The 60,948-nt window shown below is 36.3% G+C and overlaps 9 protein-coding genes across 11 annotated transcripts; 6 read left to right on the top strand and 3 right to left on the bottom strand.

Annotated features, from left to right (window-relative positions):
• Positions 1-761: 761 nt before the first annotated feature.
• Positions 762-12,001, top strand: LOC110628556 (ABC transporter C family member 5). Its single transcript, XM_021775284.2, has 12 exons — positions 762-1,424; positions 1,677-3,940; positions 4,077-4,397; positions 4,475-4,561; positions 7,455-8,150; positions 8,289-8,453; positions 9,079-9,373; positions 9,605-9,819; positions 10,140-10,445; positions 10,852-10,915; positions 11,036-11,275; positions 11,454-12,001. The coding sequence occupies exons 2-12, from the start codon at positions 1,847-1,849 to the stop codon at positions 11,564-11,566; spliced, it is 4,596 nt and encodes a 1,531-aa protein (XP_021630976.2). The 5' UTR covers positions 762-1,424; positions 1,677-1,846; the 3' UTR covers positions 11,567-12,001.
• A 1,085-nt stretch (positions 12,002-13,086) lies between these two features.
• LOC110628631 (NADH dehydrogenase [ubiquinone] 1 alpha subcomplex subunit 9, mitochondrial) lies at positions 13,087-16,844 on the top strand. Its single transcript, XM_021775410.2, has 12 exons — positions 13,087-13,296; positions 13,410-13,506; positions 13,879-13,943; positions 14,130-14,215; positions 14,354-14,438; positions 14,531-14,601; positions 14,865-14,996; positions 15,369-15,484; positions 15,571-15,694; positions 15,776-15,844; positions 16,235-16,355; positions 16,458-16,844. Exons 1-12 carry the CDS (start codon positions 13,212-13,214, stop codon positions 16,595-16,597), a joined length of 1,191 nt encoding a protein of 396 aa, XP_021631102.2. The 5' UTR covers positions 13,087-13,211; the 3' UTR covers positions 16,598-16,844.
• A 618-nt stretch (positions 16,845-17,462) lies between these two features.
• LOC110628400 lies at positions 17,463-17,855 on the top strand. Its single transcript, XM_021775044.1, has one exon. It carries the CDS (start codon positions 17,463-17,465, stop codon positions 17,853-17,855), a length of 393 nt encoding a protein of 130 aa, XP_021630736.1.
• Positions 17,856-21,753: 3,898 nt separating this feature from the next.
• On the top strand, positions 21,754-25,149 carry LOC110628606 (xyloglucan galactosyltransferase MUR3). 2 transcript variants are annotated; one of them, XR_006347986.1, is made up of 2 exons: positions 21,754-24,218; positions 24,695-25,149. XR_006347986.1 is itself a non-coding variant. In XM_021775366.2 (1 exon), the coding sequence occupies exon 1, from the start codon at positions 22,393-22,395 to the stop codon at positions 24,151-24,153; it is 1,761 nt and encodes a 586-aa protein (XP_021631058.2). In that variant the 5' UTR covers positions 21,754-22,392; the 3' UTR covers positions 24,154-24,364. The 2 variants fall into 2 exon arrangements, 1 of the variants encoding a protein (XP_021631058.2); XM_021775366.2 differs by lacking the exon at positions 24,695-25,149 and having other exon boundaries at positions 21,754-24,364.
• Positions 25,150-25,618: 469 nt separating this feature from the next.
• On the top strand, positions 25,619-28,844 carry LOC110627457 (subtilisin-like protease SBT1.2). Its single transcript, XM_021773767.2, has one exon. It carries the CDS (start codon positions 26,434-26,436, stop codon positions 28,735-28,737), a length of 2,304 nt encoding a protein of 767 aa, XP_021629459.2. The 5' UTR covers positions 25,619-26,433; the 3' UTR covers positions 28,738-28,844.
• A 301-nt stretch (positions 28,845-29,145) lies between these two features.
• Positions 29,146-30,635, bottom strand: LOC110627458 (photosystem II reaction center PSB28 protein, chloroplastic). The gene is made up of 2 exons (XM_021773768.2): positions 30,480-30,635; positions 29,146-29,887 (listed from the first exon to the last, which is right to left on the bottom strand). The coding sequence occupies exons 1-2, from the start codon at positions 30,550-30,552 to the stop codon at positions 29,424-29,426; spliced, it is 537 nt and encodes a 178-aa protein (XP_021629460.1). The 5' UTR covers positions 30,553-30,635; the 3' UTR covers positions 29,146-29,423.
• Positions 30,636-34,151: 3,516 nt separating this feature from the next.
• On the top strand, positions 34,152-38,137 carry LOC110628003 (MDIS1-interacting receptor like kinase 1). The gene is made up of 2 exons (XM_021774436.2): positions 34,152-37,271; positions 37,570-38,137. Exons 1-2 carry the CDS (start codon positions 34,628-34,630, stop codon positions 37,974-37,976), a joined length of 3,051 nt encoding a protein of 1,016 aa, XP_021630128.2. The 5' UTR covers positions 34,152-34,627; the 3' UTR covers positions 37,977-38,137.
• A 352-nt stretch (positions 38,138-38,489) lies between these two features.
• LOC110628923 (auxin-responsive protein IAA11) lies at positions 38,490-43,476 on the bottom strand. 2 transcript variants are annotated; one of them, XM_021775757.2, is made up of 5 exons: positions 43,007-43,475; positions 40,355-40,674; positions 39,711-39,837; positions 38,982-39,043; positions 38,490-38,892 (listed from the first exon to the last, which is right to left on the bottom strand). In XM_021775757.2, exons 1-5 carry the CDS (start codon positions 43,351-43,353, stop codon positions 38,843-38,845), a joined length of 906 nt encoding a protein of 301 aa, XP_021631449.2. In that variant the 5' UTR covers positions 43,354-43,475; the 3' UTR covers positions 38,490-38,842. The 2 variants fall into 2 exon arrangements, with proteins under 2 accessions (XP_021631449.2, XP_043804854.1); XM_043948919.1 differs by lacking the exons at positions 38,490-38,892; positions 38,982-39,043 and adding an exon at positions 39,116-39,557 and having other exon boundaries at positions 43,007-43,476.
• A 2,132-nt stretch (positions 43,477-45,608) lies between these two features.
• On the bottom strand, positions 45,609-49,335 carry LOC110628397. The gene is made up of 4 exons (XM_043962257.1): positions 49,174-49,335; positions 48,879-49,013; positions 46,622-46,809; positions 45,609-46,177 (listed from the first exon to the last, which is right to left on the bottom strand). The coding sequence occupies exons 1-4, from the start codon at positions 49,230-49,232 to the stop codon at positions 45,987-45,989; spliced, it is 573 nt and encodes a 190-aa protein (XP_043818192.1). The 5' UTR covers positions 49,233-49,335; the 3' UTR covers positions 45,609-45,986.
• Between the last annotated feature and the right edge of the window lie 11,613 nt (positions 49,336-60,948).

Below are 60,948 nucleotides of genomic sequence, written 5' to 3'. Positions count from 1 at the left end.
AATTATTTAATTTTTTTTCGACATGCATTTAAATATGATCAAAGCGTAATTGGATATATTTTCCTGCTCCACATTATATTACTAGTGCTAAGATTTGTTCTAAGGGATTTAGATTTTGGATCAAACCAACCTATTTTAATTATGAACGAACTGAATGACATGCTGATAGATTAATCTACTTGATAAATTCTATTAAATTTTAGACTCAATTTTTTTTAATTCAATCTCAGTTGAATATTAGAAATTTAATGATTATCGAAATTATATTTTTTTAATACAGGTGAATGATTAAGTAATTAATTTTTCTGAAAGTAGTACAAAGGGATAAAGATATTTTCAGCTTAATTAAAAATATTTTAAATTTATATTTAATGTTATATCAACACATGCTAAGAAGTTAATGGGAATGATACACCTTCTTACCTTGTAAACCATAGATCATTTTTATAAAAATCAAAACGTATAACCCTAATTGAAAATAATAAAATCACAATTCCTTTTTAAGAAAGTTTAATATAAACTTGATTTATATACAAATAAATTTAATAAATAAATATATTAAAAATTATACAAAATTAATTAAAGTAATATAAATTCATAAATTTAGATGTAAATAATTAATCTAATAATTTGTAGAATTTTTTCTTTAATAGTTTTTCCAAATTAAATTAGTGAAAAGCAAAATTCATTTATTAAACCAATCAAATTTCTCAAATACCAAACTACAAATGGCAAGAATAAGCAAAACCCATATGATTTTCATTTAAGGAAGTGCATCAACAAGATTAAACCTTGGAGATCTCCATCAAGATCTCATCAGCTACTGCTAATTACCATAAACTCACAGGTGTGAATAATATTCCTATGATTGCTGAATAATATTCTCTCTCTTTCCCTTTCTGAATTCTAAAAAGCTACTCCACCCATGGGTTCATTTCACTGTAATGGCTGCCTCTGTATATATATATATAGCAGCAAACGAGCCAAGTGAGATCATCCCACCATAAAAGTTGATGCCAGCCGAAACCCCATTGAGTTTTTCTTTGGTTTTAATAATTTTTATCTTTAAATCTTCAATCTCACCGCACCTCCGAGACACGGCAAGTGCTGCTACAACCCAAAGGTAGCCAAAGCCAAAAGCTTTATTGATATTTATATATAAGAGAAAGAGAGAAACGAGATCTCTTTCTCTTTCTGTATTTGGGTTCTTGCAAATTTCTCATGCTGTAACTCATTGTGGAAGAGTTTGTTAGTGTGGGTGTGGCTTCTTAGGCTCTCTCTGTGTTCCTGTGTGGTGGGGGCGTGGCGTTGTGGGTGTTTCAGAGGAGCAGAGGGAGGAGCTTGGCGTCGAGGTAAAAAGGGTACCTATCAATCACAGGGTTGCCTCGGCAATCGCCACCGGCTTAAGAAAAACGATTTTCAAGGTCGGGTATATTTTGGTGTTTTGCGAGCTGTGTTGTTTCCACATTTTGGGATTTTGCGTTCATCTGTTTGTCTCCTTGTGTTTCTCTCTAGATAAGATAGGGAGAGAGACGCACACAGAGTGAAAGAGAATACAAACCAAAACTCAAAACGATTTCATCTCTCTTTTATCTTTCTCCCTCCCTCGCTTTCTTTGTCTCTTCGTGCATCGTGTTGATAAAATCTGTTTGTTTCCATGTGCAATGTGTCTGCAGATTCTATCTCCAAAGAGCTACAGTATCTGTTGATTATCCAGATGGTGAAATGCCCTTCTTTACACGATTTGATCTCTCTTGTTCGTTTTGCTGCTTATTATTAACTACTATTACACCATCGCCGCGACCACCGATCGCTCATTTCAATCACCAACTTACCATTGTCAATAATGGGTATCAACCTTTTCCTTAATAACACCGTCACGCAATCGACACACTCCGCTTTGAATGCAATTCAGGGCCTGCCCGTATTGGAACTAGCCTCAATTTGCATCAATTTGACGCTTTTGCTTGTCTTTCTCTTCATAATATCCGCGAGGCAAATATATGTGTGTGTTGGTAGAATTAGATTGCTTAAGGATGATACTGCAGTTGCCAATTCTAGCCCAATTCGACGAAGTGCTGTTGATGGAGAGATTCGAGCTATTACGATCGGTACTGGGTTTAAGTTGGTCCTATTTTGTTGTTTCTATGTTTTGTTTTTGCAATTTTTGGTGTTGGGGTTTGATGGGGTTACTTTGATTAGAAAGGCGGTTAATGGGAAAGTTGTGGATTGGTCTGCACTTTCTTTACCTGCTGCACAAGGTTTAGCTTGGTTTGTGTTGAGCTTTTCAGCTCTTCATTGCAAATTTAAGGCATCTGAGAAATTCCCACTGTTGTTGAGGGTCTGGTGGTTTTTCTCATTTTTTATTTGTTTGTGTACTTTGTATGTGGATGGGAGGAGTTTTCTGGTTGAAGGTGTGAAGCATTTGAATTCTCATGTTATGGTGAATTTTGCTGCCACTCCAGCTCTTGCTTTTCTATGCTTTGTAGCAATTAGAGGTATTACTGGAATACAAGTTTGTAGGAATTCTGATCTTCAAGAGCCATTGCTTCTTGAAGAAGAAGCAGGATGTCTCAAGGTTACTCCTTACAGTAATGCTGGGCTGTTTAGCTTGGCTACTCTTTCATGGTTAAACCCACTTCTATCTATTGGTGCCAAGAGACCGCTTGAGCTCAAGGACATTCCCCTTCTTGCTCCAAAAGATCGAGCTAAGAGTAATTACAAGGTTTTGAATTTGAATTGGGAGAAACTGAAGACAGAAGATCCTTCAGATCAGCCTTCTTTAGCTTGGGCAATTCTCAAGTCTTTCTGGAAGGAAGCGGCTTGCAATGCTGTATTTGCCTTGGTGAATACACTTGTTTCTTACGTGGGTCCATATATGATTAGCTACTTTGTTGATTATTTAGGGGGGAAGGAGACTGTCCCTCATGAAGGATATATTCTTGCTGGTATATTCTTCTCAGCAAAGCTTGTAGAGACCTTAACAACCCGGCAATGGTATCTTGGCGTTGACATTTTGGGTATGCATGTGAGGTCGGCTTTGACAGCAATGGTGTACCGTAAAGGGCTACGGCTCTCAAGCTTGGCCAAGCAAAGTCACACTAGTGGAGAAATTGTTAATTACATGGCAGTTGATGTCCAGAGAGTGGGGGACTACTCTTGGTATCTCCATGACATATGGATGCTTCCCTTGCAAATTATTCTTGCCCTTGCAATTTTGTATAAGAATGTTGGAATTGCATCTATTGCAACTTTAATTTCCACCATCATATCCATCGTTGTTACTGTCCCCCTGGCTAAGGTACAAGAAGATTATCAAGATAAATTAATGGCTGCGAAGGATGACAGGATGAGGAAAACTTCAGAATGTCTGAGGAACATGAGGATTCTGAAGCTGCAAGCTTGGGAGGACAGGTACCGAGTGAATTTGGAGGAGATGCGAGATGTGGAGTTCAGGTGGCTCCGGAAGGCTCTCTATTCACAAGCTTTCATTACATTCATTTTCTGGAGTTCTCCCATATTTGTTGCAGCCGTTACTTTTGGTACTTCAATATTGTTGGGTGGTCAGCTCACTGCAGGAGGTGTTCTCTCTGCTCTGGCCACTTTCAGAATCCTGCAAGAGCCACTCAGGAATTTCCCCGACTTGGTGTCTATGATGGCCCAGACAAAAGTTTCCCTTGATCGAATTTCTGGATTCCTACAGGAAGAAGATTTGCAGCAAGATGCAACCCTGGTTTTGCCTAGAGGTATGACAAATGTGACCATAGAAATTAATGATGGTGAGTTCTGTTGGGACCCATCTTCTTCAAGGCCTACTTTATCAGGGATTCATGTGAAGGTGCAGAGAGGGATGCGTGTAGCTGTTTGTGGTATGGTTGGTTCTGGGAAATCAAGCTTTCTTTCTTGCATCCTTGGAGAGATTCCCAAAATCTCTGGTGAAGTATGTTTATTTAGATTTCGTTTTCCTTTCTTTTTAACTTGTTACTAATGTTGTTTTTCTGTCATCTATGATTTATTCTTTATTCTAGTTCCTGGGGATTGAGATTTCCTAAATTTATTCTCTATTTTTTTTCCAGGTAAGAATTTGTGGTACTGCTGCTTATGTTTCCCAGTCAGCATGGATACAATCTGGAAATATTGAAGAAAATATTCTTTTTGGCTGCCCAATGGATAAAGCAAAGTACAAAAGTGTTATCCATGATTGTTCACTGAAAAAGGATTTGGAACTTTTCTCACACGGTGATCAGACAATCATTGGTGATAGAGGTATAAATTTGAGTGGTGGCCAGAAGCAACGCGTGCAGCTTGCAAGGGCACTATATCAAGATGCAGATATTTATTTACTTGATGATCCATTCAGTGCTGTTGATGCACACACTGGTTCCGAGTTGTTCAAGGTTAGATTTGCTCAAATAATCATGAATATTGCTGTCCAAATAAATGTATTTGCTGAACATATGATGTGGAACTGCAGGAATACATATTAACAGCACTAGCAAATAAGACTGTGATTTATGTGACCCATCAAGTTGAATTTTTGCCGGCCGCTGATTTAATACTGGTATGGCATTGCTTTCACATTTTTTTTTTATTTTTTATTTTTTTAATGTTTGTACAGTGACAGGCCACCTTGGGGCTTTATTTGCATCTAACAATGAATGAGATTGCTCTTTTTTTTTTTTTCGAGAATTTGAGATTGCTCTTTTTTCTCTTCTTCTTTTATTTTTGTTTTTCATAACCATCAACTTAATTCTGTTATTGCTTTCATTAGTTTTCCAGCTGCATATTGAACATTGATATTGCTTTCATTGTTTCCATATTTTTGTTGATTTCTTTTTTTTTTTTATGTACTATTATTATTATTGTTGTTGCTGTTGCTGCTTCTGTTGTTGTACATGTGGGAGTTGATGCCCAGTGCTTGAGGTATTTGTGGGCATCTACATATAGGAAAATAAAAATTATTTTGCATTAACTTGAGGAGTGATACAGCTGAGGAATTCAAGAAAATTCATAGTTAAATACTGACTGATATGATTAGGGTTCAATTTTATGTAGAGTTTATTGGGGAAGTTATAGAGTAATTTTAGTTCTTTTAGAGTTTTACTTGCGTTTGTATTTAATTATATTAGTTGTTGGTCCTTTATTTAAGTCACATGTACATATCAAAAAAAAAAAAAGAACATCACATGGATAATGTTGTAATTTCAAATTTTCTCAAAAGAAAGGTTAAAGTTACTTTTGTTGCTTTGAATTTTTTGATCATTACAAATTCTAGTAATTATGCTTGGAGTTCTGTGATGCTTGTAGAACCTTGGGGTGATGCTTGTGAAACCTTGGAGTGATGCCTAAGGAAGTTTTATTGTGAAGCCTAAACCTTTTATTTCATCCCATCTCTTCTAAATTTGCTTCTAAATTCTATCCTTTCACTAACCCTAATTTTCCACCTAGATTTTTGTTCATTTATCCTTCATAAAGCCTCAAATTTCAATAGTAATCCTAAGACCTGCAGACTGTCCTCCATTAGTGAAGAATTATAGAGTATTAAAAGACTCTTTCTTTCTTGTATATAGAAGTGAGAAAATTACAAGTATTTATACATGTTCTCTAGCCCCAAAAAGGAAACTACACTAATTACTCAATCACAATATCTTACCAAAATTAAGCTAATCAAATCAAACAAATCATGCTGAAGTTATGCTGAATAGTCCTACAATCTTGCTCTAGTCAACAATTAGTTTGGTACCAAAGATTTTTGATCCTTGTGCTTTGTCATTTCAGCTATGGTGATGAATGCTGAATTCAATCCAAATTTTGTTATTTTCAACAAGAGTTTAGTTCCTTTTTTAGTTTGAGATAATGAAGATATGAAAATGAAATTGGATATAATGGATGTTAAATTGGATAGGATGCTTAAGATAATGTTGTTTGCAGACTCCAGTGAGAAACTATTAGGATCTACTAGTGGTCAAGATACTATAGTTGCACTTTAGGCATTATATGTGGAAATCCAAAGGTAAAATGGGCAACATTGACAACATAAAGGTTTCTGATTTTAAAGGTTTGTTAGATCCTGCCCTATTTCATGATTGGCTCAATTGTATTGAATCACACGTTTATAAGCATAGCATGGGGAAGATTGTAAGGTAAGTGTTCCCCTGGATATGGATCGCGTCACAGGCCTGTTTACTGTAAAATCAGAGTATAAGTCCGAAGCCATTGGTTTTCTTTGATTCTTTCCTCGCCCAATTATTATTGTTGTGAGCTCAATGAAAGGAGCTCTAATGTTTTGAATTCGTTAAAAGAGAGTTCAAATCTCAATTTAGATGAAATAAATATACTTATTTTATTTCTGATTTTTCAGCAATATATATGGGGAATAGTGTTACTGTTTAACATAATTCTACTGAGATAAGAGTCCTAAGGAATAAGAAATAAAGAGATAAGATAAAATAATCTAATTCTAAAATAAATCAAATACTTAACAATCTAATTCTAAAATAAATCAAATACTAGAAAAGAGTCTATAACAGTAAGTTTCACAAAGATGAAATTCTTTGGATTTGTGAAAATATAGTGATGTGATTTTGAGCTAGACGTGACAAGATTGAGGAAGCCACTAATTGTTACATGGCAAGAGATGAAGTCTAAGTTCTGTGCCATGAGCAGGTAAAAAGTTCTAGACCTGAAGAGCCAAGCAGGAAAAAAGAGGCAAAATTCTTGATGGGCTTCCACATGCAATTGTAGTGTAAGTGACGCCCGAGCCAATCCAGTTGCACTTAAGGGAGAGTGTTCAAACCCCACATTGGAAGAATGGAGAAAAACATTAGAAGAGAACATATTTGTAAAGGGGTGCAAACCAAATTGGCTTATGCCATTTTGGTGCAGGCAACCCAAGCTCAACTCATCATCGGATGCTGAACATCATTCACACTCTGCGTATAACTAAAATCTCACAGTAGGAATACTTTTGTAATTTCAGAATTTGTAGAAAGAGCTGGATTTCTATAGGAATCTTTATTTAGAGTCCTTGGTTAATGATTGCTTTATGGAAAATCCTTCTAGGTTTAGGATTTACTTTTTTGGGTCTATAAATACTCATTTTGTAATCTGGTTTCTAGGTTTTTTATCAAATACAAAGTTTGGTAATTATGCTTTGAATTATGTGATGCCCATGGAACCTTGGGTATGACATGATGTATAAGGAAGTTTAGGTGTGAAGCCTAAACCTTTTATTTTGCTGACACAATCTACAAATTTTTTCTTCTTGTCTAAATTTGCTTCTCAATTCCATCCTTTCACAAACCCCAAATCCTCGCCTAAAATTCCTACCTGCTCTCCATCAAGGAGCTACTTTCTTGAAGTCAAAATATATGAATGCTGATGGGTGGGTTAAATGTGTATGGAATCTCTTTGCTCTGAAGATGTCTGCTATATGTTACTTTCCATCTATTCAGGTTCTCAAGGAAGGGCGAATTATACAGGCGGGGAAATATGATGATCTTCTACAAGCAGGAACTGATTTTAAAACTTTGGTCTCAGCTCACCATGAAGCAATTGTAGCGATGGATATCCCTACTCACTCATCTGATGATTCAGAGGAGAATTTGTCTGTGCGTGGGGCTGTCATATTTAATAAAAAATGTGATGCAACTGGAAGTAATGTTGACATTTTGGCAAAGGAAGTGCAAGAAAATGCATCAGCTTCAGATCAGAAAGCAATTAAAGAAAAAAAGAAAGCTAAGCGCTCAAGGAAAAAGCAGCTGGTTCAGGAAGAGGAAAGGGTAAGAGGGAGGGTCAGCATGAAGGTTTACTTGTCATATATGGCTGCAGCATATAAAGGCTTACTAATTCCACTGATTATCCTTGCACAAGCATTATTTCAATTTCTACAAATAGCTAGTAATTGGTGGATGGCTTGGGCAAATCCACAAACTGAAGGAGGCCAATCTAGGGTGAGTCCTATGGTCCTTCTTGGTGTTTATATGGCCCTTGCTTTTGGGAGCTCATGGTTTATATTTGTGAGGGCTGTTCTAGTTGCTACATTTGGCCTGGCAGCTGCACAGAAATTGTTTTTGAAGATGCTCAGAAGTGTGTTTCGAGCACCAATGTCTTTCTTTGACTCTACTCCGGCTGGACGTATCTTGAATCGTGTAAGTTCATCTAGTTTTGCTAGAGACTTATATTATCTGGAAATATTTATATAAAGAACAGAAGAATATTTCCTTTTTCTTTTACTCCCTTACTCCTTTGCTATCTTTATATAATGGTGCTTATGTATGACATTATAGGTATCCATAGATCAAAGTGTCGTGGATCTTGATATTCCTTTTAGGCTTGGTGGATTTGCTTCAACAACAATACAACTTTTTGGGATTGTTGGTGTAATGACCAAAGTTACTTGGCAAGTTTTGCTTCTCGTTGTTCCTATGGCTGTTGCTTGCTTATGGATGCAGGTGATTAATTGATTTTTCCTTGAAGCTGTTTCACTTAGAAAATGAAAGGATACTGGTTTTTTTGCAAGTTGCTTCTGGACATTACTAATCTTCCTGCATTAGTGTCAATGTGAGTGACAACACATTACTGCTTTAGATTTGGGTTGCAGCGTTTGATATTACTTTTACTTTCAGCTGTGTATTTGCCTCTTAATGGAAGACCATAAAAGCCATTAAGTGGAGATGTTGGAAGTTGCTTGCACCTATATTTTCACCTTTTGGTTTCTAAGTGTCTAATAACACTGTTTCTCTGGGTTCACTCAATGTAGTCTTTACCCCATAAATTTTCATATTTTATTGGTTGTAGAAATTACCAATCCTTAGGGCTTTTTCTTGTCTTGATCATAATATGAATTGTATTGATATTGTTGTGTGAATCTGAAAAGTTTTGGAATTGATGTTCCGTTGTTTGAAACCATATTATTTATGTCCATATAACTTGAACTGTTTCAACCATGATTTCTAAGTTCATTTCCACTAGGTTGTGGAAAAGAGCTATTTTGTCAAGCTTTTAAGGACAATTTGATAATTTGGTGAAGGATATTGAAAGATATGTTTAACTTATCACCAATATGCCCATATGCAGAAATACTACATGGCTTCATCAAGGGAACTGGTCCGCATTGTTAGTATCCAGAAATCTCCTATCATCCATCTTTTTGGTGAATCAATTGCTGGAGCAGCCACAATAAGAGGCTTTGGGCAAGAAAAAAGGTTCATGAAGAGAAACCTTTATCTTCTTGATTGCTTTGCTCGTCCATTCTTCTGCAGTCTTGCTGCTATTGAATGGCTATGCCTACGCATGGAGTTGCTCTCAACTTTTGTATTTGCGTTCTGCATGATTTTACTTGTTAGCTTTCCTCATGGAAGTATTGATCCAAGTAAGTAGGTCATTCTGCACCACTTTATAAACTCATATATTCCTATCTGCTTTCGGCATTTACATGCAGCAAGAGTTTAATTAGTTTTATCAATTTCTATTTTAGTCTTAGGATGGCTTAGCTTACGTTGGAAATTGACTATAGATGGATACAAGATAAATAGCAAAAGAAATTAACCTTTTAAATTTGTAATTTATGCTGTTTTCAATCATATTTGGTTGTGCTTTACAGGCATGGCGGGCCTTGCAGTAACATATGGCCTTAATTTAAATGCACGCCTATCACGGTGGATACTTAGCTTCTGTAAACTAGAAAACAAAATTATTTCCATAGAAAGGATTTATCAGTACAGCCAAATTCCAAGTGAAGCTCCATCAGTTATTGAGGATTTCTGTCCTCCATCCTCCTGGCCAGAGAATGGGACAATTGACCTGATTGATTTGAAGGTATGAAGCTTTGCTTTATTCCAACGTGCCTGAAGTTTGACAGTCATGATGATGTCTTTATTAGGAATCATGCATCTCTTTATACTCTGGATTTGAGTCAATTCTCTTTTAACCCTGAGCTTATCATGCTTGTTTTCATGACTGTGTTTGATTCTCTTGCTTGAGAAGAAAAGTGAACAGGAAAATCAGATTCCAGTTATATATATGCATATATTAATGTAATTATAAATTTGGATAAAACAATGGAGGCAAGATTACCTTCCTGATTCTTAATTGTTGGAATTGGTTTGAAAATGCTGACTGTCTTTCTTCTTCTGAAGGTCCGTTATGCTGAGAATCTTCCTACGGTGCTTCATGGGGTAACATGCACCTTTCCTGGTGGAAAGAAAATTGGAATAGTTGGGCGAACTGGAAGTGGTAAATCTACATTGATCCAAGCACTATTTCGATTAATTGAACCTGCAGAAGGAAGAATAATTATAGACACCATTGATATTTCTACAATTGGCCTACATGATCTTCGTAGCCGTCTGAGTATCATACCCCAGGATCCAACCTTGTTTGAAGGGACAATTAGGGGAAATCTTGATCCCCTTGAAGAGCATTCAGATCAGGAAATTTGGCAGGTTATTCCCCTCCCCCCCACCTAAAGAAAAACTTCATTTTTATGTAATTACATGCAAGTTGACCTGGATTTTGAATGCTGAAAAGAAAGTCTTGATTATTGTCGTTCTCTGAAAAAAAATTCTTAGATTTGCATGTTAAAGTTTTGACTGATCTTTAAAATAACTAAGCATGTAGTTTGTGGAAAATGGATCATTGCCTTCTGGTAATTGAGATGCAAAGGCAAATATCTTTGATAAATCAATTACATTACCAATTTTAAGAACAACTCAGATACAGATGTCTTTTCAGATTTATATGTTTAACGTGACTACCATATTAATATACATACATAATTTCCACATCAGAACACTATATTGCCAAGTTATGCCCAAACAAACAATTTGTCATTTTCTCTATTTGTCACAGGCTCTTGAGAAGTCTCAGCTTGGGGAGACAGTCCGAATGAAAGAACAAAAGCTTGATACACCAGGTATGCTGTCGGCAGATTGGACAATATGGTATTGATGTTGTTTTCTCCCTCATAATCCCCAGAGTTTGGGTGGCGTTTTGTGTCTACTTGATTAGTTTGTTTGGAATGCATAATTTTCAGTGCTAGAAAATGGAGATAATTGGAGTGTAGGGCAACGGCAACTAGTCTCCTTGGGCCGAGCTTTGCTCAAGCAGGCGAGAATATTAGTGTTAGATGAAGCAACAGCATCAGTTGATACAGCTACAGACAATCTTATTCAGAAGATACTTCGTACGGAGTTTAAGGATTGCACAGTGTGCACAATTGCACATCGCATTCCAACAGTTATCGACAGTGATTTTGTTTTGGTACTCAGTGATGGTGCGTACTGATGATTTCAAAACTCCAACTTCTATGATACGGTCAAGTTCTTTCTCAGGATAACATACCTGATGGATAGGACTGATCGGGTGGATTTTTTTTATTTTTCTTCATTTTGGTGGAGTTGAAAGTTTTAAGTTAACATGAAAACTAACTTCACTTTGGTATATCCTTGCAGGTCGAGTTGCAGAATTCGATACTCCAGCACGGTTATTGGAGGATAAATCATCCATGTTCCTGAAGCTGGTAACAGAGTATTCATCAAGATCAAGTGGCATACCAGACTTTTGATTCAGATGGCATGCCCAAAAATCCTTCAGGTCAGAGGCAGCAAGAGCAGGCCGCGGCTGCTGCTTTTGCGAAATGGGAGGAGAAAACTCCGCTGCATCAATCCTCGCACCAAATCCCTATTGGTGAACATAATCTTGGGTTCGAGGGCGGGTTCATCACTTAGAGCAAAATGGGAGAATTCATGCACGGTTGGCATACTTTGTAACAGAAAATAAGCTGGTGGGATCACCAGAAGGCAATAATCACACACGGATGGAGAAAAAAATGGGCTGGTCTATGTATTGTTCAATGATGTGCAATAAAATTAGTGATTAGGTAAGGGAAGATTTTGTTTGTTGCTTAGGGAATCTGTAGAGATGAACTAGTCAATGCCAATCCCACTTTTATTCTAGTGGCATAATTCAGAGATAGACAGGAAACTTTGGATGCCTGAAATTTTCCCTACTATTCTCTCTTTAATTAAAATGAAAGAATTTATGTTTTTAATTTTTAAATAAAATGAAATTATGTTTTATTTTAAAAAATTCATTTAAATAATTTTTTTTATAAAATAAATTATTCCCAAATATGTCTAGTTTGATTAATATTTAATGTTACAACATTTTAATGAAACAAAAATGCTGGGATCTAAGAAAAAAAAATCACTATAATCTACAATTAAAAAGTTACAAAATTTTTAAATATGTATACCATTGAACTTAATAATATTTATTTAATAAATTTAATTACTATAATTTTTTTAAAAAATATTTCTAAATTATACTTTTTTTAACATAAAATAAGTAAATAACCAATCGCACTTATAAACATTTTCTTTTATTATTTACAAAAAAAATAAAATTCCCATTATACTTTTCTTTAGCGGAAGCTGAGAAATGAAAATTTCATTTTAAATCTATGATATATCTATAATTAGTCAGATTAAATATTATATTTTAATTTTTTTATATATTGTAAAAAATTTTAAAAATTTATTATTTAATTTATATAGTATGAACTCATTAATTAATTTTTTTTATTTTAAAAAATATAGTAAAATATTCATAAAATTTTTAGAATCTATTTACCTATTAAATTTATTATTTAATTTATATAATATAGAAAAATTTATTAATTAATTTCTTAATTTTTTAAAAATATCACTTTTTTATACTCCATTCAATTTATAATTTTTTTTATCTGTTTTATTTTTTACACATATTATGAAATACAAATTTTTTTATTAATTTTAAATTATATTTATTTTAAATATATTTAATTTTATTAAATAATAAGAGAATTTTTGAAAATTTTTTATAAAATAAAATAAAATAAAATAAGATTATAATAGTTATATTATAATGTAAAGAAAAAAAATAGATGAAAATTTTGGTATAATTAAAAAAATAAGATGAAGAAAATATTATTTATCCATCAAAATTATTAAATGAATTAATTAATAATTTTTTTAAAATTTTAAAAAATATTTATTATTTTTTTAAAAGGAAAGATTTAACTAATGAGTTTGCAGCGGAAGAAATAATAATTTTTCCAAAAAATTAAAACCTTTTGAACAGATCCAAATCCAAAATCCTCTTGGTTCCTTATTGTATTTGTAAGGCGTAAGCGAGCGAGCAAGCAAAGTCTCTCTGTGCAGCTGAGAACGATGCAGGCGATTTCCAGACGATTAGGGCACCAATCTCTCTATCCTGCTACTTCAACTGCGTCTCTCAAATCAATTTACCCGCTCTGTAATCCTCCTTTTTGCCTCATTTTTAGGGTTTTCCTGTAATCATTTTTATGCATTCTCATAATTTGATTCTCAATTTTGCTTAGCATTGTTCTTGGTGTTCTCATTTTACAGATTATGTAGCTGATCATCCGCGATATGGATCTACTCTCGCTCCCAAAGGTGTGGGCCACCTCGTTCGCAAGGGTACTGGTGGAAGATCATCGGTTAGGTAAAACTGTATTTCTTCATTTCTCCGTAGTCCCTGTTTTGTGGAATAGAAACTGAAGGAAATCACTTTTCTTTCACTTTTCAAGAAAATGCAAGGAAATGAACCCATTCTGCTGAAATAAAATCGTAAAATTTTGTTTCATTTGATTATTGTATTGCTTTATGTTGAATGTGGTCAGTGAAAGTGCTTTATGGCTTAGTAGGTTTGGGGATTTCATTTTAAATGGTGAAAAGCTTAGCAAACAGAAAGCAGATTTTTCTTTCCTTTTTTTGGTATTATTTCTTTGTTCCTCCGGGACTAAATGCTAGCTTCCGTATTTAATTTGTAAAACATTTAAATTAATTTCTCTTTTATTTCTTTTTTTTTTTTCAGTGGCATCATTGCTACAGTTTTTGGAGCTACAGGGTTTCTTGGCCGTTACCTTGTGCAGCAACTTGGTGAGTTGAATGAATCTTCCTGTTTAGAAGTTAGAAGTTGCGTGTTAAAATTATCATATTGCATGAGCTTTTGTTTTAGCACTTCTTAAGAACAGTGTTGATTTTGTTATTCACAACGTATTTCCTAAAAGTGTCAGTATTTTTATGTAGTGCATGCTGTAGCTGATATTGTAATTTGTTTTCCAGCTAAAATGGGATCTCAAGTGTTAGTTCCTTTCCGAGGTTCTGAGGATTGTCACCGCCATCTCAAATTGATGGGTGATTTGGGTCAGGTACAGTAGCATGTGATTAATTGAAGTCTTTCTGACAGCAAGAACAGCTTGTTTAGTGTTTATTTATTTATTTACAAGGGTTGCTGTGTTTCTTTTTTTTTTTTTTAATATAAATATTTATCCTCTTTTCCTGCTCAGATAGTACCAATGAAGTACGACCCGAGAGATGAAAATTCGATTAAGGCTGTTATGGCAAAGGCCAATGTTGTTATTAATCTTATTGGTAATATTATTCACTTATAACATATCTTAGCTTTCTGATCTATGAGTGCAAATTTATTCAGAGTCAGACTAAGTTAACTATTGTTTTGGCAGGAAGGGAATATGAGACAAGAAACTACAGCTTTGAGGAAGCGAATCATGGTATGGCTGACCAACTTGCAACGGTAGGTTCTTGCTGTTCCTGTTAAATCATGCTAGTACTTTAAATTGTGTTGTATTTATGCTTTGCTTCTCTTAGATGTGGATTCTTGGGCAAGCATTGTTAAGAATTTTTTTAAAAAAAATTCCATATATTGTAGCTGTAGGTTACTTTGATGCCGACATGCTTAATGCACGTGTTAGAGAATTCAATTTATGTTGTCAGCATCCTCGTTTGTGTTGTCATAATGATAATTAGGAGGGAAATGTCTGATATGTTCTGGTGCAGATTGCCAAAGAACATGGAGGTATCATGAGATATATTCAAGTTTCATGCTTAGGGGCATCGCCTTCATCTGCATCAAGAATGCTAAGAGCTAAGGCTGCTGCAGAAGAAGCTGTGTTAAAAGAACTGCCTGAGGTAATTTATAGTTCTGGTTGATATGGGCCATTGGTCATTTTCTCTCTCTGCTTTATGATTTACAAGGCCACATATTGTGCTGAGCAATATTGTTTTATGAATGAAATTGGGCATGAAGGAGATGGTGACTAGGAAGATGTTTCAGCAAGGAGGCCACAACCTAAACAAAAATTACAAAAAAGTTTTCATAAGTAGCTTCCTGAGTGTCCAAAAAATGTACAATAAGAGATAGGGAAATCTAGTCAAGGTTAAGACTGAAGAAGCATGATTACATTCTTTTAAATTTTGTACCACCACATATTATCTTTGTTGTGATTGTTACCAGTGCTAGTTTCAGTGCTCAAGTGTCTAATCAGTACCAAACTTCTGTAGGCCACAGTCGTGAGACCTGCTGTTATGATTGGTACAGAGGATAGGATTTTGAACCGGTGGGCACATTTTGTAAAGAAGTATTCGTTTCTGCCACTAATTGGAGATGGATCTACTAAGTGAGTCTTTATTCTCTCAGTTTGCCCATGTGGAAAGAACATGCACCTCTTCTTGTGGATGTTCCCTAACAATGTCTTCTTTGCAGAATCCAACCTGTATATGTTGTTGATGTAGCTGCCGCAATTGTTGCGGCCTTGAAAGATGACGGAAGCAGCATGGGAAAAGTTTACGAGCTTGGTGGACCTGAAATCTTTACTATGCATGAATTGGTAACTGCTCTTCCCATTTGCTTTAGTTTTTCCATAATGGTAGATGAGTAGGTGATGTTATGAAGTCTGTTTACACTGCAGGCAGAGCTTATGTTTGACACGATTCGTGAATGGCCTCGCTATGTCAAAGTTCCCTTTCCCATTGCAAAGGTAAATATAACCTGCTGTTTATTGGAAAATAATTTTGTTTTGAGATAAGAAATCTTTTTTAAAAGTGCATTATCAACAGCTCATTATGCTCTAGGTCATTTAAGCATAACAGCATAAGTGTCTAAAACTTATGTTGGATCAATTTATTATTTCCCCGATATCCAGTGGTGTGTGAATTTGCAAATTTGGTGCTTCAAATGTGAGGTATTTTATCTTCTAATTGTGTAAATAAATAAGGACAACCTGCATTTCTTCCAAATTATATGTCTGCTATGAAGTTTTTGTGTGCATTTGTGGGTTTGTGTTTGTTTGCTAGTATCTGGTGATTGCTGGAATTTACTAGTCAAATTTGATACTATTGAATTGTACATGCCGTTTGAATGCTTTCAGCTGCTCGCAACGCCACGTGAAGTATTACTTAACAAGGTCCCATTTCCATTACCAACGCCCAACATATTCAATTTGGATGAGATCAATGCCCTTACTGTGGATACATTGGTGTCTGAAACTGGTCGGTACAATACGTTATAAGCATTGGACACTTTTTTCTTCCTTCTTTCTATTTCTCTACCTATTCTCATTTATGTTCCTTGATTCCTGACCTGGATTGCAGCTTTAACATTTCATGATCTTGGGATTTTGCCACATAAGTTGAAGGGATACCCTGTTGAGTTTCTCATCTCATATCGCAAGGGTGGGCCACAATTTGGTTCTACAGTCAGTGAAAGGATATCCCCAGATTCTTTTCCATAAATTATTCGGGTCTTCCATTTTCAAATGTTTCTGGTCCATTGCCTGTTTGGAAAATTTGGAACGCATAGGTGATGGCCTTCATTTTCTTGAGAGAATGGAAAGACCTAGAACGCAATCTTTGTTTCTCTTGGCTCAATAACCTTGCTTGATGAATTGGGACCTAGATTACTGTTTATGACAACCCCATCTTGACCGGTTGTAGAGTTTTTGGTTTTACTAATAAATTCCAAGCCTTGACATCATAGAATTTTAAAGTGTAACCAGTTTCCATGGGAAAATAAGGAGTCGATAATCCTTGAACAGCTCCTCAGTTGTATGATTGTTGGCTGAGAGAGAGAAAGAGTCAAGTCTTTGGCAAATTTGTTATAGAAAATTGTGTTCGTGTGGAGCAATGAAAGAAATTCATATTGTAATCAAACGGTTCAAAAGAAATTGATTAAGAAAGATGATCATATGGGCTGGGAAGTGGGAACATTTTGGAAGACAATTCAGAAAGAGAATCATTTGCACGAGCTCATGTAGGTTAAACTGTACATGCAACTATTGTTAATTCGGGCATTGGGCTTGCAGTAGCCCTTGAGCACATCCCTAAGGTAGATCGAATCATATTTTTTAAACTCCCCAATTTCATATCTTGAATATGCTTGGAGATCTGCTGATTCCCAAACGGCTTCAGCAAGACGAGAGCAAGCTAGATTGTCTCTCAAGTAATTGCAGGAGGAAATCACTTTTAGCTGTAGCAATGGAAAAGTTCAAATTATGTAACCCCATATTGCAAGCAAAGAAGAATCAGGAAAATCAATCACGATGAACTCTCCTCTCACTACAATAATAGCTTGCAATTATTACCTTTACACAACACCCCATGGCTCCAGAAAGTAGTTATGGCTCATTTGATCGTGTGATCATGAAGGGAAGAAATGTTGGAGCTGCAATGACCATCCGCCATGGAGCTCCAACAGGTGAGTCACAAGATAGTTGCTGCATTATTAACCTATATGTCAATAACAATATTCAAGGGGTAAACAGTTTCATACTGCTTGGTAGTGAGGTCCAGATGAAATCTCCTGGTGTCAACATATTTTTAGAAGACTTGAATATAGGTGAAAAATGGCTGCCATCAGAGATGAAGAAGAAAAAGATATCAAACAAAAATGAGACTTCATTACTCTCTAAGCTAGGGTTTTCTGCCATACTTACTGCAATTGTCTTATTACTTCTCTTATTTCTATCACTTTCACAATCTCCAATGCTTTAATCTTCCCTGATTATATTAATTTGTTTGTTGACTTGAACCAAGTCATAATTATTTATTTGCTTACTTGCTCCATGCTTGAATAAGTCAAGTCAAATCCCTTTGTCTATTATAGTTTCTCTCCGGCCATGCCCTATTCCGATGATTTGTTTATTAAAACAAAACTTTTAAACAAAAATCCCATAATCATAATACGTGGCAAACACCCAATTGGTCTCATTTAGTTATATAGGGAGTCCAAGTCGTGGTGTGGGGTTGATAAAGCATCTTAGTGGCTGCCCACTCTTTGTCTTGGCGTCAGCATTCACTGTATGCTTCTCTACCTCCTGGCATAGCCTTCCCTACATGTATGGTTGTTAAAATATATAAACATTACCATCACAATTAATTCAAAATGGACCTCTGCTGTACGAGACAATTTCACATGTGTATTCAATCCTACAATGGACTGCTCTTCTGGTTTTTAGAGGCCCCTGTATTATTGGAACCCAGATCTGGTGGCTTATAAAAGATGGCGACAAAATGTTTTCTTTTTGTTTTTTTTTTTTTTTTTCATCTCTTAACATATCTAAATTATTGATATTCAGTATTTTAATGGAGTGCTTATTGGGAGTTTAAATTCTGAAAATTCTCATTCATCTTAAAAAATTTTCCAAAGTATAGAAAGGTATCTGAATGATTTACATTTACTCTGCAAAGGGTTCCTGAAGGAGAGACTAAAGCACATGTGTAGAACTGGCCATGAGAATCCAACCGGTTAAATCTGGGATCCAACTAGTTAAGTCTAAATTGAATCTAAATCATTTCGAATCATAATTACTATTAGCTAAAAATCGATTCAAAACAGAAATTGTTTTGAATCAAAATCGAGTTAAAATGTGAGATTATTGAATTGGCAATTCTGAATTGAAATGGGACCAAAATCCGGCTGTGGCTAGGATTACACATGTGAAGGTATAAACGTGTGGTGTCTGATTTGATCAACTTGTTTTTACTTCTTAGAATTTGAATGCTTCAAAACGTGTTAGTTGAAGATTTTCTTAAATGGGTTTGAAGATTTTCTGATATGCTTTAGTAAGCACTTTAATTAGTAGCTGCTGAACATTTCTAGGGAAAAATCCAAATGGGTAGAAAATTTTATAATTAGATGCCAAAGCCTCCAATGGTAAGAGGGATGGTTTCATTATTTCCAAAAGATTGGAAAATTTGGAAACTAATCAACAAAGGGTTGGGATCAAATTCAATAATAAGGTATTGAAAAGGAGATTCCATTCCACCTTTAGAAATGGGAGAGATGGAAGACTAACTTTGCACACTGTCTTCGATAAAATATGACAAAAGCAAATGCTTTAGTGTTTTATATTACACCTTAGGTGGTGTTAAAAGAAGAGCTTATGTGAGATCCAATGATGAGAGGAGAGGGAAAAGAATCTTTTTATTTTTTATTTAAAAAAAAAAAAGCAAGGGAAAGGGCTTTATGATGAGAGAGATAATTGGGCAATTAAGACAATATTAGAAGCATATGATGAGAGATCAGATGAGAGGAGGAATATAATTAGCTATATATTGATTATTAATAAAGAGGAATAATGGAGCATGTTACCTTTTCCGGCAACGGTGAAGGTTGAGTTCTCCTAGGATGGCTTTCTTTTAGGTTAAGGTTGTGTTGGGTAATAGTTTTCAACCAAGTCAAAATATTATTTTTATTATTTAAAAAAAAATATTACTTAATCACTTGTTAAAAAAAAATAATAATAATAAAGAAGAAGAGGAGGCTATCTTCAAATTTGGCAATTGCCATTGGGTGGCCTGGTTTTGCCTTGCAATCAACGAAAGCGTCCACATGAAATGAAAGTAATCGGCGTCTAAGAAAATTAATTAAATATAATACATATATTTTAATAATATAATATTGTTGGAGGTTTACTGGCTTGGGTTTAACTTGAATCTTGTAAATTTAAATAAAAAAATTAGAGAAATAATAAATGAACTAAAATCGTATAAAATTTGAAAATAAGCCAATTAAAGTTATATATTTTCTTTCAAGGACCAAATAAGATAAATTTAAATTTTTTGATCAATTAAATTTATGTATTTTTTTTTAAGGGATGAATATGTCCCAATAAAATATATATTATTTTTTTTATAATTTAAATTTAAAAAATTTAGTATTTTAATTAACATAAAATTTTTTAAAATAGCAAAAATAAATTATTTTTAAATTACAAAAATAAAATTTTATTATATAAAAATATTTAATTCTTAAGTCTTTGTTTGGTATGTATTTTTTATTAATAAAATTTAATTTATTTAGAATCAATTTAAATATAATATAATTTAATTAAACTCTTTAATATTAAATAAATTAATAATAAATTTAAATTAATTTATTAATAAAAAATTAAAAATAAATTTAAAATTAAAATATAAAAAATAAAAAATTTTAAAAGTTAATTAAGTAATTTTAATATAAATAGTTTTAAATAAAATATTAATAATTTTTAATTTAAAATTAATTTTCATAAGAATTCAAGAGGATTGAATTTTTTTACATTTTTAGTTTTATTAAATATAAAAATTTTAAAAAATTATATATTTAAAATTTTTCAAAATTAATTATTTTAAATTAAAGTTAAATAAAAATATTTTACAAAATTTCATATTTTTTTTTATCAATATTAAATATATTGCATTTGTGGCTGGTGATCCGATTTTAATTTTAATTTTATTTAATTCTTAATTTTAATTTGTGTCTAATTTAATTTTAATTTCTTTATGTTTTTGAGCCTTTTATGTATAATAAACAAAATTTCATTTATAACTACATCGTATAAGTCTAAGTCCATATAAAAAATTTTCTGATAATCGGATCTGCTGTCTGCTCCGCTCTCACCTCTAGACGCCGCAAACTGCGGCTTAATCCCTCGTTCCGAATTTTTAAGATTTTTACAATTCTAAAATTAGTTTTCTATCGTTGAATTTCATGCTTTTGTCTGCACATTCCCTTGCTTCTTTTTATTTTTATTTTTATTTTTTAATCTCTTAACTGACCAGATTAAAAATATTAAATTTAATTTTCAATCTAACAGTATTTTTACACTATCACTAAAAATTAAATATATTAAAATAAGACTGAATAAATTAAGTTAATTATAGTTTAAATTTTCAAATTTTAATATATAGTTTATAAATAAATTTAAGATAAAAAATATTTAATAATTTTAGCCTCTTATGTATAATTAAAAATAAATTTGATTTTTTAATCATTAAAATCATACATTTCATGTTAATTCATATATAGAGTTAATTTATATAAATTTTAATATAAATATTTAGACTATTTATTTTATAAAAAATAAATATTTAAAAATTTTAATGAATGAAAAATATATTCATAATAAAAAATTATTTAAAAAAATAATTTTTTCTTTTTAGAAAAGAAAAAGAGATTCTTATCAAAATTTTTATATATAAATTTGTTAATAATTTTTTAAATTAAAATTAAAACTCTATTTATTTGTTGAAAATAATTTATATTTAAAAATTATTTTTCATAAAAAAATAAAAAATAATGAAATTTATTTTTTTTATAAATAATTTCTTTAAAAAGCATTTTTCATATTTAAAATTAGTTTCAGCAAAATGAATGGAGCTCAAATACGTTATCGCGCATATACAAGATTAGTTACGCACAGTTTTTTCTTTTTTTTCTTTTTTAAAAAAAAAACTTCAATCGCTTTCTTTAAAATTTAAAAAAACATTTTAAATATTTAGGAGGGATAATATTATTAAATACATTTAATATCATTTTAATATTTTTTTTAATAATAAGTTTTATATAATAAGTTAATTTATTTGATAGATTTCAATTCAAAACCTCGCTCACCTATTTGTTTAAAAAACCTATGCAACGCAATTCCAGAAACGTGACATCGCACTTCAAAACTCCGACACGTCACCTTCAGTTCCTTCTCGGCACGATCCCACCGGCTACCGACAACAGACAATCCCAGGCGCACGCAGCTAACGTGAGCCTTCTTTTGTCGCCTCCGCCTTATTTTACGCGTTCTGTTTCTCTTTCTCTGCATCATCTTTCGCTCTTTCTTGGCGCGGAGATAGCTTCCATTTCTCTCTCCCTCTCTATACTCTCTACAGTGAATCTAATCTCTGTAAGTTCCTGCGCCAAATCTCTCTTTCTCTGGCCATCAGTTCTTTTCAATGGTCTCCTCTTTTGATTTTCGCGACATTTTCTCTCCTCTGCTCTTCCTGACTGAGAAAGATCCGTAACAGATTGCACAATTAAAGCGCTGCCTGCTCATTCAATCTCAAATTTACTTCTAAAAAATTTGCAGAATTTTCTGTTGTTTTTTATTCCGATATATTGGAACGCTTAATTGCAGCTCTAGCTCTGAGACGGTTGAGATCTCTGTTATATTATTTATTGGGTTGGGTTTCTAGCTGAGTTTTGGCGTTATATGGTTAGATTCTTCAATTTAGGAACTGGGTTTTTGTGAGGGATTGATTTGGAATTAAGATACGAATGAGACGCCGCTCTGCGGCGACTGTCCCTTTTGAGCAAATGGATAAAGGGACTGGCAAAAATCAGCATAACCGGCTTTGTTTGTTGGCTTCTCTTTCTGCGTTTTTCTGGATTCTTCTACTGTACGTCCATTTTGTTGTGTTAGGAAGTGATACTGTTGATGAATCTGTTAAATTAGACGCGCATCCACTAAACCCAGAATCAAAAACTCCTGTCTTTGTAACCGATGCCCGTTTGACAATCACCCGCTCCAAAACTACGCCCATGATAGATGCCTCATTGAGAAATAGTCCCAGTAGCAATAGTGTTCAAAAGACTGAGACTTTCCCGTTCGTGAGAGCTTTGAGAACCATAGACAATAAGAGTGATCCTTGTGGAGGGAAGTATATTTATGTCCATGATTTGCCTCCTAGGTTCAATGAGGATATGTTGAAGGAGTGTAGGAGTTTGAGTCTTTGGACCAATATGTGTAAGTTCACTAGTAATGCTGGGTTGGGACCCCCACTGGAGAATGTTGAAGGGGTGTTTTCAAACACAGGGTGGCATGCCACAAATCAGTTTGCAGTGGATGTGATATTCAGTAATAGAATGAAGCAATATGAGTGCTTGACGAATGATTCTTCCATTGCTGCAGCAATTTTTGTGCCATTTTATGCAGGGTTTGACATTGCAAGGTATCTGTGGGGTTACAATACATCAACAAGGGATGCTGCTTCTCTTGATTTGGTTGATTGGCTTATGAAGAGGCCAGAGTGGGGGATTATGGGTGGCAGGGATCATTTTCTGGTGGCAGGGAGGATAACATGGGATTTCAGGAGGTTAACAGATGAGGAATCAGACTGGGGGAACAAACTACTTTTTTTACCTGCTGCAAAAAATATGTCAATGCTTGTGGTTGAATCGAGTCCATGGAATGCAAATGATTTTGGCATTCCTTATCCTACCTATTTTCATCCTGCAAAGGATGATGATGTGTTTTCTTGGCAAGAGCGGATGAGGAATTTAGAAAGAAAATGGCTTTTCTCTTTTGCTGGGGCTCCCCGTCCAGATAATTCCAAATCAATCAGAGGGCAGATCATTGATCAGTGTAGGAAGTCAAAGGTGGGCAAGCTGTTGGAATGTGATTTTGGGGAGAGCAAATGTCATTCTCCAAGCAGTATAATGCAGATGTTTCAGAGCTCCCTTTTCTGCTTACAACCTCAGGGTGATTCATATACACGAAGGTCAGCTTTTGACTCAATGTTGGCTGGTTGCATTCCTGTGTTCTTCCATCCTGGCTCAGCTTACACACAATATACTTGGCATCTTCCAAAGAATTATACTACTTATTCAGTGTTCATTCCTGAGGATGATATCCGTAAAAGAAATGTTAGCATTGAGGAAGTGCTTAGCAAAATCCCTCCTGAGCAGGTGAAGATCATGAGGGAGAAAGTCATAAGTCTCATTCCACGGCTTATATATGCAGATCCTCGCTCAAAATTGGAGACACTTAAAGATGCTTTTGATGTTGCTGTTCAAGCGGTCATTAACAAAGTTACCAAGTTGAGGCGAAACATTATTGAGGGGCGTACAGATTACGATAATTTCGTGGAGGAAAACAGTTGGAAGTATGAATTATTGGATGAAGGACAACGTGAAGTGGGAGCTCATGAATGGGATCCCTTCTTCTCAAAACCAAAGGATGGCAATAGTGATTCTGGTGGTTCATCTGCGGAAGCTGCCAAAAAATCATGGAAGAATGAGCAGAGAGATCAATCCTGAGATCAAGGCAAAAATAACAATAGAAGATAGATATAGAACAAGACTGCGCACCTTGGCTTCAGTAGGTCAGGTTTGCAATGATAGCATTGTAGAAATTAGCATCAAGTTTATCAGGATCAGTTCCTTGTTTTTCATACAGAAATATAGATTCACATCCTCTGTTTTACTATACTTATAATGGAAAATTTTGTTTCACCTTTTGTATTGTGTATTTCACTTGGCAATTCTTTGTATTGTATTGTAGCTGAGGTATCATCTTCAATTTTTCCTTTTCGAGTTACTGCATAAAATGGAGTGTTCAATAAGCATCTTGAGCTTTTAGTGTTATAATTAACCTCTCAATAAATTTGTATAGTGATTTGTGCTTTTGCTTGCCTTCATCTTGTGCTCCACCAGCGGATGAGCTATTTGATTAATTCTTATTCGCATTTGCGTTCAATATCTGCATTTGAATTTGTTGTTTTCCATTGACAATATATTTACATTAGCTTAGGACACTGATTTTTGTGTTGTTGCATTCTATGTTGCCTCTGTTACACAGGAAAAGATGGATGGAATCTGTGTAAAGTGTGAATCTACCTTAGTTGAAATGGTGGGTTTATTAATACGTGAAGCAAAAGGCAAATCCAATACCGGAGGTGGGTTGTGATCAGAATATTTGTGTGAAATTGCACAACTCTGATTCAAAGTTTGTTAAACCAAAAGCTGGCAACTTGTCATATTATGGAAACTTGAGTGATGGCAGGCATCGACTTTCTGGCTATATGAGCTGTCCAAAGTGTCCGCAAGCAGTTTTGAAACTTCCACTGGGCTTGCCTGTATTCGACCTGTTGCCCAATTTCCTTTGCCTTAAATTATTTTCTTTTCTTTAAAAGAAAGCTGCATACACTCATGGTTATTAGTATGACCAGTAAAACATATATTAATTATATACGCCTGGAAGAGGATCATCAACTAGAATACGCAAATATTCATGTTTATATCTCATTAGAAAAATTTTATTTTTCTCAATACTTTAGAAATGATTGTATTGGGGAATTATGATGAACATAGTTTAGAAAGGGGCTCTGAAGAAGGCAAAGCTCACTTTGGTGGCTCTCTCACTGGTTCAAGCCGTACTGGCCGAGACAAAGGAGACTATGGGATGCGGCCAACTTCTATTGGCCCAGACAAAGGCCCTGCTAGGCTCCATTTGGTGACTCTCACTGATTCAAGCCATACTTGGGATGATAATATTGTGATTTATTTTGAAATGGAAAGAATAAAATGGGATGAATGATGGAGAAGAGAAAAAGAGAAGTTTGTTGATTTAGGAAAAAGAGAGGAGTTAGGGATTTGGGAAGGAATGGAGGCATGTAGATTTAAGGGAAAACTAAATTTAATTGACACTAAGAATATTTTAGTCATGAAAAAAAAAAAAAAAAACTCTGAAAGTATTTATTTGTTAACGGTTTAATTATATTTAAATTATATTTGACAATACTAACCGTTTTAGTAGCTAATAATTACACTAGCCAAAGTAATTTTTTATAATCCACACTTAACCTCTACATAGTAGTGTACTAACTGAATCAAAACATTAAGAACTACTTTCAAAATTGTTGCCAATCAAAACCTTAATGATATAGATTTGGTATAGAATTAGAAGCTGCAGGTTTAGATAACTCCTTGGCTTTCACCACCAAATGAAAGGGGACACTAGAATGTCTAAAGAAGATATGGTAACTGAGAATGTCTGTAATATTCTATGTAATAAATTTTTCATGAATGTGTTGGGTAATAAAGAATGGTGAGAAAATCAATATGTGCAGGGAGCCAGGGAAGCACGGGAATAGGGGAGCCATTGGAAGCCATTAATGCAGTTTTGAGCTAAGCATTTAATGATTCCTCTTTTTATCCTTTCCTAGTACACTTTCTCACTCCGACAGAGGACAATCCTCAGACAGAAACCTCAAACACAAAACCAAAGATTCATTCACTTTGGATATTAGCAAAATTCTATTAAAAGTTAGCCATAACTTCTCGTGAAACAAAGGAGGAAATATTTTCAGCTCCTCAAGAAACCAAGAAAATGCCTTAGCTTCTCTCTGTCTACTAACAAAGGATCCTCGTGATGAAGAGCTCTTAAATTTCACGAGTTTCATATTCTTTCACTCAGAGCTAAGAAATGCTACCCAAACCCAGTTTTGAATTCTCTACCACTCCTTCAAATACCCTGCTATTCATTCCAGATGTCATGCATAATCTACATACAGGCATCTCTTTGATGTTAAAGTTTCCATGGAAGCCAAATTACACATTTTCTTTTCTATTCTTCTGTTCAACTTTAGCTTCCTCCATTCAAACACTCTACAAACTTACATAGTTCAGCTCCACCCACATGGCATAACAAGATCTTCCTTTGCTTCCAAGTTTCATTGGCACCTCTCATTTCTTGAAAAAACCATTTCATCTGAAGTAGACTGTTCTTCCCGTCTTCTCTACTCTTACCGTTCTGCCATGGAAGGTTTTGCAGCTCAGCTCTCTGACTCAGAGGTTGAGTCATTGCAGAAGTTGCCTGATGTTATTGCCATTAGGCCAGATATGAGGCTGCAAGTTCATACCACCTATTCTTACAAATTCTTGGGACTTAATCCCACAGGTGAAGATGCTTGGTATAAGTCTAGATTTGGTCATGGGACAATAATTGGGGTCCTTGACACTGGAATTTGGCCTGAGAGTCCAAGCTTCAATGATGAAGGAATGCAGCCAGTCCCCAAGAAATGGAGAGGGATTTGCCAAGAAGGGCAAGTTTTTAATTCCTCTAACTGTAACAAGAAACTCATTGGTGCCAGATATTTCACGAAAGGTCACCGTGTGGCATCTACTTCGACATCATCAAACACCGTTCAGGAATATTTGTCGCCAAGAGATTCACATGGGCATGGGACACACACATCATCCACAGCAGGAGGAGCTGCAGTTCCGATGGCAAGTGTGCTGGGTATTGGAGCTGGTATTGCACGAGGAATGGCTCCTGGTGCCCATATTGCAGTGTACAAAGTTTGCTGGTCTAATGGATGTTACAGCTCAGATATTCTAGCTGCAATGGATGTTGCAATTAGAGATGGTGTTGATGTCCTGTCCCTCTCTTTGGGCGGCTTTCCATTGCCACTTTTTGCAGACAGCATTGCGATTGGCAGTTTTCGAGCAGTTGAGCATGGTATTTCAGTCATATGTGCAGCAGGAAACAATGGCCCTCTCCAGAACTCAGTTGCCAATGAAGCTCCCTGGATTGCTACCATTGGTGCAAGCACACTTGACAGAAAATTTCCTGCCATTGTTCAAATGGGTAATGGACAATTCCTTTATGGAGAATCCATGTACCCAGGAAACCAGTTTTCAAACTCTGGACAAGAGCTTGAACTAGTTTATGTAACTGGTGGAGGCACAGGGAGTGAATTTTGCTTTAGAGGCTCTCTTCCAAGAGAAAAAGTACGCGGCAAAATGGTGGTTTGCGACCGAGGTGTCAATGGAAGGGCAGAAAAAGGTCAAGCTGTGAAGGAATCTGGTGGAGCTGCAATGATCTTAGCTAATAAAGAGATCAATCTTGAAGAAGACTCAGTCGACGTTCATCTCCTACCTGCAACATTAATTGGTTTTGCAGAAGCAGTAAGCTTGAAAGCTTACATTAACTCTACAAGTAAACCAAGAGCTCGAATCATTTTCAAGGGAACTGTAATTCGGAAATCCAGAGCACCAGAAGTAGCTCAGTTTTCAGCTAGAGGACCAAGTTTAACTAACCCTTCAATCCTCAAACCCGATGTAATTGCACCTGGAGTAAACATCATTGCAGCTTGGCCTCAAAACTTAGGCCCCACTGGTCTTCCAGAAGATCCAAGAAGAGTGAACTTCACAGTAATGTCAGGAACATCCATGGCTTGTCCTCATGTCAGTGGAATTGCTGCCCTGATCCGCTCAGCTCATCCCGGATGGACACCTGCTGCAGTTAAATCAGCAATAATGACTACTGCAGATATAACTGACCATTCTGGAAATCCAATATTGGATGGTGACAAACCAGCAGGACTTTTTGCAATTGGAGCTGGGCACATAAACCCAGAAAGAGCCATCAATCCAGGATTGATATATGATATCAGGCCAGAGGAGTATGTCACCCACCTATGCACCCTAGGATACACAAGATCAGAAATTTTCACAATCACACACAGGAATGTGAGCTGCAATGAACTATTGCAGATGAATAAGGGTTTCAGCCTCAATTATCCTTCCATTTCTGTAATTTTTAAGCAGGGAATGACAAGTAAGATGATCAGAAGACGACTAACAAATGTGGGTAATCCTAAATCCATCTACTCAGTGGAAGTAACAGCTCCTGAAGGAGTGAAAGTGACAGTAAAGCCTCAAAGGCTAGTTTTCAGACATAGAAATCAAAGTTTGAGCTACACGGTACGGTTCATGTCAAGGAAGACAATGGTAAGAGAGGAAGTGAGCTTTGCAGAAGGGCATTTGACATGGGTGCACTCTCAAAATAATTTTTCCAGGGTTAGAAGCCCCATTTCAGTGACTTGGAAGAACAAGTAGCAGAAATTATAGTATCACTCATTGCTGCAAACAAGATTGTTTAGGATTTCAAAAATCAGTATTGCAAAAGAAGACTTCTGGTCATGAAGAATTGTTGGTCAAATTTACATTTGATTGAGTTAACTTGTAATATTTAAATTTCTAGTTTAAGATGGTTGAATCCAGAAATTGGCTGCTTAATTACATTTATTCAGGAATGAACGCTTTCTTTTCCCATCCAATGAAAACTGAGGAATTCATGGATTGGCAATACTGTAAGAAAAGCAAATGAAGCATAATCTAACTTCATCATTTTGGTTATCTATATTAAAGCTCAACACTAATTAATACAAGACAATAAAAAAATCAGAAGTGCCCTTAGCAGAGTAGCAAAGTGTAAAAGTTCTGCAGCTGAGTAACCAGTCCATATTGATAAAAAAATTAACCTTTCTTGTAAATTAAATTAAGACATTTGATGTAGGAAGAAACAAGTTCAAGGACAAGAGCTGTCTCACTTGTACATTTACAATGGAGGAGAAACGAAATTGCACATCATCATGAACTACAAAATTTTTAAGACAAGAGATATAAGGTAGCTGCAAAGCATCCTAGATGGGCATGAACTGAGATCTTCAATTTTTTCTTGATTAATTTAGAAAAAAAATGAGGTGACAAAGTGTAAAACAGAAGAAAGTGTATACATTGCCTCAACTTTTGACAAATTGCAAGCCATTTGCATTAGCATATCGCTCCATGAACCTCATGAATCTGTCCCAATCCCGAGGAGAACGCATAATATACTTTGCCTCAATCCGAGATGGCTTTCCATTTACAAATTTAGCACTAACATCAACTGATTGGAGAACTCCTTCCTCATCAATCATGTAAAAACCAGTTATATCACCAAGTTCACCAGACGAGTCAAAAACAGAAGGCTGATCAAATGTGAAAATGGCCACCCCATTTGTACCATCCCTTGACTTGGTTAGCCTTACATCCGGTATTGTCTGTTCATCAGTTCCTTGGATAAATTGAATTGTTGGTTTGACCATCATTGTAATAAAACTTGATGTTTTTTGCTTAACCAAAGTCAACTGTGGATGGGACACGTGCAAAGATTGGCCATTGAATGCAGACTTTGCACTACGATGGACAGGCCAAGATAATGAGCCTACAAAACAAGATAGCATTGCAGGTGTTGTAGTTAGCATGTAAGAACTAGTTCCCTAATTTGGGATTGGCTAACTTCTAGTCATGTTACTTTCACAAAACATAAACTTGCACATCATTGTCATCAACATGGAAAAGAAATTAATCAAATAACTGCCATTTTCATAAGGCTTGAAATCCCAAATGCTTCCCTGGCCTAATAGGAATTATGGGATTCTAAATCTTCCCTTACAATCCAATTGATCACTGACAAATCAACGTGTCTGGTTTTAAACAAGAACTTGAAAAGGGCAACCAAGCCAGTTTCTAACAAAAATTGCCAACTTTCCAGGACTAGATGTTCTCACTCTCTGCATCAAAACACCAAACACCAGCAACTCACTGGTTTAAAGTTTTCCCACCAACATTAATCCATCAAGCAAAATACATGAAGAAGAAAAGAGAGAGAAAGGAAACTTCACATGTGTTTAGATTACAACCAAAAGATGAAGTTTTTGAAGAAACATTGGCCACAATTTAACCATCATCACTACAAAAAGAGTTCCATCGCCAATAAAAATGAAAAAGCGTTTACATTTGGAAGAAGAGAGTACCTGGGAAAGAACGCGGTTGCTGCAAGTAATGCGAAAATGGGGAGGCCAATGCAAGAGACTGCAAAGTTGCCATTGAGTAGCTATGGATGAAGAGAGAGAGTGAGAGAGTGAGAGAGTGAGAGAGAGAGAGAATAAAGAGGGTGTGGTGTGGTGCTGGGTCTGGGTGGCGTGTAAAAAGGACAGCCATTCGCTTGAGAGACTATGCTTTGTCTGTAGGAGCACAGCTGGATCATCTCACAACTCGCCACGTGGTAACTATATTTTTGGGCCAAATACTCTGATGTCCATTTTTGAATTCAATTGGGGCATCAACCTCAAATTGAGCGTTTGGTGCCCTAAAAAATTGCCAGACGTACCAATTTATATTGGGCTTAGGATACGTGAAGTTATTACAGGACAGGATGATACCATCACAAATTATATTTTTGTTTTTTTCAAACAAAATTTAATATATATATATCTTGCAAATGAAATGTTACGTACTTTCAAGTAAACTTTACTGATAAACTCTCTTTATCGATTTGTGTTTATCTGTAAGCAACGTCTAATTATTTTTTCACTATAATGTCATATATTTTTCCCACTTAAATTTATAAGTATGAATGTGTCAGAACACTTTTTCACATCAAACGGTTATATAATTTCTTTGACACACATGCAGACAGGATGTGAAGTTACCGGACCTCCTCTTTTTCCTTTGATCATATTATCAGACTGAATTTTCTTCAAAAAAATCCTTGTGTGAGATTTGATCAGCCTGATTTTCTGTCTGGACTGAAATACGCAATGTGAGTTTATTCATTTCAAAAAAGATCTGATAGACTTTGAATCCATTTTCCTCATTAGGGTTTGATCTTATCCCAGATATAAAAGGTTCGACAATCATCAAATAACATAACATTTATTTAATTTAACAATCGATAAAACTCTGTCACACCTCCTTTATTATTTGGCTCACGATAATGTTTCTTTGTTATAACTCTTTTCAACCCTACTCGCATCTCTTTTCTGGATTATTGTAAAGTTGTCTTCTCTTTTGTTTTGGGTACCTCTTAGCCTCCAATTGTTTGAATTCTTGTTGTCGTTCAACATAGCCTTCCCAATATAGCAGCGATTTGGCGATGGTTCCTCTGGCCCTGAATCTCTGTCGGGTCTTTACTCGGGTTGAAATTTTAAGATTTTGTTGGAACATAGATGCAATGATTTTTTATCCTGATCTTGGATTTTCCACATCTCAAGTAATTTTACAAAATTAAGTATTAATCAAATGATATGCAAATATATACTTAACATGGAGTTGGATTAAAATAATGAGAAATTTATTTATTTATTTATTTATTAATATTTGACTCTGTTTAATATTAGTATAGGATCTATCTTTAAAATGGATTGATAAATTGAGTATATTAAATATTAATTGTTTTTTAATATGGATTAAAAAATTAATTTAAATTACAAAAATTCAAAGTAAATTAATTTTAACAACTAATTAAAATTTAATCAACTCTATTATTTGACTATTCTTCCTATTTTTATATGTTCAATTAATGACATAACATCAAATATATTCATTAATGTTTTAAAGTTTTAATTGTAAATTAGATTTAAATTTATTTATAATATCAATAAAATTAATTAATTACTAATAAAATTCAATCTCAATTTCTTATATTCTTCCTAAGAGTAACCATAAGGATGGATGAGTCAAATCTTTAAAATATATTCAATAAATTTTAGAACTCCAACAAAACAAAATTTAAGTTTTTATAATATACACATATTATATTCTAAAATTTAAAGTATAATATTAATAAAAATTATCAATAAAATGAGATATTTAACGTTTCAATCTTATACTCAAATTAATAAATTTATAAAATGAACGAATATAATAAATTAATTTAAATTTAAAATAAATAATTATATAAAAATATGTAACTTGATTTCATATTAATTTTTATATTTTAAAAGAAATAGAATTAATTATTAAATTTTTTAAAAATTCAATCAATATCGATTAATAGATAAAAAATTCCGCTATTATCAGTAGATAAACGATCCCGTTATTATTTTCTATTACATATTTACGATGGGATATATTTCAATAATTGGAGTTCGATTATTTAGATTTTTTTTAAAAAAATTGTAATTAAATAATAGTATTAGGATTAAATCTGATTTATATTTGTAATTAATATATATTTTTTAAATTATATATTCATGACTAAACACATGCACGTGACAGCTGTGCAGTCAGCACTTGAAAGATAGATCATGGAAGGGGATTTAATTAATTAAGGTTTTTTTATAAAAAATAATTAGGGTTGGGCATGTGGGCCACGTCATCCCCATTTCATCCCACCTTCAATCTCCCGTCTCTTCAATTTTTAATTAATAATAAAGATTTTTTTTTTCTGAAAAAATTAAATAACTCACCTTTTTGTCAAAATTTTAAAATCTAATCTAACCTTTTCAATTTTTTTTAAATTGAATTAAATTTAGTTAAAATTTAATAAAAATTTTAAGAATTTATTTATTTGTTTTTTAGATGAAGGAGAAAAGGAGAGGACTTCTTCCTAGGATGCTGCCCTTTCAAATTTTTTTTTAATTATTTTTTTCTATTTAGAGGAAATTGAGATTAATTTTCCAGACTTTCACATGTGTGCATGTGAAAAATGACAACTTCTCCCTCTGTATATTCTTTTTTTTTTTATATAAAAAAAAGAATATTTATCTAAAACAATAAATTGGGTGTTGGTGGGCTCACACCATGATTCATAGTCTGCATCACTTTCCTCCCATTTCCTCTTGTTTCCTTCCTTCCTTTCATTTTTGTTTATTTCTTCTTGTCCTTCCTCTCTACATTCCTTTCCTTTTTTCTTTTTTCTTTTTTTTAATAAACTGAGCACCCTCCTCTCAAATGCCAAATTTCTCTACAAAAGTTGGTGCTGCCCTTAACACAAAAGGTGCCCTAAACATCAAAGTTGGTGTTGCCCACATCAAGCATAGATCCAAAGGTGAAGAAAATGAGAAGAACATTGCCATTTTTGGCCTTTCTTTGTGTTTTAGGCTAATCAAAGAACATGGAAAGATTCCACAACAAATAACAAACCTAGCCCTAACCCTAACCCTAACCCTATAATTCCCCAATTAATTAATCAATCAATGATGATGCTGATCTGTTTTATTTCATTGTATCATTAAAATAAGAGACACAATAGTACTTCCTCTACTAAATCATATGGGTACTACATCAATACCATGATTCCCCTATTCTTGTCATATTTATAAATTATATATAAAAAAAGCAATTAAAAGAAAACTTTTTGAGTCATGCTTAGAGGTTACCCTTCAGCATTTAATCCAAAAATAATCATTTTGAGCATATATGCAACTTTGGGTTCCACACTAAACCCCCCATCTAAGCTACTTTAAAAGAAGCTTTTCAACAATAAATTTACTAGTAGCTTTTGCAAAGCTGCACACCATTAGATCTTAGACTTCAAAACCACAACTCACCTGCCACAAAAGATCTTAGCTACTAAATCCACTCAAATATACAAAATTAAATTTATCTTATGAGTTACAATTTTCTCAATTTATTTGATTTTATTTGAACTTATTTATTTTTTCATGATAATTGAAAGGCGAATTTCACAAGTAAATTTTAAACTTACACTTTGATGTTATATTTATAGTCCTTTTCACAGACAAGTGGAATATAAGGATGAAAGATCTATTTGAAAGAAATTAATATAATAAGACATTACTTGAAGTGGTAGAGTGGCATATTACAATAACAGAAGAAGTAGAAGAATGCATAGGTGCCAGTGATGAGGAACACATTCTCTAACCATGTTTAATGTCGGAGAAACTTCCAATGAGTCCAAAAGCTTCCCTTCATTACTTGCTTATTAACAGCTGAGCTGTTGAAGAACCCAAGAGCTCACGATCTCTCCATTATTAATCTAATCATCCATTTTTCTTTATTATTTATATACCAACTCTCACTCCTTTAACCAATCTTTTCTTTCTGTTTCTTCCCATATGCCTTTGTCACACATGCAGACGCTTGCTTCCTTTCTCTCTTTCTGCTGAAAAAATTTGAGTGAAAATGGCAGAAAACTAAGGGAGTAACTCAAGAACCAATGAGGGAGAAGAATATGGAGTTGAGAATCTTGGTTTTCTTCTGCTGCTGTTGCATTGGTTTTCACTCTTTTTGTTCTGCTGCTTTGAATGAAGAAGCATCAGCTCTGCTATCGATAAAAGGTGGCCTTTTAGATCCATTAAATAAGCTTCAAGATTGGAAGTTGTCCAACAATGCAACTCACTGTAACTGGACTGGAGTTCGGTGCAATTCTCATGGAGCTGTTGAAAAGCTTGATCTCTCCCAAATGAATCTCAGTGGAAATATATCAGATGATATTCAATGGCTGCGAAGCCTCGCTTCTCTTAACTTGTGCTGCAATGGGTTCTCTTCATATTTGACAAAAGCTATAGCCAATCTCACTTCTCTTATAAGCATTGATGTGAGCCAGAACTTGTTTGTTGGTAGCTTTCCGACGGGGCTTGGAAGAGCCGCCGGTCTAACTTTGCTAAATGCTTCGAGTAACAGCTTCTCAGGATTTATTCCTGAGGATATTGGCAATGCGACTTTGCTGGAGACACTTGATCTGAGAGGGAGTTTTTTTGAAGGCTCTATTCCAAAATCTTTCAATAATTTGCAGAAGTTGAAGTTTCTTGGACTTTCTGGGAACAATCTCACCGGCAAAATACCAGCAGAGCTGGGTCAGCTTTCATCACTAGAGAGAATAATAATTGGCTACAATGAATTTGAAGGTGGGATTCCAGCAGAGTTTGGAAATCTGACCAATCTGAAGTATCTTGATTTGGCTGTTGGCAATCTAGGGAGTGAGATTCCAGCTGGATTGGGGAGGCTTAAGGTGCTTGAGACGGTGTTCTTGTATCAGAACAATTTTGAAGGCAAGATTCCTGATGCAATTGGCAACTTGACTTCTCTGCAACTGCTGGATCTCTCTGATAACATGTTATCAGGAGAAATTCCAGCTGCAATTGCTGAGTTGAAGAATTTAAAGCTCTTGAATCTGATGTGCAACCAGCTGACAGGAGCTGTTCCTGCTGGACTCGGCTGGTTGACTCAATTACAGGTGCTTGAGCTTTGGAACAATTCATTATCAGGTCCCTTGCCTATTGATCTAGGCAGGAATTCAGCATTGCAGTGGCTGGACGTATCATCCAATGCATTCTCCGGCGAGATTCCAGCAGGCTTGTGCAGTGGTGGCAATCTCACTAAGCTCATTCTCTTCAACAATGCCTTCACAGGTTCAATTCCTCCAAGCTTATCAGCATGTTTTTTGCTTGTTCGTGTTCGTATGCAGAACAATTTTCTTTCTGGGACGATTCCAATAGGGCTTGGTAAACTTGAAAAGCTTCAAAGGTTAGAGTTGGCAAACAATAGCCTTACAGGTCAAATCCCAAATGATCTTGCTTCGTCTTCATCTCTTTCTTTCATTGATCTCTCCAGAAACCACCTCAGATCTTCTCTACCTTCGACAATTCTTGCAATAGCGAATCTGCAAACTTTCATTGCCTCAAATAACAACTTAGATGGTGAAATCCCAGATCAGTTCCAGGACTGTCCTTCACTTTCTGTTCTTGATCTCTCATCAAACCATTTCTCTGGAACCATTCCAGCTAGCACTGCTTCATGTCAGAAATTGGTAACTTTGAATCTAAAGAACAATCAGTTGACTGGAGAAATCCCAAAAGCAATTGCAATGATGCCCACATTGGCAATTCTTGATCTGTCAAACAATTCTTTAACAGGTGAAATACCTGAAAATTTCGGAACCTCACCTGCCTTAGAAGTGCTAAATGTTTCATACAACAGGCTAGAAGGTCCAGTTCCTGCAAATGGCGTTTTAAAAACAATAAATCCAGATGATCTTAAAGGCAATGCAGGTCTCTGTGGCGGCATCCTGCCTCCATGCAGCCACAGTTTACTTGCTGAATCACAGCAGAAGGGCTTGCACACGAAGCGCATTGTTGCTGGATGGACTATTGGAATTTCATCAGTTTTTGCAGTTATAATTGCACTTATCGTTGCACGATCTCTCTATAAAAGATGTTATTCGAACGGAAGTTGCTTCGAAGAAAGTCTCGAAATGGGCAAGGGAGAGTGGCCTTGGAGATTGATGGCATTCCAAAGGCTTGGTTTCACTAGTGCAGACATTCTAGCATGTGTGAAGGAATCCAATGTGATCGGAATGGGAGCTACTGGGACTGTTTACAAGGCTGAGATGCCTCGGTTAAACACAGTTGTAGCAGTTAAGAAGTTATGGAGATCAGGAAGAGACATTAAAACTGGAAGCAGTGATGATTTTGTAGGAGAAGTCAATCTCCTGGGGAAGCTAAGGCATCGAAATATCGTTCGGTTATTAGGCTTTCTTCACAATGATACTGACATGATGATAATATATGAGTACATGCCCAATGGCAATCTTGGAGAAGCTTTGCATGGTAAACAAGCAGGGAGATTGCTTGTGGATTGGGTTTCAAGGTATAATATAGCAGTTGGAGTTGCACAAGGACTTGCTTATCTGCACCATGATTGTCAACCCCCCGTCATTCATCGCGACATCAAGTCGAATAACATACTGCTTGATGCAAATCTTGAGGCAAGAATTGCAGATTTTGGATTGGCGAAAATGATGATTCGGAAGAATGAGACAGTTTCCATGGTGGCTGGCTCCTATGGATACATTGCTCCAGGTAAGTTTCAGTCAATAGCTTTATTCATCAATATGATTCCCATTTAGTCGCAGAATATAAGGACTATATTACCTTATATTAATTTGCCAAATCAAGCTCCAAGGAGAGCTGAAATAAAGCACTTAAATCTAGATACTAGGTCGAGTTTTCACGGCCCCAATGCATCAGAACCTTTCAAGATGGATTTAGATATTATGTAAATGGATTTGGCATAGATTTAGGTTTATAAAATAATACACTTGTTGGATTGGGGAACATGGTTCACAGATCCTGACGTTTTCTTCCTATCATTTTGCAGAATATGGATACACCTTGAAGGTAGATGAAAAGATTGATATATACAGCTATGGAGTAGTTCTGCTAGAACTTCTCACCGGAAAACAACCATTAGATCCTGAGTTTGGAGAATCTGTTGACATAGTAGAATGGATTCGGAAAAAGATTAGGGATAACAGACCATTAGAAGAAGCACTAGACAACAGTGTAGGTAATTGCAAGCATGTTCAAGAAGAGATGCTATTAGTACTTAGGATAGCACTTCTCTGCACTGCTAAGCTCCCCAAGGAAAGGCCTTCCATGAGGGATGTGATCACAATGCTTGGAGAGGCGAAGCCCCGGAGAAAAAGCAGTAGCAACAGCAGTGACCATGACAGTAACAAAGATAAGCCTATCTTTAGCACATCACCTGTAAATGGCCTTGTATAGGGCATCAAAATAAAAATGTGTTGCCTTAGCCATTATTTTGTTTAATTTCTTCATTTGTATGTAGTTTTGGTTTATGTTTGTAATCAATTGTTCTCCAGAAATTAATGGGTACATGAAACTTTATTCTCCATGCAAATAAATTGCTCAGTTCCTGTGTGGTAAGTGAAAGTTCTGAAAGAATAGGTGATATAATAACCTAAAAATATCCAGTTACTTGAACCAGTCATTCCCAGTCACGGGAAGGGTGCCCGGTTAGACTCGGATTGCCCACCAACAAAAAGATTCAGCAAGTTGAAAATAATGTGTAAATTTGCCATTAATTCCATATGATTAGGGGTCTGTTTGGTATTGTTGTTGAAAAAACACTTTCTTAAAAATACTATTAAGAAAATAACTTCTAAAAAAACATTTTTCTAACCTTCAAACTCAATACCAAACAAGCTCACAGAATACTTCAACAAGTGTAATTAAGCAAAGATCAATGGGAATCAACTAGCAAGTAAAGGAGAAACATTTCAAGAACAATAATATACTTTGCATTCACTAAGATGAGAAAGCAATTTGAGCACTCTGGAATTTACAGGATTGGTAACTGACCGATGCAAGTATGCATGAGTATGCTACACCAAAAAGTGAAGTGGTTGTGTTGTTAAAAAAAAAAGTGTGGCAAGTATTTTCAGAGACAAAACAAGAATGAACAAATATTATCATGATAGGAAATTACAGCAACCAAAAAACCAACTCAATGCCGCAGAAAACCAGTCATTACTATTTCGAAATGCTTTTATTTTTATCACTTTCTCCTTTGTGTATCACTCTTCAAGCCATAGATTTTCTTCATCTCACTCGAGTTTAAGAGGAAAAGCCTATATAGGCTTGCTTCTTTGTCTCCCATTCCTTTCTTGAAACCTTGGAGCTACAAATTAGAAATTGATCTGACATAATTAGTACATGAAGTTTGCAGCTTCAGGAGTGAATCAGAATGTTGATTTCATGTTTGTTTACCAAGTCCAGTGGCTTCAGATCGCCGCATGATTCTGAGTCTCTTCACAGAGAAAAGGAACATCCTGAAAGCAGAAACCAAATTAACAAGTATAAAAATTAATGCAAAATATGCTAAACAAACTCACACTCAAAAGATAATAAAAACACTAAAGCATTAAATTCTCAATAAAGCATAAAGAAAATAAAAAAAGAAATCAAAAGTATGTAAATATATTCCTCCTTTTTTTCCCTTTTCCTTTTCTTTTTTTTATTCCTTTGCTATGTGTCTCCCTATCCCTTACTTCCTCTTCTACTTTTTCCCCACTGTAAATAAAATGACTCAAAAGAAGTTAAAAAAGCTAAAGCATTAATTTGACAAGAAAATACAAAAGAAAAATCAAAAGTATGCAACTAAATTCTTCTTTTTCCATTTTCTTCCTCTTTCATTTATTCCTTTATTCTGTGCCTTATGCTCTTATTCCTTATTTCCTTGTCTACTTTTTCCCCATTCAGTGTGGGACTGTGCTAGTGCTCCACGGCTCCACTATTCTCTCCACACATTGGTAACTAGCATCATGTCATTGTCTTGCCATCAATCTGCAAATATATCAGAACCATCTAGTAGCTCTAATTTGTTTGCTTGACACAAGGCATAACACTTGGCCTTCAGGCTTACTAAAAATATTCACGGAATTTCAACGTGTCAGGTATCAACATAAACTATCAGACATGTATTGAATGGAAACATACCCCCAAGGAACATCTCCAACAAGCATCCAATCCCCTTCCTTGTCCTCATATGTGAGCACATATTCAGATGAACCATCCAGCAATTTTGAGCATCTTGTTGCATCTATCATTAGATTATGCTCCGGTCCTATTACAAATATAATGCCACCACCAATCAAATCACAAATATACTTGGGAGATGCTAATAAAACACATTGAAAAGCCTCAATGGAACCTCAGGATACAGGATGTACTTTTTAAAGCTAGCTGTTCTAAAAAATGCATCTGGAATCCTAATATATTTCTGCAATTTTCAAGAAACTCTGATTTTTGAAATCAGAATATATGGAAGCTCATAAATGGAGATAGATGAACATTTTTCCAATGTAAAAAATTAAGAAAATGATCAGGTATATTCCTATCAATATCTACATCAAGAATTATCAAATAAACTCTTCAAATTATTATTTACGGAAGATAAGATTGTAAACTACAAAGCATACAAATTTCAGATCATATTAAGCATAATAACAACAAACTTTGCGGAAAAGGAATAACGCCAGTAAGGTCTATCTTGCATGGCTTTTGAAACTTGTAATTTAGTCCAAAAAATAGTTTGACACAGATTTGGAGCATTCATATGAAAACGATGGGAAAAAACTTACGCATTGCATTATTTGTCAGGGTGGGTCGAAGGAACATATCTTCCAAGGTTTGAGCTAAGGTCTCATAGCAGCCAGAAGCATTCAGATCAATCTTTCTTCCTATAGCAATCCCATCCATATTCACCTTAACAAAGAGGGAATTTCTGACCTTGGAATGATTGTTGTTCATGTTGCTTCCATTGTTAGTCTTATCTAGCACAGAAGTCTTGCTTTTATTTTTCCCAATTATTGAGTTATATTCTTCAGTGGCCACTGACTTTGCCTGGTTAACCATGCTGTTCATTCTATAAGCTCTTATTGGAGGCCAACCAACAACTTGACTGATTCAAGGTTGAAAACAAAAACAATAAGAAAAAAAATATAAATCCATGAATGGAAGAAAGCATATTTAAAATGATAACTATAAAATGATGAGGGCTGCTTCCCCAGAAAGAAAAATTGTATATAAAAAGTTGCCAAGTAATAAAAATAAAAATTTTCACACTGCATTCATAGCCATGCCTGAAGACCTTAGCTCAGATGGTATGGGGATGAAATTGAGTGTGGTTAAATATAAATGTTATTCATGAAGGGGGGGGGGGGGAGGGAAGGGAGACGATAAAGAGGTTTGATTACACGACTCCACTTTGAATTTCCAACAAATAATTGACAGTATGTAATGAAGCAATCACCTGCGAATGGGAATATGAAGTATTCAACAGTAGAAGACTATAATAGGACCTCAAGTTACAAAATATCTACAGAGAATAGACGAAGAGAGTTTTGAATTTTGAAAGTGATAACATTAAGGGAAGCATATCTACCTAATACAAAAGTCCAATAAGCAATTATTGATGACCAGAAACTACAATCAACACCAATTGAATTTATCAGGAAAAACCCAGCATATAAGTGTAGTTCAAATATTGGTGCAGATAGAAAGAGATGCAACATGACCAAAATTCAGAATTTTAGGATTGGTCTAAACAATTGCTAAGGTGTATCAAATGGTTCCATTGTGTAGGATTGTTTTCGCAGTTGTTTATCATGCCGACATCAATTACCATCAGAATACAGTGGAAAACCTATTTTGTTAATTTCCCATGCCATTGTCCTATAAAACCAGTTATCTAAGCCAGTAAACACAAAACTGCTTCCAGAACCAAATCTTGACGATCATAGGCAGCGCGAAGAAGGAACCCCAGGATCCTGGACTCCTGGCACTGGAGTTTCTAAATTAAGTTAGTCCCATAACCAGACCCCTCCCTTCTGGATGAACTTTAGCAGTTCCATTTACAGTTTATGCAATTGATTCAATAATCCTTTGCAAATCTAGGGGTTAAGTTTATTGGACTAAGGACCAACCATACAAGTAATCATTTCAATTTGGGATCTTATATTATAGTTAATGGACCTATTTTAACTCTTGATAAAACATACTCAAATAGCATCAAAATTTGTAAAGAAACCTAGAACGTGGACTTACAATTCAAAATCATTAATCCTTTTAATTACAACTTACTTTTCTATATTTTTCTTTTTAGAAGTATTTGTCCATTACATTATTGCTTAAATTTTCATTTTTTTTCTGAAGTACTTAATTTACAAGCCAAAAGGTTATCACCAGAAAATACTACTAGATTTAGTAAAATTATATAAATAAGAAAAGCAAACATTCTGTTCAAATTTAAAAATATTTATATACTTCATATTAAAATAAATACATGATTTGCAGAATCAATCAGATCTATGCATTTGAGAAGGTCAGATCAAACATAGAGAGTGGTGTAAGGGAGCCAAAGATTGCTTCTAAATTATAGATCTTGTAATTATGAACTTCATAGACTATATATGATCTAAAAGCTCCTCAATAAATAAATTGAAAAATGTGAATCTTACATTACATAAATTAAATTATACACCAATTGAAGTAAAACATATATTACTAATTAAAATTTAATTTTTTCTCAAGTTCTTTCCAGGTTGGATCAATAGTTGGAGTAGCAAACTTTTCCAAATCCTAAACAGGACCAGTCTGAAAGCATGAAGAGATCTAAAGCACCCTATTACTGATAACACTACATTCATATAGATTTCAGCAACCCAGGTCTAATGGTCCAGGATGCAGGCATCAAGGGGGTTTGGCCAGAGATCACAGATTGAGCCATCTTGTGGTCCTTACGTGAAAGAAAGATGGAATAAGTATCCATCTAGATATTAAAATGGTGAGAGACATATAAGAGAGGAACTGCAGTAGGCATATCTAGAACTAAAAGCAAATAAGATTCTTTATCTGGTGGATAAACACCCTTCGGAAACTTGTTTACATTTATCGATATTGGTTATAAAATTATAAATTTTTATTATCTTTTGAGGAAATTTGGAAATTCGGATGATTGATTAGGTATCCAACAAATTCCAAATTAGGTAATCAAGAACCGAATTCGGCTTCGATTCATGCCAAAGTGAGAAGTAGAAGTGAACATATAGCAATGATCACTTTTGTTTATGACCATACTAATTAAGATAAAACCATTGAATCAATAGAAGCAAATTTGGTGAATATGAAATGCCCGAATTCTGATTCATAAAAAAATCGTTATCAACATTGAAGATAAAGAAAAATAGTGAAAAACTAATAAAGAATTGAAGGTGAAATGATAGAATTTAAACCTGGAAGCACCATTAGGGGCAGAGACAGAATCAGCAGTCCTCTTGATACCAGCGGTGGCATTAGCTCTACTCAAAGTGGAAGAAGACGATGAAGTAGAAGAAGAAGAAGAAGAAGAAGCAACAGCAGAAGGAAAATCCTTGGCAGTCAAAATCCTAGCATATTGAGTCTTACACGCTGCTTGTCGAGTCCTGAAACCACCAAGACTCAAGCCAAGAGCGAGCTCGAGCTCAGCCTCATCGGGACTAGAAGAATCCTCAGATGACATAACAGCGTGGTCATCCCCGGACACCGTCGACATGGAGGCAGACGTGGCTTCGCCGTCACCCCCGGGCAAAAGAAGGTGCATGAGAAAAGGAGAAAGGAAGAAGACGAGGAGGAGGAGGAGAAGAAGGGAGGAATGGAGAATTTGGAGAAGGATGAATCGAGTTGAGTTGAGTTGGGGTGGTGGGAAAGGGGAAGTAAATGGGACAGAGAAATGAGTAAGAGCAAAGGATACGATGGGTGAATTGGACCCCACCTGTCTCGTTTATGCGCCCTCCTTCCTTTTTGCCTCCTCATTTTCCCATTTCTCTTTCCGATACTTTCAATTTCTCGACCCTTTTCTTTTTCTTTCTACTTTAATTTGATCTTCTTTATACTACTTTAATTGGCGGAGACAAACTGCTTTAATGGCAACAGCAAGCCTGAAAGGCGGAACCCAGGAAACCCAAAGTATCGTATATCATATCGCGAGAAATACAAACAAAGAGAAAGCAAAAGCATAATAGGAAATAAAAAAACATGTGGAAGCTTCCACATCCAGAAGCGGGACCCATTTGTTCTTCCTGGGTAACACTTATGGAAATTGAGAACCATTTACGACAAGCTCCAAACGACAAGCCGACAAGGTGGGACCCAACATCACACGGCTCGACACGTAGGAGTTAGGACCTCATCGGGCCCGCACAGGTTATGTAATCAAGTGATAGCCTCTTCTCCACTCCATTTTAATGTTGACAGCTCAACCGATAAAAAATCACCAACGGAATAACCAACCCAAAATAATATTTAACAAAAGCTTTTGGCGTCCGCAATTAATTAAAAGCTAAAGCTTTCTACTCCGAAGTGCAAAATTTATTTAGTGGAGCTGGCATTTCTTCTCGGGTGACACGAGGCAGTGAGTGGTGACATGGACGGCGTACGGACGGTGTCCGGCGACCGGGGGACAGAGTCCACGGTCGACACCTTTTCCGTAATTAGAGAATTTTTATTTTTTTGGGGGGTGTAAACATAAAGAAGGAAAATTGTATTAGTGCCAGTAGCAAGTAATTATACTAAATTTTAATATTTTTCGATTTTCAAAAAAATGATTCTATTTGTTTCGTAATATTTTTTATTTTTTATTTTTTATTTTTTAATTATCTTAAAATTATTATTTAATTTTTTATATTATAATAATATATAAATTAATTATTATAATTTTATTTTAATTTTAAAAAATTATTATTAATTATTATTTTTAAAATAAATATTTAAAATATTTTTTAATTTTTAAAAATTAAATATCTTTAAAATAAATATAATTAAAAAATTTTAAAAATTATCTTTCTTAATATATATGAAAAAATAAAATAAATAAAAAATTGTAAAATGAAGAGAGTAATATTTTTTGATAAAAAATTTAAAATTATATTCATCTATAATAATTGTCATTTTAAAGAAATTTATTTTAAAATATCCGTCACTTTGAAAATTTTAAAATAATATTAATTTTTATTTTACATATATACTCTTATTAATTTTAAATTCTTTTAATATTAATATGTGAAAAAATATGATTAGTTAAAGAGTATTTTAAACAAATTATTATAATTTTTTTTAAAATTAAGACCAGTAATTAATCTCATTGATTTAGATGTATAAATTTTAAATGAGACGAAAGTAGTAAAGTTAAATATTACGAAAATCAAATTAATGTAAGATTGCATTTAAAAAAATAATATAAGATTAATTAATATTAATTTATTTTTAATTTTATCATTCTTTATTAAACACAATAATTATCCATAATTATATCAAATCTATCTTATTATTTAAGCTAAATATATATTTACACACATATATTAATTAGTATTTATAAACACCTAAACTAAACTCATAGTTTATTCCATACAAACTTATAATAATTATAATAATTAAATATAAATTAATTTATATTATCAATAATTTATAAAAAAAATATTAATGATAGTCTAAATTTTACTAACTATATTTTAAATTTTGATATATTAAAAAATTATTTTATTATATTCTAAAAAAAAAGTAATAAATTAAATTGAATGGTCCAATCTTGTGTGGTAAGCAATAAGTGGAGTGGAGTAATGTGAAACCAGAAGTGTAGTGTTTTGAAGATGAATGAGTATGTAGCCAAAATGGCACACAACTCATTAATGCCATTCATTTGATTTTTGGGGCTGTGCTCAAAATCCAACTACTTAATCCTCAAATGCTATCTATGCTCCTCTTTTTAAATTTAATATAAATATAATTAAAAAATTAATAAAATTAACAGTTTAGAAACAATATGCAAAAGTTAGGTTTATGTTGTAACTGAAAAATTGGTTAATTCAAAAGGACTTCTGATAATAAAATCAAAGTCAAGTGATTTTATTAAAACAATTGCAGTTGAGGAACACATGAAAAAAATGGATAAAAATTCCCCAGAGTACCAAGTACAATTTACAAGGATCTAAATTCTTAAGACTATATGACTAGCTCTTCAGTATCTGCCAGAACGAATGTACCAAATCTATCCAGGAATTTAAAACCCAGCATGAAAAAGGGGCCAAAATGAATGTGCCAAATTGTTATCTGTAAAAACCTGGTTACCAGATTTAACAATATTTATGAGCAGATCAGATCTACTGCTACTGCTGGAAGAACAGGAACTTGAACGAAACACAAAAAAATGTTCCCACAAACTCGATGGTATGCAGCTTTTCATTTGTTCTCTGGATTTTGAGATCCCTGTGGGCATGAGGTGCATGCCTTGCAATCTGGAGGTGGGTACTTTTCAGAAAGACTGATCCGCACAGTTTGCTGCTTTTGTTCACTATCAGGAACATGAAGAAGAGCTTCCATTACTAGGATTTCCCAATCGCGAGGAAGGAAGAATGAAAACCAATCGTCCTCTGTTAGACAAATGCCAATTACTTGTTAGTTTAGAAAGAAGGATTTTGACAGCACTGGTACATGTTCTGTCAAAAATTCAAAAAGAAATAACTACAAGACATCATGTTTAGCTTAATGCAAAATAATGCACGAGCCCATCAACCATGGGCGCTTGACAAGTGACAACCACTAATCCCTTGGAGGTGGGGCTGAGGAACTGGACAGCCCATCATAGCGTGTCCCACAAGGCCACAACTAAAGGCTGGGAAGTATGGGGAAGATAGCCTAGCAACGCTATAATGAAGAATGGCCAGGAAAAAAATGATAACAATACACATTAAGAACAAGATTCTTTGAAAGGTTATAAATCTAAACCTAATTGATGGATCAAATATGATGAGCACAAAGAAGTAATAGAACATAAAGCATAGAAAAGGGCAGAGTAGTCAAATAAAAGCACAGACCTCCATTACGAACTGCCTTCAATTGGAAGACACCATTGCCACGAGGTCCAGACACAGGAAATGTGCAAGATACAGAATGCCTTTTGTGAGCCACTGCAAGAGAAGCATTGTACCATGGGCCTTTAGCAATTGGTTCCCCAATAGCATCTTTGATTGCCTGATTCTTACTGGCTTTCTCCATGGCCTTGCTGAAAAATTTTAAGCTAAAAGATGAATGTGTGGACCATGAAAGCAAATGTGATATGAAGCATCAATTAATATAGCAGCCTTCAACTGAAAAAAATAATTTTGTAAAATTATCAAGTAGCTCATCCTGCATCTCACCATCACCCACAAAAAGCTCACTCTCCTTTTCTTCCTCTTTTCATTCAACCAAAAATGATTTAAAGAATACTCTCTCTAGATAAGAACAATCACATCTTTAATATCATAAAGTCACTCTAATCAAGAAGAAAGGAATCGCTTGAGGGATTTTTACTGTAAGCATAAAAGAAATGCAAAGCAATGTAGGTAATTGTAGATGGATATAGCATCGATAATAACTAATTCGTAGCTATGGGGAAAGAAAAGGCTGCTTTTTTGTCTGATGTAATGGAATAAGAATAGACCTTGGTAAATACATTGCATTTGGTTGTCAGATTAAGTGTGGTCTCTCCATCCAGTAAAGAAATGATGAGAATATTCTTGGGCGTAGGACTCAAAATACATAATCTCATTGGTTATAAGATGCTCAGTTTAAACTGCTAATAACTCGTCTTAACAGCAACATGAAATAGACTAATTATTCTTCACCTCTCCTCCCAGATACTTCAGAAACATGCAACCTAAGGTTGACTTGGAGTTGGTATGAAAAATTCACTTTTCTTACAGTAATGTTCAGTTAGTAACGTTAGGACAAAATACTGATTGCAGCTGAGCACATTTAGCAATTAATCATCATATCTTTTTCTTTTGGCTACTCCCTCTACCTACTCTCTCCATTGTTTTCCAAGAAGCTTATTCTAGAAACTTAGCAGGCCATCTAATCAGTTCGTCATTTTCTTAGAAATTTAAACATAAACAAACAGATTTCAAGCATAGTATGCTTGACTGTTCTGTTCCTATCATTATTGATTAGACATGCATATGAATACACTGACCAGCCAAGCCACATGGACAAGTTAATTTCAGAGTCTAAAATATGGGACAGTTAGAGAAAGCATACAAGACCAGGTGAAACAAAAAAGAGGAAAGTGTGTCTTCATCCAGGGCCACTCATTTCCATTGTTATGCTTTCTCAAGGATAAGAAACCCCACTGAAGACATTATTCAAGAAATTAAACTAAAATTATTGCAAAATAAATTATCATCTATAACCACATTGACTGTTCATCTATGATAACACTATTAGATGAAGAGTACCAGTCTATCTATCAACCAATGTGCTCACTGAATTATGATATGGCATTCTAAGAGTCCATCTGGCATTACAGTTGAAGGCCAAAAATGCACTTCCTAAAAAAAGCATAACGTTTTCGAATAAACTATTTGTTAGTTTAACATTATTATAACTAAAATATGTCAAATATAATTTTAAATTAATCCTTTGTTTGGATGCTTAATTGTGAAGGGCGAAGAGAAATTAAAGTGGAGAAATGAAGAGAAATTAAAAGAAAAAAATAAAAGAAATATGATTTACTTCCTTTTGTTTGGATAGACTATTAGAATAGGGGAAATACAATTTCTCTAATATAAAAAATTATTATTATGCACTCACAAGTTAAAACAATGAGGACATTTAAGTATTTTAATAGAATTAATTCTCATTTCTCTCCATTTTTCAATTTCCCATCATCAATTTAGAGAGAAATATTTTGGACTAAATATAAAGATTTGAGAAATATAATTTCTCCTCCTTTTTCTACATTTCTCTTTTTTTCTCCATTTTATTTGATGTCCAAACAATTCAAACAAAGCATAAATTTTAATATTTTTAACTAATATGTTTTTCTTAAAGGCAGCTGCAACAATAATACCAAAAAGACCCAAGTGCCTGAACGAGAACTTGCCCCTAAAAGCTAGCCGTTAGGGGATATAGCCCAAAGGTCTCATCTACCCACGTCAATCACATACAACCAATTTAAGAGGTGAGATATTGAAACACATAACAGGAGAAATCCTATAATCTAACAAAGTAACTTTTCCCATATTCACAGAAGAAAATGAAACATAGATCCTTAAAATTCAATGACAGCACTCAAATAAAAATGGAACACACCTGCTGCAGCCTTGATATATGGCAAGGTCATCAAGAGCGCTCAAAGCAACACCGCCGGTGACAGTAATCAACAAAAAAGAAACAGCCTTACGGCCAAAAGCCCTGCTCTTTTCTTCATCCACAGGCTTGGCGTTACTGTGGAAAAGCATTATATCAATAAAAAGAACTTATGGGTATGAAAGTTTACGATAATTTCAATCCATAATTTGCTTAATTATGAAACAGGTCCACAAAATTCAACATCTCCAAATACTGCACAACAAACAGATTGTTCTGAAAGAAACTTAGCAATCACCTGGAAAGCTGCGACGCTGAAGAACTCCTGAAGAGAGAAATTAATCTCCTCCCAAGCATGATTGAATACCTTTCTCTTACCTAAGTACTCGAGTACTGTTTGGTAGCGCGGACTCGTCAATTTTGGGTTGAGCTCCATCCTTGAGTCGCTAGCCGGTGTCCTAAATAGAAAGCAAAGCTGGAACCAATTGGCCTTTTATTCGGGTCGGGTACGGGTTAAAATTATCTTTACGGTCTATCCTATCCTATCCTATCCTGGTAGAAAGGAATATTATACTGGCAGAAATAAATATTACTCACACGAGAAATTCAAACTTTATTTGAGATGTAATTATATTTATGAAAATTAAACTAGTCAAATTTACATTTTATTTATATTAATAATATTTAAATTTATTTTCAGTTTAATTAAAAATTAATATAAATTTTTTAAATTTAATTATTATTATTCGAATAAAATTAAATTATTATTTGAATAAAATTTAAATTCATTTTAATTCTATATATTTTAATTAATAATTTATATAAAAAAATTTTCATTAATAAATTTTATTTAAAAAATTTAATATTCTTAAAAAATATTTAATTTTTAATTTTTAAATAAAAAATATAAAAAAGTTATAAATATTATTATAAAATATTATTTATATTAAATTAATTATTTATGTAAACGTTATAAATAAAATTTGAATGTATTATTTTTTAAATTTAAATTAATTTTAAATTCAATTATACCTATTCAAATTTATTCTATTAAAATTTAATCGGATTAAATATTAAAAATATTCAATTTATTGCAAAGAGTTCTCGTGATTTAATTTTCTATTTAAAAAAATTAAAATTATTTTTTAAAAAAATTATTAAAATTATTTATATGAAATGTTTTTTTTTACATGCGAAATGGAAACTTATTATCACTTCATAGTTTGTATATTTCATATTACGAAAATCCCTAGTCTTTTTATCTTTTTTCTATAAAGTTTAATCCTTGTGTGAAATTAAAATTTTACAAAAATTAAATTCAATTGAATTTTTTTTATAAAATTTTTATTTAAAATTTTTTAACTTTAAAATTTTTTCATCATAAGAATTTATTTGAATTTTATTTTTTATAAAATTATCCATGGTAAAAGTATTATAAAAGGGACGTCTATGAAATCAAAAATGATAATTTTGAGATCTATGGGGGGGAGATCTCGACATGTGGAATGTAAAAACTTATGAAGTAAAAAGGTCTAAGTTTGATGTGTTTATGGAGGTGCAGTGTCACAAGCGCTCGCCTATGCCGCGCTTGGATAGGCTCCAACGAGATTACAGTCTGCCAAATTCAGTCTATCAAGAAATCTTGCTACACTAATCGGTTTCGCCCTGCCTCATCAGGGCAGCGGTTTCAGCCCCTGACCAAGGTGTGCAGGAATGGTGATTCCACACACAACAGCCATTCGAGCAACTCCCACCCAATCTTCACGGCAACATCTTCCCCAGCATAATGTTGCACATTCCCAAGAATTATGGACGTGACAATTCTTCTCCACTCAAACCATACTTGTAATACCCGGCTAAACTCCGGTATCGGAATTCCTACCGTCCGGTGGAATCTCGGATGTTGAAAGCCTCTAGAAGGGTAAAATCATGCTTTTATAAAATGTTTTAATGTATCTTATGGTTTTAAGCAAAAAGGAAATTGAGTTTTAAATGAAAAAGACCAAGGAGACATTTCCAGGTTCGGCCGCCGAACGTGGGATGGTTTAGGGGGGCAAGTTAGGCTTCCGAAAGTTTCAAAGGTTCGGCCGCCGAACTTGCATGAGATTTGGAGGCACCTTAGGCTGCCGAAAGGTGGTCTGGCAGCCCTTATAAAAGGACCCCATGGCCGAAACGGGCGAGTTTTCTCCCCCTTTTCGGTCACGGTGAGTTCCTGCTCTCCCATGGTTCGTTTTTGACGATTTCCCTCCGATCTTTCATGTTTTAATAAACTTTATGTTGATTTGAAGATATTTGAACAAAAGAGCGAGTTTTGGAAGCTTGGAGACCAAAGAGTTGAGATCTCTCCCATCTCCAAGTTGGATCGTCTCTCCTCTCGTTCTTCAAGAGGTAAGAGTAGATCCATAGTTCCTTTAATGTTTTAAGTAAGTTTTATGAAGTTTCTTGGGGTAGAAATGCATGTGTAGGTTTATGTGGAGTTTATGGGTTTATTGTGCGTTTATGAACAATGTATGTTGGATATACATGTTTGATGTGTTGTAGATGGGGTTTAGGATAGTTTGAAGCCCCTAGGAGCTTGTATGCTTGGGTATGCATGTTGTAGAATAGGAAAATGCATGATTGAATGAGTTGGGAGGCGTTTATGCATGTTGAGATGAGTTTCTGCCCTTTTGGGAAGAACTCAGGTTCGGCAGTCGAAGGCTCTTTCGGCCGCCGAACCTGCCTTTGGTAGCATGTATCGGCTGCCGAACCCTGCCCCCGAAAGTGGACTTTCGGCTCTGGAAGGGAGTTTCGGCCGCCGAAGGTGCCATCGAACATGCATGAGTTTCGTCTCTGGAGGGAACCTTCGGCCGCCGAAAGTTCCGCCGAAGGTGCATGACTTTCGGCTTTGGAGGGCCTTTCGGCCGCCGAACCTGCCGTCGAAAGTGCCCTGTTCAGCCCTCCTTTGCATGATTTATGTGATTGTTTTAAGGTGTTTTAGGGGGTTTTTGGGGAGTATTTTAGTATCATGTTTATGTATGTTAGGTCCCTCATTTGAGTCCGCCTGTGTAGGTTCGGACCCGAGGAACCGAGGACCCCAGCAGTGAGTTCAGCTGCTTTTGTGTCTGTTAGAGCTTCAGCCAGAGGTGAGTGGAATACCTTATTTCGTTTCAAAGTAAATAAATAAATTCTGAGCATGATACACGCATCATGAATGCCATGAGATATACTAGGGTGCTTGCATTAGAATTCACGAATATGTTGCATTGCATAATTTGATGATGATGTGGATGGATGTTGGATGATCTTTAGTCCTCAATATGATACGATGTAATATGATACAGTATGGTATGGTATGGTATGGTATGGAAGTCCGGTTGACCCATTCTACGTCCCGGCACTATGTAAGAGAAAGACCGGTTGACACATTCTACGTCCTGGCATGTTGGAATGTTATGATATGTTATGTTTAAGAGAAAGTTCGGTTGACTCATTCTACGTCCCGGCACCTTGGAATGTAGAGGACTATTGGTGACAATATCATCCTTGATGTGATTTGTTTGTGCTGTGTTGCATTTCATGAAAGCATGAAATATAAATTGAATATGTTTAATTATTCTGCTCACTGGGCTTTATAGCTCACCCCTCTCCCTTAACCCCCAGGTTTGCAGGTACAGGGTAGACCAAGAGGTCAGCAGGAGTAGAGTCATGTGTTATGTAATAGCTAGATGTGGACATGGATATGATGTAATGTAAAAGTATGATATAGAAATGTTATGTAATGATGCTTATGAAAGTTTAGAGTTGTGCTTGACTATAGTATTATGTTAATCCCTTTCTAGTACATGATCTTAAGGTTTAATGATGATTATTGTAAACCAAACTTAATTTATGTTATGTCACCCCATTGGAGCATTGATGAGGACTCCAAGGTGGGGTTAATGTTTATGTTTATGAATAGTGCATGCACAGGTTGAGTTTGGTGATTGAATGGAAAGAAAAGTTCAAAGTTTTTATGTATATTGTTGATCATGTGTGGGATTAAACAGGTTCACAGGATGAATGTTTGGTTTGCTACGGGTCCCGGCGACCTTAAGCCGATCTGGATCCTAGCGCCGGTAGCGGTCTGATTTTCGGGTCGTTATAGATTGGTATCAGAGCCCTAGGTTCATATGGTCGGACCTAGAGTGTCGGGCTCATAGATGTTCTAGAAGGTCAAGCACAATAGGAAAGATCATGTCCACTAGGATAGGATGTAGAGTCCTGTCTTGAATGATGATGTGAAATGCCATGATTTTATGCATGTGCATTAATGTTATGCTTTGATATGTGATGTATGTGATGTGGGTTCATGTGTTTGCACATGAACCATTTGATGCTAATGTTCTATGTGATGTATGCTGTTTTTCAGAAAATAGGATGAGAGGAACTCGTCGATCTACACGATTGACTGGAGTACCACCCCAGGACGAGGGCACTGATGCCCGTCCTCCTGCATTGCCTAGGGCAATGTCAAGTAGGTCTAGCAGAGAAAGAGCAGTTAGAGACCCTAGAAGGTCTTTGGATCTGGGTAGAAGCAGATCAGTGAGGGGACAGTGCAAGGGGATATGTCAGAGGATGTGGGGGATGATATGGATGTGGATCAGAGGAGGGATGGCAGTCTTGGAGTGAGTATGTCGGAAGAGGGCATGGGAGAGTCCCAAGGAGGCACTCAGGCCTCGGGATTTGTTCAGCCACCTTACTATCCACCATTTTCACATAATCTCGGGTATTCGATGGGAGGTACATCGGATTACCCCAGTTTTAACCCTTATCACTCAGATGCCATACCCACCTTTTCGACCCACCGTACCCACAGTACCCTATGTATCCACCCCCACCCTACCATCCAGGTACAGCAAACCCTACCCTAGGGAATGCTGCACCTCCTCCACCACCAGCAGCACCTACTGTCCCAGAAACCCAAATGCCTAAACCTAGCTCATCTGGGGGGAGCAAGGTCAAGATGACCGATTACATGAAGCTGGGTGCTCCCCAGTTTGAAACCGGTGATGACCCGTTTGTGTACCTTGAGAGGGTCAAGACAATTACAGATGAGATAGGAGCTGATGATAATAGAGCCATTCAGATGGCTGGGTTCACACTAAAATGCAAGAAGGCCCGAGAGTGGTTTAAGAACTATGTGAACCCGAGGTTGGACAGCCTATCATGGGAGGAGTTTGCAAATGAGTTTGCAGGATGGGCTTTCCCTGACAGTTCAAGAGAATTGAAGATGATTGAGTTCTAGCAGCTGAGGCAGACGGATGAGATGAGTGTGGATGAGTTCACAGACAGGTTTTTGGAGCTGTTGTCGTTTGCCGGGCAAAATCTGGATACAGATCAGAAGAAGTCAAGGAGGTATATCATGAGGCTCTATTCCAGGTATTCCTCCTTGATTCAGTTAGCAGAGAGGGAGAGTTTCCATGCCATAGTAGATACGGCTCGGAGAATGGAGGCTAGTGCAATAATCGAAGGGAAAGTCAAGCAGTCAGTGGCACAGCCTTCTGGTTCCAAGATCCCAGGTGGGGGAAAGTTAGACCATTCTTCTCTGAGTTCAGGCAGTAAGAGGTGGGGCAACACCACTAGAAAGCCAAAGAAGAACAAGTTCTGGAGCAAGATCAAGTCAGGTCTGGGATTAGGAGGTGGCTCGAGCTCAGGTGCAGATAATGCAGTATGCAAGAAGTGTGGGAAGCCGCACAAGGGTGTATGTCTGGTTGGGACGACAGCCTTCTTCAGATGTGGGTAGGAGGGACACATGGCTCGGGAGTGTCCTAGAGCAGCTTTTGTGGCACAGTCTCAGCAGACAGTTTCAGGTAGTGTGGCTCAGCCAGTAGCTCCAGCTGCGACTCAGGCTAGTGACAGAGGCAGAGGAAGAGGGGCAACCTCTTCTTCAGCGGGCTTCAGGGGTGAGGGTCCATCAACTCCAGCACGGATCTTCACCATGACTCAGCAGGAGGCAAACACATCCAACACCGTGGTGTCAGGTAATCTCATCATTGGTTGTTCTGATGTGTATGCATTAATGGACCCTGGTGCATCTCATTCTTTCATTGCTCCGAGGGCCGTCGAGAGGTTGGGATTGATGGTCTCTGGGTTAGAGTGTCCCCTATGGGTCAGTGGACCCAAGTGTGACCCGTCAGTGGCAGAGTCAGTCTGCCAGTGTAGTCCAGTTTTTGTGGAGGGAAGATGCCTGTCCGCCGACCTTGTGGTTCTAGATTTGACAGATTTTGACGTCATTCTAGGGATGGATTGGCTATCTACCCATGGTGCTACCTTGGATTGCAGAGGCAAGGTAGTCAGGTTCAGATGTCAGGATGGGTCAGAGGTTGTCTTCAGAGGAGACAGGAGGGGTACACCTAGAGGTTTGATATCAGCCCTACAGGCTCGTAGGCTGCTCAGGAGGGGTTGTCAGGGTTTTCTAGCTCATGTGAGAGAGCTGGATAGTCATGTTAGAGAACCCGCCTCAGTGCCAGTGGTCAGAGAGTTCTTAGATATTTTCCCAGACGAGCTGCCAGGTTTACCACCTGCTAGGGAGATAGAGTTTGAAATTGAACTGATGCCTGGAACCAGACCGATCTCTATTCCTCCCTACAGGATGGCACCAGCAGAATTGAAAGAGTTAAAAGAGCAGTTGCAAGAGCTGGTAGATAGGGGTTTCATCCGACCGAGTACCTCATCTTGGGGTGCTCCAGTGCTATTTGTGAAAAAGAAGGATGGATCCCTTAGACTTTGTATCGACTACAGGCAGTTGAACAAGGTCACTACCAAGAATAAGTACCCGTTGCCAAGGATCGATGATCTATTCGACCAGCTAGCAGGAGCAGGTTGTTTCTCCAAGATAGATCTGAGATCAGGGTACCATCAGCTGAGGATAAGGGAAGAGGATGTGCCGAAGACGGCGTTCAGGACCAGATATGGGCATTATGAGTTCCTTGTGATGCCGTTCGGGTTAACCAATGCCCCTGCAGCATTCATGGATCTCATGAACAGAGTGTTTAGCCAGTACCTGGATCACTTTGTTATTGTCTTCATAGATGATATCTTAGTGTATTCTAGGAATGCAGAGGAGCATGCCCATCATCTGAGGTTAGTTCTGCAGACCTTGAGGGAACATGGCTTGTATGCCAAGTTCTCCAAGTGTGAGTTCTGGCTGAGGAGCATCTCTTTCTTGGGACATGTGGTGTTAGAAAATGGAATCGAGGTAGACCCCAAGAAAGTGAAAGCTGTAGCTAACTGGCCTAGACCCACTACGGTGACAGAGATCAAGAGTTTCTTGGGTTTGGCAGGTTACTACAGGAGGTTCGTTCAGGACTTCTCTAAGATTGCAGCTCCCATGACCAGATTAACTAAGAAGAACCAAAGGTTTGTGTGGACCGACCAGTGTGAAGAGAGCTTTGAAGAGCTAAAGAAGAGGTTGACTTCAGCACCGGTGTTAGCTCTGCCGACTAGTAATGAGGACTTCACAGTCTTTTGCGATGCGTCCCGTGTGGGACTGGGTTGTGTGCTGATGCAGAATGAAAGGGTGATCGCTTATGCTTCTAGGCAGTTGAAGAAGCATGAGCTGAATTACCCTACACATGACCTGGAAATAGCGGCAGTAATCTTTGCACTCAAGATGTGGAGGCATTACCTTTATGGGGTAAAATGTGAGATCTTCACAGATCATAAGAGCCTGCAGTACATCCTGAGTCAGAGAGAGCTGAATCTGAAGCAGAGGAGATGGGTAGAACTGCTTAGTGACTATGATTGCAAGATTTAGTACCATCCGGGTAAGGCGAATGTGGTAGCAGACGCCTTAAGCCGGAAATCACTTGGCAGTTTGTCCCATATTTCAGCAGAGAGGAGGCCAGTGGTGAGGCAGTTCTTCGAGCTCATGAATGAAGGTCTACAGTTGGAGTTGTCTGGTACAGGTGCTTTGATTGCCCAGATGAGAGTGGCACCCGTGTTTCTGGAGCAGGTGGCTCAGAAACAGCATGAGGACCCAGAGTTAGTGAAGATTGCTAGGACTGTTCAGTCAGGCAAGGATAGTGAGTTCAGATTTGACAGCAAGGGGATCCTCAGCTATGGGAGCAGACTATGTGTACCAGATGACATAGGGCTAAAGGGAGACATTATGAGAGAGGCTCATAATGCCAGATACAGTGTTCACTCTGGAGCCACCAAGATGTATCAAGATCTGAAGAAGGTTTATTGGTGGCCAGCTATGAAAAGAGAAGAGGCACAATTTGTGTCAGCCTGCGAAGTGTGTCAGAGGGTGAAGCTGGAACATCAGAAGCCGGCTGGAATGCTTAACCCACTACCTATTCCAGAGTGGAAATGGGAGAATATAGCTATGAATTTCGTGGTGGGATTACCGGCGACGTCCAACAGATTGGACTCCATATGGGTGATTGTGGACAGACTCACCAAATCTGCTCACTTCATCCCTGTCAGGAGTGGCTATTCTGTGGACAAGTTGGCGCAGGTGTATGTTGATGAGGTTATCAGGCTGCATGGGGTTCCTGTTTCAATAGTGTCTGATTGAGGGCCCCAGTTCACCTCCAGGTTTTGGCGGAGTCTGCAGAACACTATGGGTACCAGGTTGGATTTTAGCACTGCTTTCCATCCACAGACGGACGGACAATCAGAGAGGACCATCTAGACAATAGAGGATATGCTCAGAATGTGTGTGCTGGATTTTGGCGGTTCTTGGAGGCAGCATCTACCTTTGGTGGAGTTCGCCTACAATAACAGCCATCATGCCAGCATAGGGATGGCCCCATATGAAGGTATGGAAGGAAGTGCAGGTCGTCTGTCTGTTGGGAAGAAGTGGGAGAAAAGGCCTTGGCAGGGCCTGAGCTAGTAGAGATCACCAGCAGAGTGGTGCCCATAATCAGAGAAAGGATCAAGACTGCTGCAAGCAGACAGAAGAGTTATGCAGACATTCGCAGAAGGCAAGTAGAGTTTCAGGAGGGGGATTTGGTATTGCTCAAGGTGTCTCCAATGAAAGGGGTGATTCGGTTTGGGAAGAAGGGTAAGCTAGCTCCACGGTACATCGGACCCTTTGAAGTCTTGCAAAAGATTGGGAATGTATCGTACAAGCTGGACTTGCCTGCTTCAATGGAGAGAATCCATCCGGTTTTCCATATTTCCATGTTAAGGAAGTTCGTGTCAGATCCGGGCAAGGTTATTAGTGAGCCTGATGTGGAGATCCAAGAGGATCTCACCTATGTTGAACAGCCAGTACGGATCCTAGACACCCAGATCAAAAAGCTAAGGAACAAGGAAATCCCGATGGTGAAAGTCCTTTGGAATCACCACAACATCGAAGAGTGTACCTGGGAGACACGAGAGTCCATGCTCCGGCAATATCCTCATCTCTTCTAAGGTGAGCTTTATGTGCTTTGTATAAATGTTTATGTCTTATGCTATGCCATGTGTTTGTTTGGTGAACATTCGGGGACGAATGTTCTTAAGGGGGGAAGAATGTAATACCCGGCTAGACTCCGATATCGGAATTCCTACCGTCCGGTGGAATCTCGGATGTCGAAAGCCTCTAGAAGGGTAAAATCATGTTTTTATAAAAATTTTTAATGTATCTTATGGTTTTAAGCAAAAAGGAAATTGAGTTTTAAATGAAAAAGACCAAGGAGACATTTCCAAGTTCGGCCGCCGAACCTCAAGTTCGGCCGCCAAACCTCAAGTTCGGCCGCCGAACGTGGGATGGTTTAGGGGGGCAAGTTAGGCTTCCGAAAGTTTCAAAGGTTCGGCCACCGAACTTGCATGAGATTTGGAGGCACCTTAAGCTGCCAAAAGGTGGTCTCGCAGCCCCTATAAAAGGACCCCATGGCCGAAACGGGCGAGTTTTCTCCCCCTTTTCGGCCACGATGAGTTCCTGCTCTCCCATGGTTCGTTTTTTATGATTTTCCTCCGATCTTTCATGTTTTAACAAGCTTTATGTTGATTTGAAGATATTTGAACAAAAGAGCGAGTTTTGGAAGCTTGGAGACCAAAGAGTTGAGATCTCTCCCATCTCCAAGTTGGATCGTCTCTCCTCTCGTTCTTCAAGAGGTAAGAGTAGATCCATATTTCCTTTAATGTTTTAAGTAAGTTTTATGAAGTTTCTTGGGGTAGAAATGCATGTGTAGGTTTATGTGGAGTTTATGGGTTTACTGTGCGTTTATGAACAATGTATGTTGGATATGCATGTTTGATGTGTTGTAGATGGGGTTTAGGATAGTTTGAAGCCCCTAGGAGCTTGTATGCTTGGTTATGCATGTTGTAGAATAGGAAAATGCATGATTGAATGAGTTGGGAGGCATTTATGCATGTTGAGCTAAGTTTCTGCCCTTTTGGGAAGAACTCAGGTTCGGCAGCCGAAGGCTCTTTCGGCCGCCGAAGGCTCTTTCGGCCGCCGAACCTGCCTTTGGTAGCATGTATCGGCTGCCGAACCCTGCCCCCGAAAGTGGACTTTCGGCTCTGGAAGGGAGTTTCGGCCGCCGAAGGTGCCGCCGAACATGCATGAGTTTCGTCTCTGGAGGGAACCTTCGGCCGCCGAAAGTGCCGCCGAAGGTGCATGACTTTCGGCTCTGGAGGGCCTTTCGGCCGCCGAAAGTGTCCTGTTCAGCCCTCCTTTGCATGATTTATGTGATTGTTTTAAGGTGTTTTAGGGAGTTTTTGGGGAGTATTTTAGAGTCATGTTTATGTATGTTAGGTCCCTCATTTGAGTCCGCCTGTGTAGGTTCGGACCCGAGGAACCGAGGACCCCAGCAGTGAGTTCAGCTGCTTCTGTGTCTATTAGAGCTTCAGCCAGAGGTGAGTGGAATACCTTATTTCGTTTCAAAGTAAATAAATAAATTATGAGCATGATACACGCATCATGAATGCCATGAGATATACTAGGGTGCTTGCATTAGAATTCACGAATATGTTGCATTGCATAATTTGATGATGATGTGGATGGATGTTGGATGATCCTTAGTCTTCAATATGATACGATGTAATATGATACGGTATGGTATGGTATGGAAGTCCGGTTGACCCATTCTACGTCCCGGCATGTTGGAATGTTATGATATGTTATGTTTAAGAGAAAGTCCGGTTGACCCATTCTACGTCCCGGCACCTTGGAATGTAGAGGACTATTGGTGACAATACCATCCTTGATGTGATTTGTTTGTGCTGTGTTGCATTTCATGAAAGCATGAAATATAAATTGAATATGTTTAATTATTCTGCTCACTGGGCTTTATAGCTTACCCCTCTCCCTTAACCCCCAGGTTTGCAGGTACAGGGTAGACCAGGAGGTCAGCAGGAGTAGAGTCATGTGTTATGTAATAGCTAGATGTGGACATGGATATGATGTAATGTAAAAGTATGATATAGAAATGTTATGTAATGATGCTTATGAAAGTTTAGAGTTGTGCTTGACCATAGTATTATGTTAATCCCTTTCTAGTACATGATCTTAAGGTTTAATAATGATTATTGTAAACCAAACTTAATTTATGTTATGTCACCCCATTGGAGCATTGATGAGGACTCCAAGGTGGGGTTAATGTTTATGTTTATGAATAGTGCATGCACAGATTGAGTTTGGTGATTGAATGGAAAGAAAAGTTCAAAGTTTTTATGTATGTTGTTGATCATGTGTGGGATTAAACAGGTTCACAGGATGAATGTTTGGCTTGCTACAGGTCCCGGCGGCCTTAAGCCGATCTGGATCCTAGCGCCGGTAGCGCTCCGATTTTCGGGTCGTTACAATACTCGTCCTGGAGCATGTATGCAATTAAGCACTTTGATCCCAACATCGTTTCTCCGAAGTGACACTCCTCCACTACAGTTACGAGCGCAACGAGCTAAAGGGACGTCCCTTTTCCATCAAAACGCAGGCCCTCTGAGACACCTGAGGAACCCTATCCTCAATCATACAGTTGCCCCGCAATACTTGCTCTTGGACACCACCTTCAAGTGAGTCCTATATAGCACCTCGGTACACGCAGCATCAATCCTTCTCCCCTCCACTAAGAAAGCTCAACTCAACTAGGCGCAGTCACTCTGCTGGATCCCCACACCA

The sequence above is a fragment of the Manihot esculenta genome, chromosome 12, assembly GCF_001659605.2.
Source record: "Manihot esculenta cultivar AM560-2 chromosome 12, M.esculenta_v8, whole genome shotgun sequence".
NCBI lineage: Eukaryota > Viridiplantae > Streptophyta > Magnoliopsida > Malpighiales > Euphorbiaceae > Manihot > Manihot esculenta.
This window is presented reverse-complemented; position numbering and strand designations above follow the sequence as displayed.

What these genes read in the sequence shown, in the direction of transcription:
- LOC110628556 (XM_021775284.2), top strand. Translation starts at nt 1,847, where the DNA reads ATGGGTATCAACCTTTTCCTTAATAACACCGTCACGCAATCGACACAC. An exon ending in CAGATCAGGAAATTTGGCAG is followed by an intron (nt 10,446 to 10,851) that starts GTTATTCCCCTC and finishes TATTTGTCACAG; the next exon opens with GCTCTTGAGAAGTCTCAGCT. An exon ending in TGTTTTGGTACTCAGTGATG is followed by an intron (nt 11,276 to 11,453) that starts GTGCGTACTGAT and finishes ATATCCTTGCAG; the next exon opens with GTCGAGTTGCAGAATTCGAT.
- LOC110628631 (XM_021775410.2), top strand. Translation starts at nt 13,212, where the DNA reads ATGCAGGCGATTTCCAGACGATTAGGGCACCAATCTCTCTATCCTGCT. An exon ending in ATTGGAGATGGATCTACTAA is followed by an intron (nt 15,485 to 15,570) that starts GTGAGTCTTTAT and finishes TCTTCTTTGCAG; the next exon opens with AATCCAACCTGTATATGTTG. An exon ending in TCTTTACTATGCATGAATTG is followed by an intron (nt 15,695 to 15,775) that starts GTAACTGCTCTT and finishes TTTACACTGCAG; the next exon opens with GCAGAGCTTATGTTTGACAC.
- LOC110628400 (XM_021775044.1), top strand. Translation starts at nt 17,463, where the DNA reads ATGGCTCCAGAAAGTAGTTATGGCTCATTTGATCGTGTGATCATGAAG.
- LOC110628606 (XM_021775366.2), top strand. Translation starts at nt 22,393, where the DNA reads ATGAGACGCCGCTCTGCGGCGACTGTCCCTTTTGAGCAAATGGATAAA.
- LOC110627457 (XM_021773767.2), top strand. Translation starts at nt 26,434, where the DNA reads ATGGAAGCCAAATTACACATTTTCTTTTCTATTCTTCTGTTCAACTTT.
- LOC110627458 (XM_021773768.2), bottom strand. Translation starts at nt 30,552, where the DNA reads ATGGCAACTTTGCAGTCTCTTGCATTGGCCTCCCCATTTTCGCATTAC. An exon ending in GCAACCGCGTTCTTTCCCAG is followed by an intron (nt 29,888 to 30,479) that starts GTACTCTCTTCT and finishes CTTGTTTTGTAG; the next exon opens with GCTCATTATCTTGGCCTGTC.
- LOC110628003 (XM_021774436.2), top strand. Translation starts at nt 34,628, where the DNA reads ATGAGGGAGAAGAATATGGAGTTGAGAATCTTGGTTTTCTTCTGCTGC. An exon ending in CTATGGATACATTGCTCCAG is followed by an intron (nt 37,272 to 37,569) that starts GTAAGTTTCAGT and finishes ATCATTTTGCAG; the next exon opens with AATATGGATACACCTTGAAG.
- LOC110628923 (XM_021775757.2), bottom strand. Translation starts at nt 43,353, where the DNA reads ATGCACCTTCTTTTGCCCGGGGGTGACGGCGAAGCCACGTCTGCCTCC. An exon ending in GCCCCTAATGGTGCTTCCAG is followed by an intron (nt 40,675 to 43,006) that starts GTTTAAATTCTA and finishes ACCTTGAATCAG; the next exon opens with TCAAGTTGTTGGTTGGCCTC. An exon ending in GTTGGAGATGTTCCTTGGGG is followed by an intron (nt 39,044 to 39,710) that starts GTATGTTTCCAT and finishes TTCTGCTTTCAG; the next exon opens with GATGTTCCTTTTCTCTGTGA.
- LOC110628397 (XM_043962257.1), bottom strand. Translation starts at nt 49,232, where the DNA reads ATGCTTGGGAGGAGATTAATTTCTCTCTTCAGGAGTTCTTCAGCGTCG. An exon ending in TCAGCGTCGCAGCTTTCCAG is followed by an intron (nt 49,014 to 49,173) that starts GTGATTGCTAAG and finishes GCTTTTCCACAG; the next exon opens with TAACGCCAAGCCTGTGGATG. An exon ending in GAAGGCAGTTCGTAATGGAG is followed by an intron (nt 46,178 to 46,621) that starts GTCTGTGCTTTT and finishes TTTGTCTAACAG; the next exon opens with AGGACGATTGGTTTTCATTC.